Consider the following 71,639-nt stretch of genomic DNA (forward strand, 5'->3'; position numbering starts at 1 on the left):
CTCTACCACTTTGTGTTAGATGTTCAAGCCACCACCAGAGGCTAAGACAATGGTAGGCAAGGCTCATTAGACCAGGGATGAAGGAGGTCAATTCATTAAGGTTAGAAGTGGTCAGAACATAGACTTAGAAGGCTCCAGTTAGCCAACATCCAGCCAGAATATCCCTTTGTTATCCTGTTATCTGTTCAAGACCTAAGTCACTTGGACTGTGTGCCCTGGGATGTCCACACGTCTCCCCAGTCTGAGCCATACTCCCTCCATGGATGCTAGTTTTCATTAAACATGAATCTGAGTGGGTCTCTAAAACTGATCCCGAGAAGGGACAGTCTCCACCACCTGGGAGAAGAGCCAGCTAGAGGATCTACATAGGAGTGTCTACTAGAGGCCAAGAGCTTTAAGCTGGTTTGCTTGTATGAAGGTGTATGCACTTTCTGAAAATGAGGATATTCGGGGAGGGATTTGCCTACTATGCTAAGCTTATCCTAACCTCTCCTCCTTGGTGCCCCTTAGGCTAAGGAAGTCCAGCTAGCTTGAAAGAGCGAGAAGTCCTCAATGGCAACATTAGGACAGGAGATACCTTTAGGAAACCTATGAACACCATCTGTATAGCACATGTCCTTCAGAAAGCCAAGGCCTCCTGATTTCTTGGTATTGTAGTGCTATCTTAAGCCTCTAAGACCATGGGGCCACATCTGCTAAATTCTGCATTTGGATTAATGCAAAAGTTAAACTCCAAAACTAATACAGTGGATACACAGGACCTCGAGAGTTCATGGTCCCAGGAACATTTTCCATTCCAGAGAGGCAGAGGCATGCTCTTGCCTCACCTGGAACTCTGCCACCTCGAGCTTCTCTCTGGTCTAGAAACCACGCGTGCCCCCCCCCCACCCCTGCCCCGGCCCTGTGATCTTATGTTTGACCTCCTTGCTTCCATTAGCAGGTTTCTGATCTGTGCAAAAACCCTGCAAAGACAAACCAAGGGGGCCATCCTTCAGCCTTGAGTCCCCTTGGAAAAATAAGCCATGATGCACAACCTACCTTAAGGGTCTATTCTGAGCTGATTTAGGAAGAGTTGTCCTTTACAGGATACAGGGTCCTAAATACTTTTGCAAGACCCCATGGCACCCGACCTCGGCTCTCTGCCTCTCCTGGAATTAGGCTCTGCTCCCCCTGGCCCCCAGGCTCGTGCAGAAGCCCTTCCCTCTGTTTAGAGGGCTTCTGAACTCACTTGAATTTCTGGGATGGAGATATTGCAGTGTAGAATCCCACGGGGGTGAGGCGACTACTTAGTGGAGTCTAAGAGGGATCCATTTGAAGCCCAAAAGGTAACCGTCTGTGTTATCCCTCTACCCTCCTACCACAATTAGATCAAGCTGGAGTCTTCCCCAGCAACTGGCACAGGGCATGTGCTCCATAAGTTCTGGAAGGATATGAAAGCAGGTGCCGCTTTATAGAAGTCTACAGTGAGAGGCTAGAGCAAGGCTCAGATGAGGGGCCAGAAGCTGAGGCTCAAAGAAAGTTGGAGTACTGGCACTGCAGGTTGCCTCTGTTGCAACCCAGGTGCACAGGCTTTTTGTCTTGTCTAGTGGAGTCCTATCAATTGGAGAATCACTTCAATTGCTAGACCACGCTTCACATTGTACTGACAGCTGCCCCATTCTTCCCCAGGTTCTCAATCAATGCCACGCCAGAACTCCATGTCAGGCCATGCATTATTGACCGCTAATGGGAGTAGGGTTCCTCAAGGCATCGATGGATCCATTGATGTAGAGGTTTCATGAGGCCCCCCCCTCCCCCCCGCCTCGGTCAGTAGGCAGAGGGCAGATTAAAGGGGAGGGAGAGAGGGAGGATCTGAAGATGGAGACGTCAGGATCTGGTTTGCAGTCTTAGCTCAGGCCTCAATTTCCCTCATCTGCACGAAGTGGGCAGACAGGTTGAGAGAGGCCAAGGACCCTCCCAGTCTTTTTTTTTTTTTTTTTTTAACCATTGAGACTTGAGGTTTCCAGGAACTGTTCCCAGAGCAGCTAGAAAGGTCCAAAGCAGTTGAAACTAGTTAGCTTAACTAGCCCCGGCGCCTTCAGAAGTGGGGTTTTGGAAAAGCCATTAGTTTTACAACATCAGTGATGACTCACACACCCAGAGGCAACCAAGCCTGGATCATGCTTTCCATGACCAGCATAGCTTCTTGGACATTTCTGCCCAGGGTAAGGGTTGATCTCATTTCTAGTAGGTTATAAAAAGTAATCCCGTGCTCCTAAGATGGTTTGGAAAGTAGGGAACCGTAGGGGAAAGGAGCAGAGCCTCCCAGGTCCCTCTAACCTGATCTCTACTTAGGGCTTGGTTTTAGACATTGATCATTTGAAAGGTCAAGATTTGCTTCCGGGAGTTGAAATAGGATCTTGACTCCATGCCTAGTAGGCATTTGGGCTCCCAGCTTTGCCGTTACAGATCCCCTCGTGAAACTCTTCAGTACTCCGGAGGGGAGATTCTTGTCGTTGGCATCGTTTACTCTTTTTCCTGGAGAGGTCTTTGCTTGAGCTCCCGGACTGCTGTGCTATTGCAGCCTCATGCTCCCTTATGGGACTTACGTTCCCAGTTCCTCCCACCTCTCATGGAACGAACGTCACTTCTTGAGGTCCCCAACTTGTACGGGAACTAGTTTGAGGAGCCCCCAAGTCCCTGCTACTAAGGAACCAGCACAGTCTGGGGCTCAGCCCCAACAGCACCACTCACAGTCTGCTCTGTGCTGCCCGCGTCTTCTACCCTTCACTTCCCCGTCTCCATCAGGGCTGCCATTGTCCACGTAGCTCCTACACTGGGAGTTCTAGTCTTGATTGCTTGCTCCCCCGCTTCCTATCTGGTATCCAGTCCTCCAGCAAGTCTGGTCACCACTTCGATCCCCAAAGCCCACTTCATCGAGGCATGCTCATTGCCACCATTTTGATCTATGTCCCATCTGAGTAACCGGGATAGCTTCCTAACAGACACCACCACCCCCCCCCCCCCCCCAGGTATTGTTGCCTGTAGTTAGACATCCCGCCAGCGACAGACGCAGCACATCATTCACAAGCTTTGATCGCTAATTCCTTCACATCACCTTCGGGACAAAGCTCCGATTCCATTTCATCATATCATGGTCCTACAGAGCCAAGCTCCCACCCACTTGTGTGTTCGTCTTCTAACCACTGCCACCGCGGCCCCACCCCATCCTCCTTCTGCTCTAGACACCGTCTTGTTTGCCCCCAACTCATTACTGCCTCAGGAACTTTGCACTGGCTGTTTCAACCTTAAAGGTTGGAGGTTTTTGCAGACTAATAATTCAGGCATCTGCTCAGATGTTCCTCCCAGAGGCCTTCAACAGACTACCAAACCTGGAAGATGCCAGTGAGCCCCACACTAGATTAAAGCACAGGGGCAGGATTTCCACCAGATGTATGGCATTCTCCTAGTACTTTATCCCAGAAGAGTTAGAAGGCCTTGGACATGGGACCTTGTTACAGTGGGGACCTTTCCATATAATCTAGACAGAGGTATTCAAAATACCAGCCTTCCAACAAGTGTTTTGTTTCGACCCTTAGTTTTGCAGGTTACTGAGGTTAGTTACATCAAATGAATTGCCCCCACACCAAGAGGGGTTCGGGTCCTCTTACTTCATCAGGTATGGTCCTCCTAAGTCAAATGCAAGTAGATGATGCCAGAATGGATTACAAGACTGGAGTCCAAGTTTACAGGGACACTAGAGTATTCCTTGCTCTTGGTGTAATGCCTGGCAGGTAGCAAGTGCTTAGAGTTCAGAGTACTTTTATCCCCTTTGGTCCCTGGGGATGGGATTTTTAAACTTGGCTTCAGTCTCTGGTGGTACAGGCTTAGAAGCAGAGCATCTTTTGAGGTCTAAGGGCAAGAGTTGGGTTTAGAGAACAAGCCTATGATCCCTCCAGCTCCCTCTTGATTCTAGAAGGGTCTTGGAGTGGGGAGTCTCTGACACCATCACGATGCCATCTTTGGAGGTCTTCATTCCTGAACCACCAGTGCTCCAGCTTCCCAAGGGAGTCCCTCATTCGTGACTGGAGACGCTCCCCAGATTTGATGGGCAAAAGCCTTCAGGGCTATGATAGCACCACAGAGCTGGTTTGCCCTGATCAGCTACCTACGTCTGCACAGCGCCATGGAGGGCAAATCAAAGCCATTAACTGCTGGAAGCCCAACAGCCTGAAGCTGCACCCAACACCTTGTAACTAGTACAAGGTCCTAACCACAGGACTGGACTGGGACAAGATAGTAAAACCTTGGATTGTGAGTCACTTGTTCTGCAAGTGTTCTGCAAGGCAAGTGAACACCTCTAGCAGATTTTAAACTTGGCAAATGAATGATGTCTTGCAATCCCAGTAATAGGCAATGCCGAAGGTCACATGATCACAACGGAGCCAGTGGTTCTCTTATTGCAGGATTGTGGGGGATCATCTCCCATGCTCAGATGCTCGTTCTCAGGCCATGGTGTTTGGCAGAAGTCAGGAATTTTTCAGAGCTTTAGAAGGTGCCCACAACCGGCACTCATGTTTGTCACTTCAAAGCCCCCATGGACAGTCCTTTACTCTCCCATAGAGGAGTACGCTTAGGAAGGCTTGGTTTCATTCTAGGTCAGGCTGCCTGCAGATCAAGACCCTTTCCTCAGCTGCCTTATTGCCAGTTACGTTAAATACAGCATACGACAGGAGTTTATTAATACTGAACTATAGTCAACATCTGTGCAAGGGTATGTAATGGCCCCCCATGCAAAAAGGTTGAAAAGCCAGTAAGGAGAGGATTACAGTGGAAGGAAATTGAGAAGTATGAATGAGGTATGCAAGTGGCCAACATTGCAAGGTTTTAGAAGAAGTCTGTCAGCCATTTTGCATGATATTAAAGAAATAAGGGGGCTTCATGCAGCAGCAGGAGTCCTGCTAATACCAAAGCAATTCCCACATGTTCTGGAAGATGTAGAAAAGTTGCTTCTGGTTTGGATAAAAGAAGCAACTAGCAGGTGATCCAGTGACCGAGAACCCGATCTAGGAGAAGGCAAATGCCTCATACACCGACCTCGGAAGTCAACTATCAAGTACATCAACAGGAAACAAAGAAGGCTTCGAGGCAAGCAGGGGATGGTTTGATAGCTTTGAGAAGTGGCATCCATAGTGTTGTGAGGCATGGAGAGGCAGGGAGTTGGGACCCTAAGGCAATGGGGGCATTCACTACCAGGTTCCAGAAGCTCATGGTTTCCGAGGGTCCCTGCTCAAGCAAGTTTTTAACTGCTAGGAGAGGGGCTTTTGGAAATAGAGGCTAGAGAGGACCTACATCGGAGAGAATGCAGTGCCCGGTCACAAGCCCACGGAAGACCGTCTCCCCCTCTTGCTCTGTCCTAATGCAAGCAGGGACTTCAAGGTCTAGCCCCTGCTCATGTCTCATTCTGAGAATCCAGGAAATGCAAGATGAAGAGGCAGTTAAACATTATGGGGAGATCCAAAAGCAAGGCTTGGGTCACTCCTATCTTGTTTGTTGAGTGGACCAACGTGGTCTTCAGCTCTGCAGTGAAGAAATACCTTTTAGAAAAAACAATCTGCTACTCAAGACTTTGCTGGTTATAGATACGTTCCTGCTCAGCCTCCAGGCTTTGGAGGAGGACTTACTGGGGGAATTCGAGCTCATTAAGGTCAAGTTCCTTACTCCAGTCCTCCAGCCCACGGGTCAGCAGGTCATTCTGAACTTCAAGTCTTTACACTGAAAAACTGTTTAAGCAAGGCTTCAAGGTGACGGAGGAAAGAAGCTTGACCCTCCGAGGATTTTAGAAGATCTTTCCACATGGTGAACTGCCTTAAGATCGATAAAGCCTGGGATGGGGTCACCAAGAGAATGCTCAATTCTGCTCGGAGAGATCTGTGGCCTGATTGTGTTCTTGGACAGGACCTAGAGGGGCTGGTTCATGAACAGGAGCAGCTAGTTGTTGGGAAAATGGTGACCTTGGGGAAGACCATGGGGCTGGAGGTAAAGGACAATATTCGAGAGCTGGTGGAGGAACACGGCCAGGAGTGAACCACTGAGGAATGGACAGATCCGTGTTGCAAGCCACAGCAAAAGGTTATAGAGGAGATCCCGTCTGCAGAGGAGAAAAGGCAAAGGAATCCCTTAGATTAGGGAGAGGTGTAAAATGTGGGAAACAGTGCAAAGTTTTGTAGAAAAGCATCACCCAAATAGGGCTGTACCAGTGCGAGCTAGGAGTCTGACAATGCCAGGCCACATTTCCATGAAATTCTCAAGATGAGAGAAAAAAAAAAGAATCAGGGGCCATTGGATAGGTTTTGTTAGAGTTGCAGAAGAAAAAGATTCCCCTGAGCAATGGATAGCAATGATTCCATTAACAATCGTGAAAGTCGTCCTACACAATAACCCTCCTCTTGTCTCCCTCACCTTTGAGAACCTTTGTGGCTGATGCAAATGCAGGTGGTTTTATGTTTTACGTTCTGTATTCTATCAGTGTTGTAATAATTTTTGTATGAATATTTTTGGGTCGTGGAACGAGTTGTCTGGGTTTCCATTATTTCTTATGGGGAAATTCGCCTTGATATACAAGTGCTTTGGATTCCAAGCAGGCTTCTGGAACAGAATTATGCTTGCAGACCAAGGTCTTACTGTTTTTAGGTTGCCAAGTTATTGGGGGTTGGGGGAGGAAGAGGAGACATGGAGGCTGGAGAGAGAAGCGGATAACTGAGTAGGTGGGAATGAATGCATAGGAGAGGCAGTCAAACCCCTACATCGGAATCTCTAGGGGCACAAGGAGGAGCTCACAGCAGCTTCAATTTCACAAGTCTGTTGATTTAGAGGCAGAGTAGTACTTAACACATGCTAAATGCTCAGGAGGAAGTGGTCAGCAATCTAGTCAGAAGAGGAAACTCCTCCAGGAGTCATGAAAGGACTGGCTAGTTTCCCCCTAGTACATGCAAGTTTGGAGGCGGACCTGGGACTCCCAATGGGATCCTGTGAACTGTGCACCTCCAGATCATGTCCACGTGGCTCAGGTCAGATCAAACCTACGTGATGGTCAGCAGAGAAAGCTCAGGTCAGCCACCGGTCCTCCCATCTCTGTTTTATGCCCATCTGAAGCCCAGGTCCTGAGTGTCCTCTAGGTTTCCAAGGCTACAGTGCCTTAGGATTGGATGGTCAGAGCTATACATGGGTCTAGAGTGGAGTCCAAAAGTGGATGCATTTCTAGGGGTCACACATCACTGGGGACCATCCACTCTCCTGCAGGAGTATTTTTCCCCCTCCAAGAGCTAGAGAATTCCCCTGTAACTGCCACCTTGTCACTTACTACAGCCTCACCACTGCACCTACGTGGCCGTTCAACAGTAGGGTCCTCAGTCACTCAAGGGACCCCTCACCCCTGTTTAAGAGGAGGGGGGAGGGAGATCAAGCAACCACTACTTTGCCCAGCTATACTCTCCATGCCAAGCCCACACCAACCATCAGCACGGCCTCCACCATTCCTGGTTCACGGGTCCACCCTGTCTGGTCAGTTGTAACCAGGGTCCTAGGACACCCGCTGTAGGTCCCCAGCCTGAAGTTAGGGATTGTACAGCTAGAACTACCAGGGCCGACATGCACAGGGCCTTCAGTGAAAGTTGGAGCTCCAGGGAGTACTTCGGGGAGGATCCTGAGGGATTTCAGGTAGATTAGGAGCACAAGCCATCCTCAAGGCCACGCAGAGAAGGCTTGTGATCAGTTTCACAAGCCTGTTCTACTTGTGGGAAGGACAAAGGGGACTGAACACCAAGATCCGTGGCCTGGACTCTTCCCCTACCTCCCCACACACACTTCTGGGTCTGTGACCACTGGTCTGAAGCTTAATATCCTCCAGCTCTTATCTGGAAGAAGGATTTTATCAGCCATCCTATATGATTTACCCCCAACAGACAGGGCCATCCTGGTCCTTAAGGAACTCCTGGTCTGGTCAGGGGGAGGAGTAGTGGGAGTGGGATGATCAGAGACAGAAGCCTAGTCAGCCTGTGTTGCAGACACATGTATCCCCCGTGGTCACCCTTAGTCTTCCCCAGTCCCAGATGTGACCATAGGGGTAGTTCTAGTCAGGGACAGGGTCTGGCCTCAAGCACAGCCTTCCTTTCTACCCTAGGCACATCTCACCACAGAGGCACATGTGTGGCTTACCAGTGTAGCCAAGTTCAAGCCCAGATTCAGCCCTTGCCCAATGGAATATGGGAGCCAATGAGCAAATGGCCCACCCCCTACACCTGGGATGGGCAACTCAGGCATTTGTGGCCACAGAGGCTCATTAGAAGTCACCTCCAAATGCCTTAGTTTTATGCTTGCTACTCAGGAGATCGCCTCCTCGACCAACTACCCATCTCTCCTGAGATCTAGACTCAGACTCTTTCAAGGGAACCCAAGTTATGACCGATCAGTGGGGAGGACACCAGCAACACAAAAGACAAACCTTGTAGGAGCCACAACTCCAGTCAAGGGGGAGGGTAGGTTTTGCATCGTGAGAACATTAAGGGTTAAATTGTAGTGTAGGGCTAACCTGTAGCCTTAACAGCCTTAACACTATAGGTTAAAGAGATAACAGCCTTATCTTATCAATCAAGGGATGGATTAATGTTTGATTGGATTGGGGCAAGGGCTGGTTTGAACTGTTTCCACCTGGGAACTATTCCTTTGTTCTGTTCCCAGGTGATAGGATGTGGTCGGCTATAAAACTCTGTACCCTGGCTGTTCGAGACTGCACTCTGGTCAAAAGTATCAGCCCTGATCGATCAGTTTGCCTTGCCTCTCATTGCAGTAAACTTTGTTGTGATGGTCACTGGTGCCCATAGCATTGTTTCAGGAGTCGTGTGGATGCAACAACACTTCTCGTAGCTCGCGACAGGGACAGGTAGCCTCTTCTAGGCACAGACATACTGGGAAAGAAGGCATCTTATGGAGAGCCACATGCTCAAGGTCCCTGGGCTGCATTGTCCCACAGGGAAGGGAGACCATGAGCTTGTAGGCCATTGGAATCAGGGAGAGAAGTCCTAAAGTTAGGATAAAGGCACAGGCCTGCTAGGTCGGACAGTCCTGGTGGTACACTAGGTCTCAGAATTCCATGTCAATCACGAAGCTACGTCATTAGCCGTTTCTCTGAACGGGCCCAAGTAACTTGTTCAAGGTCTTCCCAGAGAATTAGCATCTAGTTTTATGTTAAAAACAAAGAAAAAAAGACAAGTTCCCAGACTATGGCCACTTTCCTCGTTCTATTTACAAGGACTGGAACTTGTTTTTGAGAATAGAGTAGAGCAAGGACCTCAGCTAAAGACCACGGCCCCCACTGTGCACCTCCCAGCGACTGGCCTCACTACAGTCTTGGGTGGGGAGGCTCACCTCCCTTTCTCGTGGACCTGAACTGGGCCAGGCCTCCTGGAGCCGGCACCCTTCACAGCCCGAGTGGAGGACCTGTCCCCATGGACCACCCCCTTCTCTACACTTCGCGTCTGGCACGGCAGCATAAGTAGCCAGACGCCCTCTTTAAGGGTACAGTTGGGGAGACGCTGGGCGTCCATCACTGGGAGAAAGATTAGAAGTGGGAGCTGCTCACTAGGAAATACCCCACAACAACTAGGGGCCACAAACCAGATGAACACTCGGTGACGGGGGGGGGGGGGGGGTCTCAGATGGAACCCGACAGAGACACTGGCAGAAAGCCATGACCATGTACTTATGGTGTCCACCCCAGCTGTACGACCCGCTTGTGCAAGAACCCAATTCAAAGATGGAGATCAGGGTGCAGGAGGGGGTGGTTGTGGGGGGTGGGCAGAGCACAGAAGGCAGGACGGAAGAAGCGGAGAAGGTCCCAACGACGCTTAAGTAGGACTGAGAACCGGACTCCGGTGTGGTTTTTAAGTGAGGAAGCTTGACGACTGGCTCAAGAGTTCGCTTTAGCGCAGGAGCAGGTGGTACCGAGTTTCTGGGAAGCCTCGCACATGACCTTCACTAGGGTAGGGGAGCAGGTAGGGTGAGAAGCACGACTCTACCCCCAGGTGCCTGGGCTTAAGCTCTCGTGCTATGAGGAGCAAAGAAAGCAAAGCTGTGGAAGGAGGAATAGGACGCCGGGCTCTTCCGGGAGCCTTGTCGAAGGAAGGCGAGGTTCCCACTCGGCACAGGTGGCCTCGATCTCTGGGTGACCTGCACGGGTCTCGGAGGATGTGCAGCTGTGGGGTCTGAGCCAGCAGGCAGGCGGCCTTCCTCCCTTCCCACAAGGGCAGAGTCCAGGAAAAAGGGGAAACCCAACCGGGGAAGGTTTGGGACCCCAGGCTGAGCCAGTGGTCAGTAGGCGACGGCTTACCCAGGAACGCTATTTGCACCTGCCCGGAAACAGGTGGGAGCAGCCACCTTCCCCTTAGAGGCTCAACCCTTCAGAAAACATGGTTTCCCCCCGCCCCGCCCCCAACAGTTCTCTGCCAGCTCTAACCTCGGCCTTGTTCGAATACAAACAGGTGATCACTTGAACCGTGTACCCATTTTGTTGCCACCACCCCACCTACATACCAGACCCCCAGTTTAACAGGGGAGGAGCAGCACACATAGGTCAAGTAACTTGGCCGAGGTCCACAGGAGACTCCGGCTCCAGAAGCCCCCCACGTTGCAGGGACTCAGAATTCGGTGGGGGTTTGCGGCCATGCTCCGTGAACCCTCTCTGGCATTTTCCAGACCGGGAGGGATGTGCCTTAGCAGCCAGAGTCCCTTGGGAGAAGGAGCAGGGGAAACGCCCGTGGAAGTACGACGTTGGGAGATTGCAGCTACCCTTAAAGCCCCTTCCCCCATCGAGGAAGAGACCTGGGTAGCTTCTAAGCCGCCTGGGGTCTGCTCAGAGCCCGTAGAGGTAGAAATGCGGTTAGTGAACCGGTTCCCTTCCACAGTCAGGGGACGGACTTTCAGAGCCCCGTGTCCTTGAGCGGTTATGCCACGGAGAGCCCCTCGCAGCCCAGACTAGGGAAGCTGCCTCCCCCCACCCTGGTTGGAGAAGCTGGGTTAGGAGAGCAGAGGGCAGGGGGCTACAGGGTCCCAGAACAGACCATTCGCCAAGCAGCCCTAACAGGGACCCCAACCTTGTCATCCCGTTTCCCTTTCTGTTGTGGCCACCCCACCCCAGGGGGAGCCCCCAGGGCACCAGAGCTCAGGCCCCACCTAGGACAGACAGGTCTTTGCGAGGGAGAAAGCTTGGGGAGGCCAAGGGGCTGCTTAGAGGATTCAAGAAAGAGAAAGAACAAGCTTTCACGGAGCGGGCTCCTGGATAGACAGACAGACAGCTCAGCGCCCTTCCTTCCTTCCCCGTCTCCCCCTCGTCGGCCCCAGGATGAGGGGCAAGGCTCATAGGCTTCCCCACGGGGATACAGCTCTGGTCCCGGCTTCCACATCTGACTCCAAACAGCCTCCCTACTGCCCTTTCCTTCCTCCTCCGGGTTAGAAAACAATACTTCTGGATTTGCCCTGAATCTAGAGCATTTCAAGAGAGAGGAAAAGACCTGGCCCGCACCCCCCACCCCTCAAAAACACAACTCCATAAAGCATCCTTGGCTTAGAGGAAATAAAAGCAGCACTTCTAACCCACACCCCCCAGGACAGCTTAGGAAGACAGGAAGCCGCGGGCCAAGGGCGGTCCTTTTGAGTCTCCCCTTGGCGCCGGGGCGGCTGCCCATTGGCCGGCCGCTTTCCACCCCAAAATGCCTTTCACCTGGGCCCAAGGAGCAGCTCCTGGGCGTATTTAGTCCCAGGTGCCCCTTGTAAGCACCTTCTGTAAGGAAGCTCCCCATTTATGCTGCTGTCCTGGTGTAATCGGTAATCGTGCTCCCTCCCACGGTCAGGTACGTCCCCGTTTTAACAACAGGAAGATGGGAGGCCTTCTCTAGCTAACCTGACCCTTGCGGAAAGTCTCTCCCGCCGGGATGGTGGCATCGATAACGGAAGCATTGGCAGGGAGACAGAGAAGGAGGCCTCGGGACGGCGTGTTGGGAAAGCTCCAGCCCCAGGCAGGCTGTGGCCCTGCCTTCTCGAAGCCTGGCCAGAGTCGGCCTGATGCGACCAGGCTCCATCTTACCCTCCGGCCTCTTCCCTGCGAGCTTGCATTCTTGCTATGGCTGTCCAGCAGCCCGATGCTGCCAGTGCCTTTAACTTCAGATGCTCTTGACAGCTCTGGTCGTGGGAGTTTCCCCCGCGGCTTCATTTAAATGCTCCTTAAACTGCACTTGAATCCACCCTACCCTGGGTCCAAACTCTGGACTAGCTCACAGACCAGCCGTGAAGTCTGGGGGAGGCAATTCGCCGGCCCCTGCCTCCGCTTCCCCATCTGAAAACGGAGATAGCCCTCAACCTGGGGATATCAGAAGGATTAAATGAATTCATATTTGTAAATCTTTAGAATCATGCGTGAAATCTAAGAGAGGTATAAAGGGCCTGGTAATTAAAAATAAGATGACAGAGGGGACCCTGGGTGGCTCAGTCGGTTGAGCATCCGACTCTTGATTTCGGCTCGGGTCATGTCCCAGGGTCACGGGATTGAGCCCCAGCATTGGGCTTCACGCTGAGTGGGGAGCTTGCTTGGATCCTCTCACTCTTCCCCGCCCCTCTCCCTCGCTCGTGCTCTCCCTCTCTCTAAAATAAAAAAAATAAAATAACAAATAAAAAAATAAGAAAGGTTTAAAAATAAGATGACAAAGAAAAGAAACCGAATTGATATTCAAATTTCATCTATGTCGGGGCACCTGGGTGGCTCAGTCGGTTAAGCGAAGTCGGTCCGACTTCAGCTCAGGTCATGATCTCACAGTCTGTGAGTTCGAGCCCCGCATTGGGGTCTGTGCTGATGGCTCGGAGCCTGGAGCCTGCTTTGAATTCTGTGTCTCCCTCTCTCTCTGCCCCTCCCCTGCTCATGCTCTGTCTCTCTCTGTCTCAAAAATAAATAAAAACATTTAAAAAAATTTTTTTAAATTTCATCTATGAGCTGGCTTCTTCCATGCTTTCATGCATTTCTGGCGGAAGCCTTGGAGAAATTGCCACGACCCACCTCCCCAGTTTACAGGAAAGGAAAACTTAGAAGCTGAGGGATGTGCACAAAATCACCTAGCCAGAAAGTGTCCGGTGTGGGTTGGAACATGGGTCTAGCTGGGGCTAAATCCCACTGAGGCATGTACTCATTGAGGCTCGACTTATATAACTCTCACACCGCACGGCCTCTCCTGGCTCTGGCACACAGGGATTCACCTAAGTCCGACTTTCCCCTATTTATAACCCTCCCGGTCGCGCACACTTTGATCACAACGCCCCTTTGGCCATCCTATTTCTAGACTGAAGAGGCAACGAGATAGACTAAACGAGCCTTCTGTATTTGCGCCCTTTCTTGAGACCGTTCCAGATCCTTCTGAGACGTATGCAGGCAGAATATTCTCCACCGATCATTCCGGTGCTCTTAGTGTGATAATACTTAAACAAATTCACCTTGGCCTGGAAAAATCTAAAGCCTAGTTGGGTACACGATAATTATCACAAGGGAGCCATTACATTGTCACCTCTCTGATGGCAGGGAGGCTGTGTCCCTGATGCCTGGAACACTGCCTGGCACATAGTAGGTGCTCAGGAAATAATTCTGCAATGCCCACGAATGCATGGCTGACTGAGCAGAGAATGACGGAAACAGCGCAGCAGAAAGAATAAGAATATACACTCTGGCATCAGATAGATGCAGATTGAAACCCCAGCTCCGTCCTGCTTTGCCGGAGACCATCCCACGGTTAGCGGTTGGGGCCGAAAGCCCTGCTCTCTCTGGATGAAGCAAGACAGCGGATTCCCCCCGTCCGCGAATCCCTAGATGCACGCGTGCGTGACCTTGTGCAAGTCCACTGGCTTCTCTGACCTTCAGTACCCTTAGCTCTAAATGGGCTGACAGTAGTATGTACTCACAGGGTTGGGGAGACATTAAATGAGATGCTACATACGGAAGACCTACCCCAGGGCTTAGCACACAGGAAGTACTAGCTAATGCTGGCTCTTCCTGTTCCCGTCACTTAGATTGACTTCTGGGCCTCGAAAATGCCTCCTGATGTACGTTCCCAACGCTGCTTGGTTTTGTGGCACAGTGGGGGAGGGGGAAGGCGAGCCCCAGAAAAGCCCCAACTATGGTGCCTCTGGGACATTCTCCCCCGCAGAGAAACCGTCTCAGCTCATCTCCCCCCTCCCCGCACCCCAGGCTTTTTTAGCAATCCTATCTGGCCGCTCCGCGCTGATTTCCAACAGATGTACCTCTAATGAACCACACTGTAATCTCAGGGCCTTAATATAGTGCCGGGGTGTGATAACTTCGAAACGGCTGTCATCATGGCCTGTGAGGATGGTCTGGCCATCGTTTGGGACTGTCTTCCTCTGATTGTTATGTGAAGGGGAATTTATTTTCTTCCATCACCTCTTCACCCCGTACACCGGCCCCCGCCACCCCGGGCCCCAGCCCCTGCCCAAATGAAAAGTCCACGTCAGAACCTTCTAGAAGGTGCTCAGTGCACCGTGACGAGGGGGATGACAGAGGGAGGAGTTGGAGAGGGATGGTTCAACAGAGGCCCGAAATCAATATTTTGAGGCTACGAACATGCAGATTCACGGATTCTCGGGCGAGGAGCAGAGGCTCCTGGGGGCCGGAGGCAGATGCTCCCTGAGCAGGAGGTGTCGGGGTCCAGGCACGGAGGGACTGGTGTGACGCAGCTGGTGGCTCAGCGGGGAGCATCCATTTACAAACGCGCGGACCTTCTGGACTGGCCGGGAGAAGCCAGGAGCGGGGAGATGTTTCGAGCCCCTGTCTGGACACGTCTCGTTCGTCTGAATGATCTCGGAGCCCCAGTTCGGTCAGGTCAACAAGCCTTACCCGAGGGGTTTCCAAGTGGCCGGCAGTGAGCCCTGGCACGTAAGTGAAGTTCAATAAAATACAGACCAAGTGGAGAGCGGAGCGGGACCCCCCTCCCCCGCCCCTGCCTCTGGCTGGGTCTGTTTGATAATCGGGATGGCACCAACAGCAAGAGACCGGATGCTGTGTCTCCTTTATCCGCTAGATGCTTCATCCATGTGATCCCACTAATTCTCACACTAACCTCACGAGGCATTGCCTTTATCTCCACGCTCTAAGTAACAAAGGCCCAGAGATGTTAATCACTTGACCGAGGCCACACAGCCAGCCAGCGACCAAGGCAGCCTTGGAACTTGGAGGGGTCTGACCCCTAAATCTAATTTAAACTACTGTATTCAAATTTACATCCCAATCCCGGCTATTCACAATGTTCCAGTTGTTAAGATACTCGGGGGGAGGGGGCGGGGGGGGGGGAAGAAATCTGATCTATTTCCTTATAATACACTTAAAATGTATTTAGCTCCGTGCTTAATAAAAGAAGGGGGCTGGGTTTTTCATCATGTAATCAGAGCAGCATAAAGAATTTAAGGAATCTGCTGCAGAGAGATTTCTCATTTTATGGGAATTAACCTACGATCCGGGGTCTCTCTCCCCTGATAGTCACCTGGGGGAAATCTAATCCGTATAGAATTCACACTGTACCACAACCATCCCTATAGGAAAGACCTTAAAATTATTCCTGTATGGAAATATCATTGCTATGCACAATATTTGAGGAGGATGGGAGAAAAGCTAAAAACCAAATGCGGCAATAAGGACAGAGAACATAAATAACCCTCACCCCGTATCTTCAGTGACTCAGTCCAAGGGTCTGCAGTTTTTTTTTTTTCTACAAAGGCCTGGGTAGTAAATATTTATGGGCCATACAGTGTCTGTCACAGCTGCACAAGTCTGCCGATGTAACCAGAAAGTAGCCATTGACAGTATGCAAAGGATTAGAGTGCCAGGGTTCCAATAAAACTTTATTTACAAAAACAGACGGAGGGGCCTGAATTAGTTGATAACGTATAGCTGGGAAGATTTGAACCTGGTAACCTGACCTGGCAAGGTGTTGGTAAGCTCTTGCCAAATTTAGGTGTGGCATCAAAATAAATAACCCTAATAAACAGCATTGATTAAAAGCTTTTTAAGGGCTGGAGGTTTCTTTTAGGCATTGAACGCTCACACAAACTTCATGACGTAGCTGCTGGCATTGTCCTTTCTAGCTCCAGAGGGGTGCCTGCCCCCTAGGAAGGGCTCACTCCATCCTAGCTGGATAAATAAATTCCCATTTTAGGGATGAAGGAACAGAAGCTCAGAATGGTGTTATTTGCTCCAAGTTTTTGAGCCTGTGATAAGTGCTCGATGAACGTCAGCCTCAAGACAGAGCCACAGTCCGAGACCAGTCAGTGTGACCCCAGATCCTGCCTGGTCACTTAAAAGAAATTTTTTTTAATGTTTGTTTTTGAGAGAAAGAGAGTGAGAGAGGGAGGGAGAGAGAGTGCACGCACAAGTGGGGGAGGGGCAGAGAGAGAGGGAGACCAGAATCCAAAGCAGGCTCCAGGCTCTGAGCCATCAGCACAGAGCCCGACACGGGACTCAAACCCACGAACCACGAAATCATGACCTGAGCTGAAGTCAGACGCTCAACCAACTGAATCACCCAGGTGCCTGTGCCCGGTCACTTTAATATGGGGAGCTTTACCCTCCTGAGACCTGGCCCACCCAGTATTGCCAGGGTCACCCTCTGGTTTCCCAGGCCTACTTCTGGAAAGCTCCGCCTCCTTCCTCAGGGCAGAACTGCGGTAATTAGCTTTCCTGATCTTTCTAGATTCCAGTTTCTTCTGTGAATCTCAGCTTTGCCCGTGCAGTTATGCCTGGCAAAGAACATAACACTGAGAACCCCCACCCTCGGGTGCACGAAAGCTTCCGGGGGGACATGAGAAACATGAGGACCCTGAAAAGCTGAAGGGACAGGATGGGCCGGGCACGGTCCAGAGAGAGGTGGTGTCGGGCAGAGGCCAGGCTGTGCAACCACGGACTCTGCCCAAACTGGGTCAGCAACCAACTCTGTCACCTCCCAGCTATAGACCTTGGACCCATCACGTAGCCCCTCTAGGCCTCAGTTCCCTTACCTCTACAGTGGGGACAAAAATGGCACCTACCACCTGGGTAACACGTAATGAGAAAATTCAAATACAGAACCTGACCCATAGATCAAGGGCTTAAAAAAATGTCTCCTATTGGTCACCCAGTCCTCTGGTGTGCTGCAGAAGATCAAGCAGGCTTTTGTGGCTCAGACGTGGGGTTTGGGTTGGGAGGGGGCATCGGGCAATCAGAAGGGTTAAAGGGGGCTGAACCACAGATGGCCTTGAAGCAATGATTCTCACATACGCAGATTCCTGGGGCCCCCAAATCTTCTGCTCAGTAGATCTGGTTGGGGCCCCAGCATCTGCGTTTCCGACAAGGGTCAGGAAGTCCAGTATGTCCACAGAACGGGCTCTGAACATCAAGTGAGGACACCCAGACTTGCCCTGTAAACAGGATGCGCACTGAATGGTTGTCGCCAGGGAATGACAAGATAAACACCATCTTGAGATGACAAGCCTAGCAGAGGTGTGAAGCTGGCTTAGGGAGGGGGGAGGATAATTAAGAGGCTCTTATAATAGTCCACGAATGAGTCACCAGGTTCACTATCGCTCTGTTAGGTGTCTCAGCTGTGCTGACACAGGTCTCCGGGGACCCGTCTGGGGACCTGAAGCCACAAGGCTCTTTTTCCCACAAGGCCCCTTCTCCATTCTTGAGCGATTTTGACTGACATTAATCATGACAAGTGACCATCTATTAAGCGTTCCCTCTGTGTCGGCGTTCAGATACTTCACGTCTAATCCTCTCTGGAGGCTAAATTCTATTATCCTCCCAAGAGGCTCAAAGAAGGGACGCCGCTTGTTCAAAGTCACACAAAAAGAGGGGCGCCTGGGTGGCTCAGTCTGTTAAGCGTCCGACTTCGGCTCAGGTCACGATCTCACGGTCCGTGGGTTCGAGCCCCGCGTCAGGCTCTGTGCTGACAGCTCAGAGCCTGGAGCCTGTTTCAGATTCTGTGTCTCCCACTCTCTCTGCCCCTCCCCTGCTCATGCTCTCTCTCTCTCAAAAATAAACAAACACTGAAAAAAAGATTCATTGTGCATAGCAAATGACTTGTTAAATAAATGCTCAGGTGAAACAACGGTGTCACCTGCCCTGTGCAACATCAGTCCACACAACTAGCCTGCAGGATGGGCATTACCTCCGATTCACAGGTTAAGAAAATTCAAATGTTGGGGCCCCTGGGCGGCTCAGTGGGTTAAGCGTCCGACGCTTGATTTCAGCTCAAGTCACGATGTCATGGATTATGGGCTAGAGCCTCGCGTCGGGCTCCGTGCTGCCTGCTTGGGATTCTCTCTCCCTCTCTCTCTCTGCTCCTCCCCTGTTCTCTCTCTCTCTCACTCTCTCTCAAAATAAAGAAAAAGAAAATTCAAATGTTTAGCTGGAACAGTTTCAAATTGTAATTCAGAATCCGCCAAGCCCTCTCTGGTCCCGGGGCCACCGCTCTTGTCTAGGGGAGACCCTTCATTCTGTTCCAGCCTCCGGGCCTTTGCACGTGCTGTTTTCCTCTGCTGGAACATTCCACCCACCCTGGATCCTTGCATGACTGGCTCTTCCTTACCATTCAGGTCTCTGTTTAAATATCACCGTCTCCACGACCCCTTCCCTGCCTGTGTAAGCTGAAGAACATCCCTCCTCCCCTATTTCTGCCTGTCTTCTGTCCTTCTTTCTTTTTCTATATGCTAGTGATCACTCAATATTATCTTGTGGAATGACTCATTATCTGTCTTTTCCTCCACCAACATGTAAGCTCCCCAAGAACAAGGACCTGTCTATCCGATCCTCTGCTGTGTTTCTATTCGGCACACAGTAGGCACTCAATATTTATTTAGTGACTCATAATGAAACTTGGGCTCAGGGTGGTTAAGCCACCTGCCCACGGTCACACAGCGATGTGGAAAAGCCAGGATTTGAACTTAGGTCTGTCTTGTTCCAAAGCCCATGGGTGTTCTGTTAGTCTAAGTCACCCACCTGGTATAAGAGTGGTTGTTTCCCAGGCAGAGGCCGGATTGTGACCCCGTCTCTGATGTCAGGTGGGGAGGGGAGCATCGCCTGGCTCAGCCCAGAGACAAGTTGAGACGGCTTATGCACTCAGAGGCCACGTAGCTTTCACTTGTTCTGGACGCCTCTCTCTTGCCAGATGTAAATGAGAGCCAAGAGCCCCCCAACGTTTAAATGGCCTTGGCTTCTGGTTCATAGCAGCAGGGGGAAACGCAGAAGGCTCGTGCTTTGAAATCACAGTGGCTGCAGTTTGGGCCCAGGGATGCTGCGAGAGCCAGAAGGCTAAGGAGCCACAAACTGCAAAGGGCTCCAGAAAGCTCTGAGGAGTCGTGTTTGGCTTTCTGGGACCAAGTTCCAATTGGCCAAATCGATGGAGGTATCGAGTGTCCAAGAGACATTCCAGTATCCGTCCTCTTGAGGGGCAGGAGGCTCGGGTGGGATTCTCACACAAGGAGGCGTCAGGGGAGCCCTGGGCATGTTGGGTGTGCTGGAAATTCTCAGTTCCCCCCCCCCCCCCCGCCGCCCCAAGAAATTCTCCACCCACCTCTGTATGGCCCTGTGTTCAGGAGGCTGACCCGTGTGGATGGCACCACCTGGGGGCGCCCTTGCTTTCTAGCTTCCGGATGGGCTTGGCCAATGGGGGGGCACCAGTAGGAGATCAGAGGACCGGAGGAGAGAGAGGTTGGGGTATTTCTCCCCCTCTCTGCTGTTCTTAGCCACAGTCGCCTCTGCTGTGGCTATGGTTCCTGTGGGACAATTCCTCCTCCTCGGTTTCTGCCCCCACTGGGGGCTGGTTACCACTGATGCCCCCACATCCATGGGGGGCTGGGGTTAGTAGCCCATACCTCGTTCAATTAAACCCTTTGTGTGTGCCATCTGTCTTCTGCTAGGACCCTGACTGATTTGTGGGCTATTCCAACACGGGGGTGTAAAAAGCAGCTATCCAAACACCCACCTTAAGCAAAGCCACAAATTTCCCATGCCAGGCAGGCCCTGCGAGGTCCTTGCTTTCCCTTCCTCTGTGTGGCCAGGTGGCTGACCGCCTACAGGCTGCTGGCAACGAGAGTCCCCGGGGTGAGGTGGGGGGGGGGGGGAGACCGGAGGGCAGGAGGAAGGGCAGGAAGGAGCAACGAGGGGGTGCCTGTGTTAGGAAAGCCACATTTTTTATGTTTTTTAGGGACTCCCAGGAGACTTCTGCGTGTGTTTTATTGGCAAGAACCGTATGACCCAGCCATCCCCAGCTGCCTGCACGGCCGCCCTGAACAAAACCAGGATTCTGGTGGCGAGGAAGAGAGGGCAAAGGATCACGGGAACGGGAAGTGTGCGCTACGGCGGGTGCCTGTCCCCGCTGCACTCGGAGTATCCAAATGGAGCTGGTAATTCATGCCCCAGATGTGTGACGTATTATTCTAAATTTTCTTCCGGTTCTGCAGTTCTGTAAGCCCTAGTCTCTCCAGCTGCTATTTTTTAAATGTGTTGAGAGAGAGAGAGGGAGAGAGAGAGAGAGAGAGAGCATGAGCTGGGGGAGGTGCAGAGAGAGAGAGAGAGAGAGAGAATCCCAAGCAGGCTCTGCACTGTCAGCACAGAGTCCAATGCGGGGTTTGACCCCACGCGCTGTGAGATCACGACCTGAGCCAAAATCAAGAGTAGGATGCTTAACTGACTGAGCCACCCAGGTGCCCCTCCAACAGCATTTTCTTGAGCACCTACTGGGTGTCAGGGATGCAGACTGAACAAAACAGGTGGGGCCTGCTGTCACAGAGCAGGGGAAGGACACCGAAGGAGACCAACAAAGACGTGATCATAGCGACACAGGGGCTTGAAGGACTCACAGCTGTCAGAGACCACCCCCTTCTGTTTTCCGAGCCTCAGCTGGCCCATCTCTAAAATGGGGAAGGTGCTATGGATCAAACGTCTGTGCGCCCCCGCAGCTCCAAATTCATGCGTTGAAACTTAACCCCCAATTAGGGGTTAGTGGTATTAGAAGGCAAAGGCCCTTGGAGGTGATTCGGTCACGAGGTGGAGCCTCGTGGGTGGAATCAGGGCTCTTGTATATCAAGGGGACCCCAAGAGCACCCCGGTCCCTTCTGCCATGTGAGGACACAGAGGGAAAACGTCTGTCTATGAAGCAGGAAGTGAGTCCTGACCAGACATCAAATCTGCCAGCACCTTGATCTTGGACTCCCCAGCCTCCAGAGCCGTGAGGGATACAATGCCCAGCCCGTGGTATTTTGTTAGGGAGGCCTGAGCTGACTCAGACAGGAACGGTACGTGATTTCTAAGAACCTCTGCCGCCCTAAACACTGACATTCTAAGCCAATTTCCCCCTCAAGATGGAGACGGATAGAAGAGAACGAAGGTTTCTTTCTCTCGTACAAAGCACCACCACACCGCGAATTTGAAGCTAGCTTTAAATATCTCCCTTCACTGAACTGCTCACCTTTACAACAGAATTGCGTTTGGGGGGGTTAAAAATTTGGACCTATTTCCAGGACCATCGATTGATTTGTTTTTCTTAACATTTATTTATGTTTTGAGAGAAAGAAACAGAGCGTGAGTGGGAGAGAGGCAGAGAGAGAGAGGGAGACCCAGCATCGGAAGCAGGCTCCAGGCTCCGAGCTGCCGGCACAGGACCCGCCGCGGGGCTCGAACTCACCAACCGCGAGATCACGACCTGAGCCGAAGTCGGACGCTTGACGGACTGAGCCCCCCAGGCGCCCCCAGAACCATCTATTTAGAGGCCATATCATTTCAACCAAATAACATCGTTTCTTTTGATTTATTTTCCTAAGTACGAAGGGGCTGCTCCAGGCCCTTCGGGAGATAGGAGAGCCAACCCCGAAGAGCCCAGAGTGTCTGCAGAGGGACGAGACGAACACGTGTGCTCACCAGGAAATCACGGAGTACGGTGGATGGGGGTGCGCACTAGGCACCGTTGGGGGAGGGACCCCCGTAGGGCGCCTTATGAGGGGGCAGGTCGACGGTGGGCGTTGCCTTGGCGTTGTGTAGACAGGCTGAAACGTGCCGGCCACCCTGCTCCACGCTTTCTGCTACGCGCCCCCTGCCCGCCCCCTCGGCCCCCACAACCCGCGGCTGCTTTGGCTTTCCCGCGGGCGGGCACCTGCGCACAGGGGTTTTGAGGAAACCCCTACGCCAGCCAGGCCGGTCTAGCTCCTGCTGTCCTGTCTTCCTCCCTCAGACTTGCAGTTTGCTTCCTGGGTGGATTCCCAGCCCTCGTGGGTGACGCCTCCTCAAGGGCCGGGAAGGACGGGTGTGTCAAGGGGGCCGCTTCAGGCCCAGACCGACGTGCGCTGAGCGTCAGCAGAGTGCCCGGCCCTTGTGCCGGCCCTTGAGCCCCCCCTGCGAGCCATCGCGGCCCCCTCGCGGGGCAGGTGGGTGCTGCTGGGACCGTGCTCGCCAGGTGGAAACTGAGCGTGTAAGCCAAGCTCGTTCCAGAGGCAGATGGTCCATTCTCGTGAATAATAAAAGGTGAGTTTAATGAAGAGGCAACTCGCAAAGGGGTTTGGTGTAGTACCCCGGGGGCAGTAACAGGAAGGGACCTCTATACCCCCCTGCGTAGACAGAGTAAGTGCCCCCCAGATGCCCATGCCCTAATCCCCAGAACCTGTGAAGACATTCGTCTACATGGCAGAGTTGACTTTGCAGGTGGGATTAAGTGCAACATTTTGAGATGAGGGGATTACCTGGTGAGAGCAGTACAATCACAAGGCTCCTGATAAGAGGGGGGCAGGGGCGTCAAGGTCAAAGAGACGAGATGCGATTTGAGGCAGAGGCCAAGCCCTCTGCAGATGGAGGAAGAGGCCAGGAGCCAAGGAAGGCAGGCGGCCTCCAGAAGCTGGAACAGGGAAGGACACCGACGCTCCCCTAGAGCCTCCGGCACCGGAAGCTGATTTGGGGCCTCTGACCTCCCCGATTGTGAGGTAACAAATTTGTGTTGTGAGTTTGCCACCTTCGTGATAGTTTGTGACAGCGCCACAGGGACCCCTGGGCCACAACGGGGACGTGGAGGCACAGAGAGCAGTGGGGGGTGGGGAGGCTGCTGGCGTCCGTGATGGACACAGGCCGGCAGAGCAGAAGGAGAGGGAATAAACCCCTCACCTCCCGCTCCTCCCTCCTGGAGTTCCCCTGCCTGGCTCCCCAGTGGCCAAGGCCACCTGGAGGGCGGAGAAGGATGCGGACTCGGTGGGACAAAGCAGGGCAGCCAGCCAGCCCGCCCGGAGGCAGACAAGGCCGTCAGCACTGGGCTCCGAGAATAATCGCTTGCCCCAGACAATGCAGGAAACGTCAGATCCCAAAACGAGAATGTTGCCGCCAGTTTCCAGCGTCTCCCTTTGCACCGGCCACTCTGCAAAGCACCTCACATACATTTAAGCAGAAGGCAGCACAGGATGGGGGGTCCGGGGCTCACCCTTCCTTGGGTTTCCATCTCGCGTGGCTTCTTATCAGCTGTGTGACCTCAGGTATGTGACCTGACCTCTCTGAGCCTCAGTTTTCCCATATGTGAAAGGGGGGGGGCAATAATAGCCCCCACCTCAGAGGGTCACCCGTTTTTAAGGAGATAATCCAGGGAAAGCACTTGGCATATTGGCCAGCTCACAGAAAAGCACTGTGTGAGTGTTAACTATTTCATTTTTTTTTAATTTACTTGTTAACATGTACTTATTTTTGAGAGACAGAGCACAAGTGGGGGGGAGGGGGGCAGAGAGAGAGGGAGACACAGAATCCGAAGCCGGCTCCAGGCTCCGAGCTGTCAGCCCTGAGCCTGACCCAGGGCTCGAACTCACAAACCCTGCGATCGTGACCTGTGCCGGAGTTGGACGCTCAACCGACTGAGCCACGCGGGCGCCCTGAGTGTTAAATATTTTATAATTAGTATCTACTTGGGACTGAGATTCAGACCCAGGTTTATCAGACAGAAAGGCTAGGCAAATGGTCTGCTTGGTGACAGCTCAAAACCTTTCCACGGCAGGTACCCCCCCGATGTGAGGTCACAGCAAGGACGTTTCGCTTTTGTGGAGTTCTTTCCCCAAACGCGTGATGCAATGCCATTGTGGCAAAACCATCACACGACAATGGAGGGCGTTCTGCAAAGCACCTGACCAGGCTGTGCACACTCTCAGGGCCCTGCCACAACGAGGAAGGACCGAGAAACTTTCAGCGTGGGATCCTGGGTCCGATCCTGGAACAGAGGGACATCGGTGGGAAACCAGGTCAAAGCTGAAAGAAGTCTGGAGTTCTGTTCATAGTCACACACGATGTGCGATTCGTCGTGGTGACAAATGTCTGCTGTAAAGTGGAACATTTTATGATAAAGTAAAACCATAACATTCCAGAACACCGAAACCGGGTGGCGGTAGGGGGTGGGGGGAGGTCTCTGGAGACTCTCTGCGTTGTCTTTGCAACTTTTCTACAAGTCGAAATTGATCCCCAAATCGAAGGTTGGTATAAAAAAACTGGTTTCGGGAGAATTTCTGCTGGTGTCCTCAGAAGCATCGGGCATTTTTTAGTCCTAACTTCACAAGAGCAGGGGTGGGGAGAAGAGGTGGAGAGCGAAGGTTGTATCCCCGATAAATGCAAAAATTACAATGAATTTAATGTACGGTTGCTTTTTAAGGCCCAGTTAAAAGGTTCCGGGAAAACATCAGTCTCCAAAGAAAGGAAATTCATTCATCGCCCTTCGGGGAGCAGAGAAGCCGCTGTCCACCCGGGCTGGGGACACGGGTTTCCCTCTGATTTGAGCAAAGGCCGGTGGCCTGTGGGCTGCCAGCGGGGGCCGGTCCGAGGCTCCTGTCCCGAGAGGCAGAGGGAGATACGTACCTGGGGCCATGGGGGTTTTGCTCTGTGTTGAAAAGCAGCGTGAGCTATGTTCTTGAAAAGCAACTCTGCATGTGTCTTCTTCGTCAGCCGCAAGAAAGACGCCCAGCGTCCAGCGTAGGGGTCTCCAAAGGTACATTGTTCGTTCAGACTCACTCCTGTCTTTTTCCTACTCTTAATTTCCGACGTACCCCTTTCTCTTCACTTATTGTTTCGTAGGGTCTCACTGATTGTGCCACACGTGGATTTCTAGAATGCAAAGACTCTTAGGTCCTTCCTCGTAGTGTTGGACAGTAGGTACGTCCCCGATGCACGTCCCACGTGGAAACACCGGGCCAAGTTACAAACGCACGTGCCCTTGGCCTCAGCAACTGTGCCGTCAGCAACGTATTCGATAGATTTTCCTGTACACACGCCAAGTAGCACGCGTCACGGAGTAGAAAGAACCCAAATGTCTGTCAGTCAGTGACCGGTACACCCATCCATGAGTGGAATAGTCTACTGCTATCAGAAAGAACTAGAAAGTTCTTTGTGCACCAACACGGGAAGAGATCCAAGACGCCTTAAGTGGAAAAAGCTACCTGCAGAGAAGGTGTACAATTCACTACTTGTGTGTAAAATGGGGAAATGAGGGCTTATATGTATGTGTACTTGTACTTAAAGGAAACTTTGGAGTAAAATGTACGAAACGAAGAACATAGGTGACTTTGGGAGGTGGAGATAGGAATTGGGCAAAACTCAAGAACAGGAGGCAACTTTTTACTCTCTTCTGGGATGTGGACAATACAATTTATCAAAAATCTACATACAAATAAGGGGGTGAAGGAATAGGAAAAGAGAAGGAGAGAGGGAAAGAACACAAAACTTGATTCTCGCTAGGCAGCTAACCTCGCAAGAAGTGAAAGAAAATAGAATTGCAAGAAAATGTGAGTCTCCTGAGGTATTTTCAGAACAAAGTGAGGGTGTGGAGAGGGAGGGAGAGACACGGAGAGTAACAGTGCAAGAATCTTCCAGATGGTTTGCAAGGAAATTGGAATCCTACAACCACAGAAATCTAAACGCGGTTTTATTTTTAACCGATAAAAAAGAAAAAATTCTGAATGGGGGCACTTGGGTGGCTCAGTGGGTTAAGACTCCAACTTCGGCTCAGGTCATGATCTCGCGGTGCGGGAGTTCGAGCCCCGCGTCGGGCTCTGTGCTGACAGCTCGGAGCCTGAAACCTGCTTTGGATTCTGTATCTCTCTCTCCCTCTCTCTCTCTCAAAAATAAATGAACATTAAAAAATTTTTTTTTAATTCTGAATGATCTTCAAGATCTTCGTAGCAGTTGCTATACATATTTTAAGAGCATGGAATGGACTTTCTAATTCTTCATCCCTTTTACAGGCTTGCTGTGTGAACTGGGGAGAAGAGCATATACTTCTGGTTAACAAAATTCCCCCAATCCATGAGATGGGAAGAGAATTTTTCAAAAAAAAGTCTTAATCCAGCCAAGGATTTGTGCAGTGCTCTGATGAGTATTCTGGTCATGTTTACACTAAAACCTAAGCAATCAGATGGCTTATTTCTTTGAGACGCAGTAGACCCTTTAGAAGTACAGAAAAGCAGACAGGCGCCTGGGTGGCTCAGTCGGTTAAGTGTCCAACTTCAACTCAGGTCATGATCTCGCAGTTGGGGAGTTTGAGCCCTGTGTTGAAGCCCAGCGCCTGGAACCTGCCTCAGATTCTGTGTCTCCCTCTCTCTCTGCCCCTCCCCTGTTCATGCTCTGTCTCTCTCTCTCTCTCTCAAAAATGAAAACATTAAAAAAAGAAAGAAGTACAGAAAAACAGAAAGGCAGAAAGCCAAAATCATGTATAATCGACTGTAATGCAGACAACTTCCAGCATTGTAGTGGGTAGAATTCCAGGACCTTCCTACGTGATGATACTTAAAAAAAAAAAATTATCATCTAATGCTGTTTTAACAATATATCATTAAAATGTGTTGGTCATTAATTATTCTTCTGCAACATATTTGTAAATAACTGCTTTCCTTCATCTTCTAAAAGTATCAGGACTTAGCCAACCCTTTATATTAGACATTATTTTCCTTTGCACCCTAACTTGTAAGGTACAAGGAACGCTTCCCTAAACATCTTTCACGTGCAAGTTGTGCACACCTCCTTGATAATTTCCTTAGGATAAATCCACGGCTGTCAAATTTCTTGCTTAAATAGGACCATTTTATGGCTCTTGCTGCGACAGGGCAAATCACACCTGTCAGAAAGTGTATACCAATTTAATTGCTTCACTGTGGCCTTTCAAAGGAATCATTAGGGACCCTAGTTCTGTTTTGGTTCACCAAATGAGCAGAGAGATTTTGTTGTCCCTAATTGGAAAAGATTTGGCCAGGAGCACAGCCTAACGCTGGCCACTAATAACCCCTTTGATCTGCCCCCAGGGCACGTCAAAACAAGTTTGTCCCCTTGCCTCTGAGGGCACTTGGAATTCAACTGTCCAATGAGCTACCCTCTCTGTCCAGCCATCGCTGACCCTTCTGGACGTTAAGGACTGTCCTGAGATGTCTCTGGAGCCAGGGAGCCCGGACTCCTCAGTCTGGTAGCGGCATAGAAACTGCCCCCTGACCACATGCCCTCCAGGTGCCGGTGGTCCCACGCACCCAAAATGATGATACGTTCAAATTAAGCCTTATGGAGTGCGGAATGTTATCATACCTACTAGCCATAGCAACATGCAAAAAAATGAAACACCTACTGTCTTTGTTGGGCTCAATCTTTGTCCGTTGGGGCTGCTGTAGCAAAACACTGCCGTAGAATGTTATATCTCAGGGTTCTGGAGGCTGGAAGTCTGAGATCGGGTGCCGGCACAGTCAGGTGAGAACGTTCCTCCAGGTTGCAGACTTCCTGTTGTGCCATCACACGGTAGAACAGGTTGGGGAGCTCTCTGGGGTCTTTTCCGTAGGAGCACCGATCCCATTCCCTAGGGCTCCGTCCTCTGACTTAAGTACCTCCCAATGCTTCATCTTCTAATACCATTGGTGCGGTTTTTGGGGTGATGGCGGGGTTTCGAGCCGACAGCTAAGAAAGAATTCTTGAACGTGTCTTTGGTGCAGAAAAGGCGATTTTATTAAAGCAGGGGGACAGGACCCGTGGGCAGGAAGAGCTGCCCCAGGACCTTGAGGAGAGACTGGTTATATACTAGGGAGTTGGGGGAGGGAAAGTCCAGGGGAAGTTTCCAAAGGGATTCCCATATGCTAAAGACTCCCAGGATCCTGGAGGCCTAGCTATTGGCAAGCTAAGGCTGTTTTTCCCTCTAGCAAAGCATTAGCATCAGACAGTCGGGAGTTCCTGGAGAAACGTTAGACACTGTGCCTGCCTCAGGTATGTGTCAATGGGCCGCAGGCTAAAAGGAAATTTAATTTTATCTGCCGTTTCCTTCTGTCTTTATTTCCCACATCATATGGGGGAGGTGATATCAGGGGCTCCAGGAAACTGAGTCTATATGTTTCTGGCGATGAGGCTATTGATAAGATTGCCCTTTTCTTGTAATTTACTAAGATATTTGTAAACTGATGGAGACCCCTGTCCTGCATGACTGCGATCTCTATCAGTTAACCTTTTGTTTTCTTTCTTTGTCTTTGTTCTTGGGCAGCCAGGAGAGCCTGAGGGATTGGGGGGCGAAGGGCGGGGGGGGGGCGGGGGGGGGGGGGAGGCGGTCAGGGAATGCTAGCTTATACTTTGCCCTCAGCTTGCCTTATTCTCCTTCATCACCATCACGTTGGGCATTAGGCTTTCAACATATGAACTCGGGGGTGACACAAACTTTCAGAACGTAACAGGATCCCTCGGGGGGAGCCTGAGATGGAGGTTTGTACCCAAGTGAATTTTTGAGGCAGAACTCGGTACAGATGATCCGTAAAGAGGTGAGGGAAGCAGGGTGGGGCAGGTTCAGAGGCCAAGGGATGGTGTGGTTCTGCTGAGGTGTTAGTCTTTGCCTGGCCCCGCTGGGAGCCCAGGACTGTGGGTGGCATCACAGAGCTGTCCCCCTGTCCCCTTGAAGCCTCTGGTCCCCTCCCCCCAGGGTGGGGGAGCATAGTTGGCAAGAGGACAACTGTCCGGGAAAGGTTGTGGTTATGAGCTGGGAGGTGGGTGGGCCAGCCCAGGGAAGGCACCCACACCAACAGCATCTGCCCATCGTGGAGAATAATTCACCCCCATGACACACACCACCATTTCAGATAAGACTAAAGTCCCCAGGGACATCAATGACAAACCCTGTTCCCTCCATTTCATCACAGAGGCGACCGCTGTCCACGATCACAATGCGACTTTGCAGGCTGTTAGCTTTTGTCGTTTCAGGTTTTTGGTTTTGGTTTTTTGGTTTCTTCGGTCTACGTGCATGCATATATATCCGAAGAAAACAGTAAATAATACTGTTTGTGTCCAGAAATGGAATCCTCTTACTTGTGAAGGGTTGGATGTATCCCCCCACCCCCACGATTCCTATGTTGAAGTTTTACCCCCGGGGGGACCTATGAATGTAGCCTTAGGTGGAGACAGGCTCTTTTCGGGGTCTTTACAGAGGTGATCCGGGTAAAAGTGGGAGGTGATCAAGGTCAGTAGGATGGCCCTGGACCAATCCAACTGGTGTCTCCCTAAAGAGGAGGAATTTGGAGGCAGGAAAAGGCCGCGGGAAGATGAAGGCAGAGATAGGACAGGTATTTTTACAAGCCAACCGAGACCACAGGCTGCCAGCAACCATCAGAAGCTGGCGGAGAGGTGGGTGGCATCACGGGACACAGAAGGGACAGACCCCGCCGACACCTCGATGTGACTTCCAGCCTCCAGGACACGAGACATAAATTTCTGTTGTTGAAGCCGCTCAGTGTGGTGCTTTGTTAAGTCAGCCCTAGGAAATGAATGTGCTGATCTTCTCCTTCACCGCTTGTTCTCACTCGGCATGCGCCTCAGAGGCTTAGATGTACGAGAATGTGGTTCTTTTTTAACCACAACATAATATTCCATGGTGTGGGTTTGTTTTCTTCTACTTTACAGAAGCGTTCCCCTCTTGATTGGTCACAGTTTAACAAAAGTTATTTAAAAATACCTTTGATTTTGGGGCGCCTGGGTGGCTCGGGCGGTTAAGCGTCTGACTTTGGCTCAGGTCATGCTCTCACGGTTCGTGGGTTCGAGCCCTGTGTTGGGCTCTGTGCTGACAGCTCAGAGCCTGGAGCCTGCTTTGGATCCTGTGTCTACCTCTCTCTCCACCCCTCCCCCGCTCATTCATTCTCTCCCTCCCTCTCTCTCTCTCTCTCTCCCCCTCTCAAAACTAAATAAACACTAAAAAAACAAAAAATAAAATACCTTTGATTTTGCCCCAGTTTCCAATTCAGCTGCGTGTTTTGTTAACATGTTGTTGTTTCTTGCCAAGAATCCTGTGTTCTTCCGAAGTGCCCCATCTGTTTGACTCGCTCCCCTCCTCTGTGTCTGTCTCCCCCCCACCTTCCCACATTGTCTGTCTAAGCTGTCAGGTTGTGGTCTAAGTACAGACCCCAGAAGGAAGCTGGGCGATGGCTCAGTCTGACTCATGTCTCCGGGCAACTCATGGGGGCCCTGACTGAGGGCTATATAGTTCACTTTCAGGCATAGCGGCCACCCCTTCCTGGGCCTCTGGGACCCCCTTCCCTCTTCCTGCCTCTGCCATCAGACCAGCTCCTTTACTGTGCTAGCCCTGTACCCACACATCCAAGGGGCAACTGCAGACAGAACGTTGGAGAAGATCAGGGGCTGGGGAGTCCCAAGACTGTGGTTGTGGTAGGCATGTGCTTGAAACTCAGTAGGAACTGGGTGCTCCAAATTGTGAGGCATCATTTATAAAGGCATGGAAAACTCTGGAAGGACCAAAGGGGAAAGAGCTAGGCAAAGTTACCCAAAGAGAATTAGAGACAGAATTGGGCTTTTACTTGGCCTCTGTTCCTGAGCCCAGGGCTCCTTGAAGAGACCCCAGATGGTCTCCAGACACAGGAGGGCAGTTCCTACGAACCGGGTCGTGCCCTAGCCTTTGGGACCAATAATCTCTACACCTGGACGACTTATCTGCAGCCCCAAGTGAATATATCCAGTGAAGGAAGCAGGGGGTAGGCTATTGCCCAGTTTCCCCTCCTCGCCTCCCCTCTTGGTTTGATATGATCCATCCCACCCACCCTTAATGCCCAGATCCTATCTCTGGAGTCCTGATTCTGGAACATTCTATGACTCAGCCAGGTGCTTGTCCTTTGGACATGGAGAATAGTACATCAGGAAGGCTGCAGAGAACTTTAGGACCCACCCCGAGGGGAGACCCCAGGCCCCCCGCACCTCCAAGGCCTTCCAGACCCCCCATCTGGGCCTGAAGTCTGATGCTTACTTCCTAGGCTGGGTTGTGTCCCGGGGATCAATGGAGTTGGGTTATGAAAATGAATATTAATTTTGGAATCAGACCAACCAGAGCCCAAACCCGAAACCTGGGCTCCTACCTAGGTAAGTGTTAGTGAGGTGAGATCATTTCGTCTCTCCGAGCCTCAGTTTTCTCACCTGTGAGACGGGATGACAACAAGACGTACGTACGTCAAAGGATCGTGGGGAAGGTTGGGTAGGAAGCATTCCGGGTGGACAAGCCTTCTGACCTGTGCCCGGCATGGGGCAGGTGTTGGACAAGCACAGATTAAAGGAATGAGTGCCCCAAGGAAAGTTGTATGAAAGCCACCCGAAAGCATTCCTTCTTCCTTCTGTCTCCTCTCCCACCCTCCTAACCCAAGTCAGAGAGGCAGCGTAGCACAGGGCTTCAGAGGGTAGGATCTGGGGCCTTGACTCGCCCCTGTCACTGCCTCTAGGTGACTTTGAGACTCCGTTCCCCTCCCCCCTTGAACTGAATAGTAATAAGGGCACGTACCTCTTTGTTTGTAAGAATGGCATGAACTAGCCGGGGGAAAGCACTTACTACAGTGCCCAGAATAGATGTCCTTAAGACCAGCTGGCTGCCTTTATCATCCCCTGCCTGGCAAACGGGGCACCTGAGCTGGTCTCGCAGCTTCTCTTACTGCCATGCCGTCCTCGTCCCTGTTTATAATCCCCAAAGTCTTCATCTCGAAGTGCGGATCTGAACGTGTCCCCTCCTTCCCTAAAATCCTCGATGGCTCCCTATGGCTCTTGACTTCTCAGCATGGCCTGCAAGATTTGGCCACTGCAGACCCCTCCAGCCACAGACATGCCCGGAGCCCCTCTTGTCCTCGCTTCCCAGCCTGTCCCACTGGTTTCTGCTCAGTTCCTCTAATGTGCAGTGCGGCCACAGGGACTTTGCACATGCTGTGCTGTCACTCTGCCCCCTCCCTTTGGTTTTTTAAAAAAAAATTTTAGACATTTATTTATTTATTTTCAGTTTTACTTTTTTTTTTTTTATTAGTACGTTTCTTTATTTTTGAGAGGCAGAGAGAGACAGAGCATGAGTGGGGGAGGGGCAGAGAGAGAAGGAGACACAGAATCTGAAGCAGGCTCCAGGCTCTGAGCCATCAGCCCAGAGCCCAACGTGGGGCTCGAACTCATGGACTGTGAGATCATGACCTGAGCTGAAGTGGGACGCTTAACCGACTGAGCCATCCAGGCGCCCCCCTTTATTTATTTTTTTGAGAGAGAGAGAGAGACAGAGCATGAGCACAGGAGGGGTAGAGAGTGAGAGGGAGACACAGAATCCAAAGCAGGTTCCAGGCTCTGAGCCGTGCACACAGAGCCTGACGCAGGGCTCGAACCCACAAACTGTGAGATCATGACCTGAGCCAAAGTCGGACATTTAACCGACTGAGCTCCCTATGGTTTTTAATTCCCCTCAATTGGTTTTTAATTCCAGCTCAAATGTTACTTCCCCAGGGCAACTCCTTATGTGTCACAGACCAATTCATATCCTACACACTTAGCACCACAGGCCTGTTTTCACAACAATTACAGTGTGTGTGGCTTTACCTTTAAGTGAGTGATGGATGTCCGCCACCCCCTCGGAAGGATGATGAGCTTCATGGGAACAAGGACCAAAGCTGACTCGATGTTAGTGCTTCACCATTGTCCCCTCACCACGCCAGCCAGGCAGGCCCTACTTCCTACCGTCCAGGCCCTAGACGGTAGGTATTTATTTTTAAGAGAGAGTGCGAGCGGAGGAGGGGCAGAGAGAGAGAGAGGGAGACACAGAATCCGAAGCGGGCTGCAGGCTCCGAGCTGACACAGAGCCTGTGGGGCTTGAACTCACGAACCTCGAGATCACGACCTGACCCGAAGTTGGACGCTCAGCCAACCCAGGCGCCCCCAGGCCCTGGATTTTCTATCTTCGGGTTTTTAGGGTTGAGGGCTTAGATTTAGGTATCTTAGGGTTTACTCTGGTATTAAAGTCTGTGTCCGCCCATATGGAAGGCCAGAGTGTTGGGTAATTAACCAGGAACAGCCTCCACCAATGAGAGCTGGGAGCCGACCTGTGCAAACCCGGCTCCCTCACCTTCCGGCCGCCTAAGTCTGATGTGCGTGTCCTACGCTGGGTCCCAGAATGTCCCCAGTGGGATTAACCTCCATTTGCCCACAGTGGCGATTGGCCTGATAATACAGCCAGGATTGGCTGCCTTCCCTTCCTGGACTCGCGTCCCCATCTTCCTGTGCGTGCTTCTGTCATTTCCCCTGCGAACCACTTGTGTGCAAAGCCTTGTACGTGGACTTGACCTGGACTCAAACCCTTGGGTTTCAGGGAAAAACCCAAATAGGACATTATCCGCTCTCCCATAGCAGGCGTCATACACACGCATAGGGAGCCCTCCGTAAAAATACTTCTCAAATGAATACATGAAGGCACACAGGTAACGAAAAAGCCTCCCGCGATGACTCCTTGGTCTCTGGGCTCACAGAAGCCACTGGGGGCAACGTGCTGCCCCAATCGGGGTCCCCGTTTCTCCGTCTATAAAATCACCAACGTTGAAGGTGGGGATTTGGAGAGAGCTGACCCAAGAGGCCTTAAATCAAGCGGCTCTCACAGAGGGAAAATTTTGCACCCCGCCCCCCACAGGGGGTGTTTGTCAGTATTTGAAGATATGTTGGTTGTTACAAGTTGTTGTTACAAGTGGACAACGGGGCTGTGCTCCTGGCATCTCGTGGGTAGAGACCAGGGATTATGCTGAACCCCCTACAATGCACAGGACCGCCCCCCACAACTAAGGATTATGCAGCCCCGATTGTCAATGGTCCTGACATCGAGGAACCGTATTCTAACTACTTTTCAGCTCTCAACATCTATAATTCTTTTTTTTTTTTTATTTTTTTTAAGTGTATTTATTTTGAGAGACAGGGAGAGCAGAGGAGGGGCAGCGTGAACCCCAGTGCGGGGCTCAAACCCATGAACCATGACATCATGAGCTCAGCCGAAACCGAGAGTCAGATGCTTAACCGACTGAGCCACCCAGGCGCCCCTCAAAGTCTGTGATTCTAAGACAGGATCACAGTCCTCAGACCCAAAAGGGTACACTTTCCTGACCTCTCTTTCAGGAACACAATTGCCACAATTCACTTACTTGTGGATGTTCGTTTCCCCACATCTTATTTCTGAAAACAGGATGTGTCTTACAGTCAATGGTCCACGCCAGTCTCATTGGCAGAGGCCTTATTTCTTTCTGACTTAGGCAAACAAAATACCAGTGCACATGATCTTAGATCTGGCAGCACATGGCCCTCGATGTCCCTTCCCAGATTATAGTTCATTGGAGACTAGAGAATGCAGAGCTGCCCCCGGGACGTTTGAGACTGTCTCCAAGCCTTGTACGTAAGAATCTACTTTTCTCCAGTGCATTTTCCCACTGGAAAGTATTTGCTCATCATATAAAATCAACAGCTCTCTTTTCTTTCTTTTTTTTTTTAAACTTGCTCTGACCTGAACCCTTACTTTGCTCTCTCCACACCCACAGACAAAGGTATTCTTCATTTACACTTGCCATGTTTTCACTCTTGAGACATTAGCCTGTAAGTGCCCCCCAGACCTTCCACCCTCTGAGAAGCCATAGTCTGTCATACTTTGGTGAAACTCAGGCACTTGAGAGCCCCCCCCCCCCCGCCACAAAGCCCAGGACTCTAGACGGTCATGGTAGCACTGAGGCATGGCCCCTTCAAGCTGGACTTGGCTAAGGTCCTGCATCAGGGAGAAACATGAAACATTCTCATAATGACCCAACCTGGGGTAGACCAGATGTTCATGCCCATTCTCCCCACCAGTCACTAGAACTCTGCTTCTCTTAAAGTTCATGGTCTCTTGGGAGATCATTAGATTCATCCTGCTGGTTCCAGGAAAGAGGTCTTTTCATTATTCATCCTTTATGATTCAGCTTATGTACGAACACCTCTATGAAACCCCCGAGATAACTGCCCCTCTCTGCATTCCCATAGCCCCTTGGATTTACCTGGACCACAGCACTCACCACAAGAAATTCTCATTGTCATTTGACTTGCCCCTCTCCCACGAGGCCAGTGCTCCCAAACTTGAGCCTGCATCAGACCTCCCTGGAGCTCTTGTTACAACACCGAGTGCCAAGGGCCGGGCCCTTCTCCCACATATTTCTGATCCAAGCTTAGGATGGGGACAAGAATTCGCATTTCAAACAAGAGCCCAGGTGCCATTGATGTCCCTTAGTCAAAGATCACACTTCATTAGGATCGGGGACCTCACTTCCTTAAAATTTCTAGATTCCTAGCACACAGGAGGCAGCTGACACGTTTGCTAAATAAATTCAATCAGGTTTTAATTAAATGCCCCCTCTGTGCTAAGAATGGCATTAAACCTTATTAAAAAAAAAAGAGACATAACTATTTACAAGAGCCAAGATATGGAAACAACCTAAATGTCCATGGATACACGAATGGATAAAGATGATGTGGTCTATATACATGATTAAATATTACTCCGCCAAAAAAAAAAAAGAAAAGAAAAAATAGAATCTTGCCATTTGCTACAACACGGATGAGCGAGAGGGCGTTTTCCTGGGCAAAATAAATCAGAGAAAGACAAATACCGTATGAGGTCATTTATACGTGGAATCTAAAACACAAATGAACCAACACCCACCCCCAAACACACACACACACACACACACACACACACACACACACACACACACACGCACAGAAATAGAGACATAAATGCAGAGAACAAACCCCTCTGGTGATTGGTGGAGGGGAGACAGGTGGGTAGAAGGATGGCTGAATTACGGTAGAGAAGATAAGGAGGTACAAACTTCCGGGTATAAGATAAATAAGTCAGGGGGTGAAAAGTGCAGCACAGGGAACAGAGTCAGGAACAGCATAACTCTGTAAGGTGTAGTAAGATTACCTACACTTGTGCCGGTGAGCATTTCGTAATGTATGCAATTGTTGACCACTATGTTAGACCCCTGAAACTAATACAATATTGTATGTCGACCATACTTCAACTAAAAAATATTGGGGAAGTGGGGGGGCGCCTGGGTGGGTCAGCCCATTAAGCATCCATCCCTTGACTTTGGCTCAGGTCATGATCCCAGGGTTGTGGGATCGAGCCCCGCGTCGGATTCCATGCTGAGCATGGAATATGCTTAAGATTCTCTCTCTCTCTCTCTCTCTCTCTCTCTCTCTCTCCTTCTGCCCCTCTCCCCTGCTTGTGCTCTCTCTAAAAAAATAAAAAATAAGACGTTTTTTAAGGCACATAAAAGGGGCGGCCATAGGCGCGTCGTCTTGCAGGAGGTACGAATCGTGTCAGTTACCTGATCTTGTTGGATCCTCAGAGTCTGTCTGCTTTGCCACCTTGCACATGTCCCGCCTTTCGGTCCATCCCCACCGAAGCCAGCGACATAGGTTTTATTATCCCCGTTCTGCCGAGGAATTGGCAAATCGTAGAAAGCCGCTAATTTTCGACGTGAATTTTCTTACCCCTGGGGTCCTCGGATACGATAGCAGGCATTGAATTAAAACCATGTGTGAAATAGAATAAATTTCCTCGGAGGTTCAGTTTTCCTGAGGGGTCTGGGAAAGGGAGAAGATGTTCTGACACATGCAAATCCATCAGCAGATTCTGTTTTTCACATTGACTGTGTCGAAATAATTTGTGTCACAAAACGCAACACTTGCCAAGAGACTGGCCACTATGTTCTCAGAACCTCAGCACCTCAGGGCAGTGAAATCCTCCAATTCTGGCTGTGCTTGAGTGAAGCCACTTGTTGGTCTCTCTCTTTTTTTTTTTTTTACAAGTCCCTGGGAGTCTGATGTATAAAGTCGGAGCTTTTTCGTCACCATTGGAAATGTATCAGTAGCAAAGCATGGTTCGCTCAACACCCATTGTCCCATCATCCTTGCTAATAGGACAGCAATTTTGTTTGGGAAAACGGTAACCCCAGTCCCAATGGATGAACAACTGCATTCTACGCAAACCATTGCTAGCCCATTCTGGCTTGCCCGAGACGGTCTTTCATGGCCTCGCTGGCAACTGGGAATTGCCATGTGATCCCCTTTGGGGAAGGATAAGACAGAAGTTTTCAAGGATCATTTTGCTCCTGCCCCATCTTTCCTGTTTGGGATACTGGTATGATGGCTGGAGCTGTGGCAGCCATCTTGAGGCCATGAGAAGAAAACCATGATGAATGAAAGCCAACAGGATAAGAATGGCTGGGTGTAGGACCTTGTTGCTATTGTTAAGCTGCGGTACCAGCCTTAGACTGCTTGCCTCCGGTCTTATTTTGGTTAACAATGAATATCATTTTGGCTTAAGCCGCTCCTTGTAGACATAAGTGTTCTTCCCTGATAGATAATCCCAGAGTCCATCCTTCCAACAAATGCAGGGCTTTGTCCTCCTACTGGGTCATTTTCCTTTACAGCCCAAACTTTGATTTTCTATGAAAAATCTAAGTTTCAAACAATGATTCCCCTGTGTTCCTTCATCCCATAAATATCAACTGAGTGCCGTCTACACGCCAGATACTCCTCTGGGCCTTGCCATGGGACAAGGAAGAAAAAAGACAAAGTCTCTCTTCTTACAGAACTTGCCTTGTAGAGGCAGGAGACAGAAAACAAAGCACAGAAGCAGGGGATGCCTGCGGGAGAGAGAGACTCTCTGAAGGAAGAGAATTCCAGCAGACAGAAGAAACGGCAGGTGCACAGTCCTTACTGATGCTCTAGGTCCAGCAAGGAGAGCGGCTGTAGCTGGGGCGGACGGGGTGGGAAGCGGAGGTGTCCAGAGTTGAGTTCCTAGAAGCAGGGAGGACTTGTAAGCTCTGCAGAGAAGTTCTCTGCACATGTGGGAGCTAGTTCTCGGTCATCTCTGGTTCCTAGTGCCCCCTCCCGCAGGACACCTGCTCTCACTTTCTCCTCGTCCCTGCCCGACCTCCGCTCCCCTTGCTCCACGCCAACCCAAGCACAGTGCCGGACCCACAACTGACAAACAAACCCCCAAAAACCCTACTTGTTGAATGTGTGAACAAACACTTGATTTGTAGAAGGCCAACCAATGAATTAAAGTCCACTCGCTATCCCGTGACTCTGGGCAAGTGACACCATCTCTATGCCTCTGTTTCCTCACCTGTAAAGGAGGGATCGTGGTCATAATTCTCCCTTAGTGTTTTTGTAAGAATACAAGGGTCATAATAGGGGCGCCTGGGTGTCTCAGTCGGTTAAGCATCTGACTTTGGCTGAGGTCACGATCTCGTGGTTCACGAGTTCAAGCCCCAGCCTGTGCTCTCAGCACAGAGCCCACTTCAGATCCTCTGCTCCCCCCTCTCAAAAATAAATATTTTAAAAAAAGAAAGAAAGAAAAGCTATAGGTACCCTTCCAAATGCCCACAGCCCTATGAAACGGGTCACCTGATATCCCCATTTTACAGAGGACGACACTGAGGCACCCAGTGCTTTATCACGTGCCCAAGGTGCCCCAGCTGCTAAGAGGTAGAGTCAGAATTGGAGCGGCCATGCCGGGGCCGGCCTTCATTACTGCAGAGACGATGCATGTGAACGAAAGGCGAGCTTAGCAAACACCAAGCAAGTGTCAGCAGGGACTATGTTTGTGACGTCGAGTGTCGATGTGATTATTACTGTCGCCATGCGTATCGTGCCCAGCCGGCCCGGGTAACTGATGCTGTGCAACAGGGTGGATGAAACAGACCCCATATTGGAGCTTGGAACAAAGAAAGCAGAGGGAACTCGGCCTGCCTTGTGAGATATCTGTGTGCATCTCCCGAGGGCCCCGCGTGGCTTGGGGGAGGGAGGCTGCGGGCGGAGAGACACGGGGGAGACGGGTACCCTCACCTCCGCCCCCAGCCTCTCGAGCCCGGCAAACCACACGCCCCCAGCTGAGGAATCACATAACCATGGCAGCTGTCCAGAGCCGAAGAGGCCCGCACCTGTTTGCAATGTAATTTAGCTATTATCAGCCTTCCCATCCAGCTGAAATTCAAAGACCAAAGAATGGGGGATGATGGAGGGGGCTGCGTGGAGAGGGGGGTTAGGAAGTTGGAGAGGTAAGACGATCAAATGTCCTAAATTGCCTGCACTTTAATGCCTTATATAAAAATTTCCTGTAATGCATGTTACCATAAATAAGGCATTGCCGAACAAGCCCCAAGCGGGATGGGGTTCTCGCAGAACTCTCCCCACGGGAACCAGCCTGGCTGTGTCCCATCTCTCCAATGATCCCGTTGTAAAATGTCTGGCTCCCAAGGCCTGCGTTTGCTGGGTTGAGCGCAGCTCTCTCTCGTGTTCTTTGCAGTGCAACATCTTGGACCCACCGTCCCTGGAGGACCGAGTCCCTTCCAGACCCCATCCCTGCTTACAGAGATGTTGGTGGGGGTGGGGCAAGGAGAGGCTCTCTTGATCCTCGGGATTCTCTCTATCCAGCCCACCCCCCATCCAGATCCAAATCAACCTGTCAGGGCTGGCAGAGACCGACAGCATAATCCCCAATCCTGGCCCCAAGGAGCCAAGCCAGATATTGGGGTCACTGGGGCACACTTTGACAGTTCTTAAGGGAAAGTTTGCAGGATGCACCTGGACGATTGGTCCCAGTTTCTCTTAAGGGAAAAAAATTGGAAGAGGCAATTTCTTCGTTGATAAGATTCAGATTCAAGGGGTGGTTTATCGTGTGCCTGCTGAATACCCAAGAATTGCCCTAGGCTACTATACGTGCGGAGCTGGTGGGGACGGTGGTGACGATGATGGTGGCCATGGTGGTGGCAATGGCAGAAGGGGAGAGAAAACAGAAAGAGCCAACCCCCACGGAGCATTCACTACATGCTGTGGGCATGGCCTGCATTACTGGATTCTCATAGCAAGAATCTCCTTAAGAGCCAGATTCTATTACCTCGATTTCATAGAGAGGAATTCCAACAGCCAGTAGCCCGCCCAAGGTCACACTCTTCACGGCTCCGTCTTAACTTTCGTGCCAAACTTGGGGAGTCAATAATCTCATCACTATTTCTTGCCAAAGAAGCAGAAGTGAAGAGAGATAAAATGAGTGTATTGGTCCCACAATTACGGACCGAGTGCCTCTAGTGTGCCAGCCCCCGTTCTGGAAATTGTGGTCATGTCAAGCAAACACAATGGGCAAGGTCTCTCGCCTCCAGGAGCATGAATTCTCACTACCATTCTTCCAAGGAAGGATTTAAACACAGAGCCCTTCTCCAGAGGTATCTTAACAACACTAATTTGGGAAGGGACAATCGGTAGCATTAGAGAAGGGCCTTCATGGGTATCTTTGCAAGGATTTCACACACTCCCCAAATCAGAGCCCCAGACAAGAACTTATAAATAGACAGTTTATTTAAGACCTGGTCCTTAGGAGCGGGAGCAGAGATTAGGGCAAGTGCATCCAGGGAGGAGAGAGAGCCAAGACAAGGGTGCATTATGGAGGAGGCCGTTGCTATGGGTAACCAGTGCTCAATCCACAGGGACGTTTTGAGGACGTATATGGAAGGCTTGTCAGAATTGTCCCTTCAAGGGATATATGGAAAAAGCATTTACCCATCAGCTCCTGTTGTCCTGTGGTTGAGGGTTGCCCTTTGGACTTCTCTTCATGACCCCTCTGGATTGTGCATGTGTGTGTGGCCTACGGTTTCCTTGGCCATCTCATGCCATGCATTAGACAAGGTCCAGGGCAGAGAGTGAGTAACCCAGCACAGGCTTGGAGTCTGCTGCAGCCATGACAAGCGTTAGACATGAGAAAAAGAGGACATGAGTCCGTGCACAAGAAGTATCTAGTCATCCATGTATTAGTCAGGATACGCTTGCTTTGGCTGCAGTAACAAATAATCCCACGTTCTTGACACCTAGCACCTCAAATGCATTATGCAATTTAATCATCAAAAATATCCTGCAATATAGATACAATTATCAACTTAACTAATGAGAGAACTCGGCATAGAGAGGTGACCTAATTTGCCCAAAGTCAATCACCTGACTGGTAGTGGGACCAAGATACAAGCCCAGGGATGGATGGCTATGACACTTGTGCTTTTAATAATGTGTTTGGCAGAAGGTAGGCCGGCAAAGGAGGAGCCTCAGAGGTCACAAATAGTTTTCTTATTTTATTTTTTATTTTTTAAAGTTTACATCCAAATTAGTTAGCATGTAGTGCAACAATGATTTCAGGAGTAGATCCCTTAAGCCCCTTACCCACTGAGCCCATCCCGCCTCCCACAACCCCTCCAGCAAACCTCAGTTTATTCTCCATATTTATGAATCTCTTCTGTATTGTCCCCCTCCATGTTTTTATATTATTTTTGTTTCCCTTCCCTTATGTTCATCTGTTTTGTCTCTTAAAGTCCTCATATGAGTGAAGTCATGATTTTTGTCTTTCTCTGACTAATTTCACTTAGCATAATACCCTCCAGTTCCATCCACGTAGTTGCAAATGGCAAGATTTCATTCTTTTTGATTGCCGAGTAATACTCCATTGTGTGTGTGTGTGTGTGTGTGTGTGTGTGTGTGTGTGTGTATACCACATCTTCTTTATGCATTCATCCATCGATGGATATTTTGGCTCTTTCCATACTTTGGCTCTTGTTGAAAGTGCTGCTATAAACATGGGGGTGCATGTGTCCCTTCAAAACAGCACACCTGTATCCTGTGGATAAATGCCTAATAGTGCAATTGCTGAGTCGTAGGGTAGTTCTATTTTTAATTTTTTGAGGAACCTCCATACTGTTTTCCAGAGTGGCTGCACCAGCTTGCATTGCCACCTACAATGCAAAAGAGATCCTCTCTCCACATCCTCGCCAACATCTGTTGTTGCCTGAGTTGTTAATGTTAGCCATTCTGACAGGTCAGGTGGTATCTCATTGTGGTTTCAATTTTGATTTCCCTGATGATGAGTGATGTTGAGCATTTTTTCATGTGTCGGTTGGTCATCTGGATGTCTTCTTTGGAGAAGTGTCTATTCATGTCTTTTGCCCATTTCTTCACTGGATTATTTGTTTTTTCGGTGTTGAGTTTGATAAGTTCTTTATAGATTTTGGATACCAACCCTTTGTCTGATATGTCATTTGCAAATATCTTCTCCCATTCCATCGATTGCCTTTTAGTTTTGCTGATTGTTTCCTTCGCTGTGCAGAAGCTTTTTATTTTGATGAGGTCCCAGTAGTTCATTTTTGCTTTTGTTTCCCTTGCCTCCAAAGACGTGTTGAGTAAGAAGTTGCTGCGGCCAAGATCAAAGAGGTTTTTGCCTGCTTTCTCCTCGAGGACTTTGATGGCTTCCTGTCTTACATCGAGGTCTTTCATCCATTTTAGGTTTATTTTTGTGTATGGTGTAAGAAAGTGGTCCAGGTTCGTTCTTCTGCATGTCGCTGTCCAGTTTTCCCAGCACCACCTGCTGAAGAGACTGTCTTTATTCCATTGGATATTCTTTCCTACTTTGTCAAAGATTAGTTGGTCATACGTTTGTGGGTCCATTTCTGGGGTCTCTATTCTGTTCCATTGATCTGAGTGTCTGTTCTTGTGCCAGTAAGAGGTCACAAATATTGATCTAAATTTCATTTTAAAATAATTCTTAACTACCTTTAAAATTAGATGTCAAAAATGTACATTAGGTGTCCTGTACATCAAGTTTCAACAAATACAAGCCCCCCCAATTGTGTCACGTTGGTTCATTTTCCTTGAATATGGGCATAAAACGCCTGCCTTCACTGTTGAAATGAAGAGAGTGGTAGTCATTAGTATAATTTGTCAACTACGTCCGCATTTCCACCTTCCAGGTACGGTAGGATTTACACTTGACCCCCCTTCTCGTTGAGTGGGATTCCTTCACTAGTTCTGGACAATGAGTTATGATTTCCAGGCCAGAGCATTTAATTGCCAGTGAGAATCATCCAGCACCCTCCTTACCTCTGCTAAGGCACTATTCCACATAGTGGTTCCTCTGTCCTCCTGGGACCTAAACTAAGGACTGTGGAAAACAGAGTCCCCAACGGACTTACCATACACATGCACCGTGAATACAAAATACACATTTGTAGTGTTAAAGCCACTGCAATTTGTTACTGCAGCAAAGCCTATCCTGATTCATCGGAGATTATTGTAAGATCGCAAGGTATCACAGACTGGGTTCTCCAGAATCGGATGCTGGGACAGAATTTGGGATCTAAGATGTCAATGAGGGATCAACTCCCTGCAAAAGAGAGAGAAGTCAGGATAGGACACAAGAAATTAAACCATGTTCCTGGCCTGACAGACTTTGGCCAACCCAGAGAAGGGTCTGGGGTGAGTATTGCCCACCCGAGTGTCCCTTGTTGGAGCAAACTGGTTGGATCTTTATGTCTCCTCCTTGCTTGGTCTCTGGCTTCAGGCTGCTCTGGGAGGGGAAGATACTGGGTAAGGCAGCCCTCAGCTGGCAACTGAGGTCATCTGCTACCCACACTCCATAGGGCTGGGCAGAACACTCTCCCTGGCGAGGGAAGTGGGCGTCACATCTCCATGTCTATCACACAGGCAAAATTATTTAAGGTTTTTATTACTTGCAACTCTTATCTGTGTGGATCAGGAAGATAAGGATGAGGAATCAGATAAGGAATCTGTGTGAATCTCTGCTCTACCCAGCAGAGTTCTTGGCTGCAAAAGCAGAAGTCAACCCTGGATGATTTAAGCAGAAAAGGAGTTTGTTAAATGGGCACTAGAATGATGGGGATGGCCGGAGAATCAGGCTGGTGATTAAGCAAGCAAAGGAGAAGCCATACTGGGGACGGCGTAGCCGCCATGGCTCAGTGTTGGGCTACAGTTAGTGGCCGCCATGGCTCAGTGTTGGGCTACAGTTAGTGGCCGCCATTTTGAGCCATAACTGGGGACGGCGTAGCCACCATGGCTCAGTGTTGGGCTACAGTTAGTGGCCGCCATGGCTCAGTGTTGAGCTACAGTTAGTGGCCGCCATGGCTCAGTGTTGGGCTACAGTTATTGGCCGCCATTTTGAGCCATAACTGGGGATGGCGTAGCCACCATGGCTCAGTGTTGGGCTACAGTTAGCGGCCGCCATGGCTCAGTGTTGAGCTACAGTTAGTGGCCGCCATGGCTCAGTGTTGGGCTACAGTTATTGGCCGCCATTTTGAGCCATAACTGGGGACGGCGTAGCCACCATGGCTCAGTGTTGGGCTAGTCATTGGCCGCCATTTTTGAGTTAGGTGCTCCATCTTGCAGCCACTGCTCTGGGGCTCAGGGAGTGAGAAGGGGAGGGGACATAAGGGCTCCACTGTCCCTCCAACTCCTATCTCTCTCTCCCATTCAAAGTTTAGCTTGCGGAAACCTGTCAGCATCCTGCTTACTAGAGAAGCCAGGAAAGCAAGAACCTGGCATTCAGTTTCCACAGAGGGAGGTGGTCTCCGTCTCCCCTGAGAGGCAGTGAGTGGGGCGCTCCCTAGACATTGGAAGAAGAGTGGGTGACTGAGCAGCCAACGAGAATGACAAGTGTCCACTCAAAGTGTGGACGTACCTTGGGTGCTGAGACCCAGAGGTGGCTCTGATCTCACCGCTACCCCGGGGCGGAAGTTTTCTGCCATCTCTCTGAGGTTCTCTGCTCTAGTCAGCCCTCCTCTTGGCTGTAGTGAGGCAATACCCAAGGTCAGTGATAGGTGCACCCTGACGTACCAGGGACAACGGGATGGATGGCCAGAATTTCTTCTCCGGCAGGTATGTGCAGGGCAGCCCGGAGCGTCGGTAGGAGGGGGCTCCCCACTGTGCAGGAACATGAATTCCCAGGGCAGGTTCCCCGCATGTCTCCACCTGCCCACACATGCATCCCTCAATACCTACCGAGCCCTTACCACGTGTATCCAGCTCTGCAGAGACACCACAGTAGACTGAATTTGTGCTCAGGACGCTGCTGGCCGTGGTTTCAAGTCCCTGCTCCTTGTCCCACCCTTTACTGGCAGTGTGGAGGCACGCCTAGGTGTCTGCACTTTGCCATCAAAGTGCCCGCATTAGGGGCACTTGGGTGGCTCAGTCGGTTGAGCGTCCGACTTCGGCTCAGGTCATGATCTCACAGCTCGTGAGTTCGAGCCCAGCGTCAGGCTCTGTGCTGAAAGCTCAGAGCCTGGAGCCTGCTTCAGATTCTGTGTCTCCCTCTCTCTCTACCCCTAACCCACTCACATTCTGTCTCTCTCTCAAAAATAAAGATTAAAAAAAAAAAATTAAAAAAAACAACTTCAGGGGCGCCTGAGTGGTGCAGTCGGTTAAGCGTCCGACTTCAGCCAGGTCACAATCTCGCGGTCCGTGAGTTCGAGCCCTGCGTCAGGCTCTGGGCTGATGGCTCAGAGCCTGGAGCCTGTTTCCGATTCTGTGTCTCCCTCTCTCTCTGCCCCTCCCCCGTTCATGCTCTGTCTCTCTCTGTCCCAAAAATAAATAAACGTTGAAAAAAAAAATTTTTATAAAAAAAAAAAAACTTCAAAGTGCCCGCGTTTAAAACCCTAACTCTGTTCACTTCTAGATGGAGAACCAAGGCTGATCGCTTCCCCTCTCTTAACTTCTCTTTCCTCATACGTAAGGTGATGTGAATGGTATCACCTGGGTCCCTGGGCTAACACGAGGCCCACGGGGGCCTGGCCTGGATTCTGTTCACCAAATATGAGTTCCACGGTCACCATCAACTGGGAGAGGGAGGGGTGGGGCGGGTGTGACAGATTATTTGTTTCCTGACCCACATAGCGTTGTTCTGACTTCCCGCACCCCACCAGGGACATGCCTCGTTAGAAATGCAGACTCTCAGGTCCCAGGACAGACTCATTTCCCTGACCCGTGCGGAGATGGAAATTTCCAGGCACTTCAGCAATCTGGGAATCCAGGAGGCAGATGAGGGCAGCCTGCCTACAAAGAGATACAGGAGGGAAAGAATGAAGGTGAGAGCGCACACGGCCGTGAAAGGTGGCGGGGGGGTGGGGTGCAGGCGGGACATGGGGTGCAGAGGAAACACAATCTTGGCTGCAAGGGGCCAGAACCTTCCACATAGAAGCAAAATGGAAGGGGGGGTGGTGTCTGGGTGGCTCAGTCAGTTAAGCATCTGACTCTTGATTTCGGCTCAGGTTATGATCTCACAGTTCACGAGATCGAGCCCTGCTTTGGGCTCTGTGCTGCCAGAGCAGAGCCTGCTTGAGATCCCCTTTCCCTCTCGCTGCCTGTTCCTCCCCCACTCTCTCTGTCTCTCAAAATAAATAAACATTAAAAAGCGTTTTAAAAAGAAGCAAAATGGAAAAGGAGAATACATGTAGCACGGTCCGCTGAGCTACAAACAGGGAATTCAGTCCATCCAGCTGTAGGCGGCCACGTGTGTTTTCAAGTAACCTGCATTTTCTAAAATAATTGTGCCAGTGACTCCAGGTTGCGGACTCACAGTTACTTAATTACTCCGCCTGCTGGGCCTCCGATGAGAGACACCTTTCCTATACCTACAAGTGCGTCCCGTCACTGCAGGCCAAGAAGAAGGACACAGCATTTGGCTTTCCGCTGCACGCGGGCAGGCGTTCAGGGCTCTCTGGTTCACGGCTGTGTCTCCAGCGTGTGAGACGGTGCCCCATGCGTAGTAGGTGCTCATTAAATATTTGAGAGAATGATAAAGGATGCCTCAAACTCACAAACACTGAGCCGTCGCTGAGAAGTTCTATTCCGTAAGTAAGCCGGGCTCAAGTCAGCCAAGTTGCCGGACGGTCCAAATACTTTATAGCAGCGGTTTGCGACTGCAGCTCGTAAACAAAAAAGGTCAGGCTCCCTCAGTTCACACACACACACACACACGCACACAGAGCAAGAGTGCAGTCTATGTTAGACACATGGATTTTTTTCTCTAGATGCAGTGCTATTTATTATGGCTGCACTATGATGATAACGGCCAACCAAGTGTCAGAAGTTGCATTTTCTAGTTTCTTGGTTACTTCACATTCTCAACGCTCACACGGTCGGGGAGATGCTTGCAGGGAAAATTGTTAGGGGTGAACCCTGAACCACCCCCTTCTCCCACATGGAATAATCTGTCTGAAGCAGGACAAATCTCGCCAATCCCCAACTGGCTTCATTAGCCTTCAGAAATCAGAGAAACCTGTTCTTTGAGAAAAGCCAGGCTGGCCGGAGCCAGGGAGGCTCTGCAGGGCCTCACCGTGAAGCTCTCATCTCATCCTGAGAGCTGGGTTGCCCTTTTAACCAGCCCTTCATCTTTGGGGCCTGCAGTGTGGACAGTTGACCTCCCTTTCCGCCAACCCTGCTTCTGCAGGGGCTCAGAGAAGGACATCCTCTCGGATCTAGTCTAAACTGCATGAACCTCCTGGTTGACCATGCTGTTTACCAGTATTCTCTTGTTTACTGTTGTGGAAGGCAGCATGGAAAGAAAAGGAGAGGGAGGAAATGGAAGGGAGGAGGGGAGGAAGGAAGGAAGGAAGGAAGGAAGGAAGGAAGGAAGGAAGGAAGGAAAGAAGGAAGGAAAGAAGGAAGGAAGGAAAGAAGGAAGGAAGGAAGGAAAGAAGGAAGGAAGGAAAGAAGAAAGGAAAGAAGGAAGGAAAGAAGGAAGGAAGGAAAGAAGGAAGGAAGGAAAGAAGGAAGGAAGGAAGGAAAGAAGGAAGGAAGGAAAGAAGGAAAGAAGGAAGGAAAGAAGGAAGGAAGGAAAGAAGGAAGGAAAGAAGGAAGGAAGGAAGGAAAGAAGGAAGGAAAGAAGGAAGGAAGGAAGGAAGGAAGGAAGGAAAGAAGGAAGGAAGGAAAGAAGAAAGGAAAGAAGGAAGGAAAGAAGGAAGGAAGGAAAGAAGGAAGGAAAGAAGGAAGGAAAGAGGAAGGAAGGAAAGAAGGAAGGAAGGAAGGAAGGAAGGAAGGAAGGAAGGAAGGAAGGAAGGACCTCAGATGAATTCACACTCTTTGCTTAATTGGCTCCATAGTTTGGAAAACATTTCCCAAGCTCCTTTGCCCTCTGGGTAGGTTTGGCCAATGGGCAGCCTTAATGGGAAATGGTAGAGAGGGAGGAGAATCCTGGGAACTTCGACCTCTATCTGACCCTGCTGCGGTGGCCCCTCCAGCAGTGGCTGGGTCTCTTCTGTGACTCTCTTATCAAACAGCCTCCTCCTCTGTGACCCCGGCTCCTACCGAGCGGCCCTCACTCTGGTTCTAGCTGTTTCCAGATAGTCCTGACTTCTGGTAATCTCCTCTTTTGGCTTCTCCAGACCTACGGGCTCCTCGATACCTCTAGTCTGAGTGACTTCAGCACCTTCTCTATCTACCATGTAACCAATTCCCTGTATTAAGCTCGCTCTCCCGGCAAGTCCTAGGGCGTTTTGCTTTGTTTCATTGTTTTCTTAGCTAGATCCTACCTACGGTGAATGGTCTCATTAACCCAATTTTTAAAAATTATATCTATGTATCTATCTATCTCACACCATCGTGTTGCACACCCTAACCTAATGCAATGTGACATGTCAATGACATTCACTACACCTGGGGGAAAATGATAGACAGGAGGTCCGCCTTTATCCTCATTCTCCCTTCTTTTGGCCTCCATTCCCGCCTCCCCTGGGTGCCTCACCTTCTCGCCGCAGCTGCCCAAACTCTGAACCTCCACCAGTTTCCCTTCAAGTGAAACCTGTTCTCAGCTTTACGCCCTTAGCTCATTCTTACTAAAGTGTGACTCGCCAATGACTCTCCACTTTACCCCTTCCGCTAATCTCTGCATGGAAACTGGGCGCCAACTCTTACCACCAAGGAGCGGAGCTCTTGGGCAAACCCGACAGACAGCCATAGGCAGAAGTTTTTTCTGGTCTCTTTCCAGAAAGTTTCAGGGGCAGACGTCCCGGCAGCCATCGGCACAACGATGCCAGACTGCGTTCTGGGGAGGGAGAGCCAGCCGAGGGTGAACGCGGCGGCTCACGAATGAACTTCCCGCAGAATCCGCTGGGCAGTGGGTTGTTATAACACAGATTGCTGGCTCCAGGGCCGGGGTTTCTGGCTCAGTGGGTCTGGGGAGGGGTCTGTCGAGCGAGGCGGAAGCTGCCGGTCTGGCAACCACGCTCGGAGAACCACTGACCCAAATACTAACGTGTGCTTCCTAAGGACTTATCATAGGACCGCAAACCTTTTAACCCGCTTTCAAATATTACATCTTTTCACCTCACAACAGCGAAATGTGGAAACTGAGGGACAGAGAGGTTTTAAAACGCCTCTAGTCTTGGAGTCCAGGCTGGAGAAAATGGAGAGGCCGGGGCTCCGGCCCTGGTTCCAGCTGTGTGACGCCGGGCGGGTCCCTGGGCCTGTCCCTGCCGTGGTTCCCCTCCACCTGCAGAAGGGGACCCTGACGGTACCCACCGCACCGTGCCCTCGCCAGGATTTCCCAAGAGAACGAGGCGGACGCAGATTCCTTGCTCGTAACTCCTTCGCCATCTCCCCAGTTCGGCCCCAGTCTGGTGCAGGTTCCCGGGCTTGCTGATGGCAACTCCCTTCCCTGCCGATGGGCTTTCTCCTGCCCTGTTACAGCCTCCGGGGCCCTCTCTGGGGGACGTTCAGAGGTGCCTTCTGCGTGGCTCCTCAGAGGGGCGGCAGGGAGACTGTGTCCCGCTTGTCCAGAGCGGTGACCCACTCCTCACCACACCGCCCGGCCATTGGGGCTGCGCTAACAGAAGGCCACAGACGGGCCGCTTAAATGGCAGGGACTTACTTCCCACAGTCGTGGAAGCTGGAATCCAAGGTCACAGTGCCAGTGGATTCTGCGTCTTCCTGGCTCGTAGGTGGCCGCCCTCTTGCAGTGTCTTTACACAGACCCTCACAGCTGGGGCTCCCCACCCATGACCTCGTCTCAACCACCCTCCCTCCCCAAAGCCACCTCCTATGCCATCATGGTGGGGGTTAGGGGTTTAGCCTATGAACTTGCGGGGTGGGGGTGGGGGAGACACAAACATTCAGTCCACCCCACACCTCTGTGTTCCTCCTTGCGTCCCTTCCTTCTGCTACATTCTGCTTCCCAGGGTCACCCCCCACACAAACCACCTACACCCACATCCAGATTTCAAGATTTGCTTGAAAGATTTATCTCACTAAGATAAATGAGGCCTACAGACTGTATAAACTACTTAGCACAGTGCCTGGCATGTCTAATAACTTAAAAAATATATATTGGGGCACCTGGATGGCTCAAGGGGTTGAGCCTCTGACTTCAGCTCGGGTTGTGATCTTGAGGTTCGTGAGCTCGAGCTCCGCCCTGGGCTCGCTGCTGTCAGCTCACAGCCGGATTCGGATCCTCTGCCCCCGCCCTCTCTCTCTCTCTCTCTGCCCTTCCCTTGCTCGTGGTCGCTCTCAAAAAATCAGTAAGTAAAACATTTTTTTCAAACGTTAATAGGAGCTCACAGAGCACTTCTTTTTTTTTTTTAATTTTTTTAACGTTTATTTATTTTTGAGAGAGAGAGAGAGAGAGAGAGAGCACTAGCAGGGAAGGGGCAGAGAGAGGCGGGGAGACACAGACTCGGAAGCAGGCTCCAGGCTCCGAGGCATCAGCACAGAGCCCGACGCGGGGCTCGAACTGACAGACCGCCAGATCACGACCTGAGCCCAAGCCGGACGCCCAACCGACGGAGCCACCCAGGCGCCCCCTAGAAACCGTCTTCGATGCAGCTTTAACTACTGAAACGTGTTATTTTTCTTTCCACGGAGGCAAAATGTCATCCGATTTCCGCGGGCTTCCGTAACCCTAGGCTTGCTTCCCTCCGACTGTAGAGAACTTGAAACCTTCCAGCGGTGCCTGGTGGGTCAGCGGGCCCTCCGGGGACCACCGTGAAACTCCACGAGGACAGGAATCACACCTGCCCCTCTCCCGGAGTGGCTCCCAGGGTGGCGAGCACAGCCCCACAGCTGGAACTGGAGCCCCGTCCCGGGATCCCCCAGCTGGGCGGTGACTCACCCCCAAAGCTGCAGTGAAGCAACATGAGAGGCATTATGCAAATATGGCCTCCCGGCCCGGCCCAGCCTGGCTGCTTCCTGGAAGGCAAAGCGTGGGGCGGGGCGGCTAAGCGTCACCCTGATGATCCCATCCCTGGGGCCTGACCCCTGGTGTTGAAGAGCGAGCCTCATGCCCTGGGCCTCTGGGGCACGTGCTCTGGGCCTGTTCGGACAAGGACAGAGCTGCTGGACTGACCCTCACCCTCCTTCCCCGCTGAGCCCCAGGCCGACCTGTTGAATGGGGCTTTCATTTCCCTGACCCTGGGGTCATCTGTTTTCAGAACATGAAATATGGCCGCCTGGCCCAGGACAGAAGCCGGGGAGATAAGCGCCGGGGAGGGGCCTGCCGTCCAACAAGCCGTGACTAATGATGATTGGGGCGTGTTTGGCGGGGCAGAATTTATTTGGCTCCCAGTTACCCGGGGTTTAACCCTTTGCGGGATCTTGCGCCCCAGCCCAGAGTCTGTGCCAGGTGTTTGTCCCCACGTGGGCTCCAGATCCTGCTGTCCCAAGCACAGGGCCTGGTGTAGGACAGGCGTTCAGTAGGTGTTTGTGGTCAGGATCCGGTAAGGAGGGAGGAAGGCAGCCGAGGAGGACAGGAGGACAGGAAGAAGGAAAGACAGGGCGGGAGGCAGCAAAGAGGAGCACATACGCCAGGTCCTCGAACCTTCCGCATAATAATGCAATGAGCTCCGGTGGCCCACGCGCTTACCGCGTGCCAGGCACCGACGCTGAAGGATCCGCACGCGTGGCCTCATTTTATCCTCCCCAATCTACAAAGCGCATACGAGTACACAAGCCCAGTGACGAGGCAGGGAAGCCGAGCCTCGTGCTCTATCTCATGTGCCCATTTAACAGATGAGGGAGCGGAGGTCAGCGCCATCAAGTGACTTGCCAGAAAGTGGCAGAAACTGGGATCTGAATTGCGACTTGGGCTTTGCGGCTTCCACTCCTAAGTTCTTAGCTGCCCTGCCAAACTGTCTTTCGGGGAAAAGGTCGAGAGCGTCGGCCTGTTGCGTTGATGTGAGTCGTTGTATTTTTCTTGGCAGCCGACCACCTCAAACTCCCAGAGGTGGATGGCAAACGTTTATTGTTTTGCCCTAGCGGGTCTGCGGGTTGGCCGTGGCTTGGCCGATCCAGGCCAGGCTCGGTTGGCTCAGGCTGGACTCCAGGCTTTCCATTGGGCCCAGGTTTGGTCTACATGAGTTCTTCTTAGGGGCGGAAGGGGCAGCGGCTACTTGGGGCCGGCCTTCTCCACAGGGGAGGCCAAGGGAACAAGGCGACCAGTCAGACGCATCTGAAGCCTTTGCTCCACCCACCTCCCTGAGCCTCCTGGGGGCCAACGCAAGGCACGCGATCAAAGTCAAGGGGTAGGACGTGTGTGCCTCCCGAAGCCGCGAGGCCAGGGCAAAAGGGAAGACGTAGAACCCCTACAATATTGAGGGAGTGAAGAATGAGGGAGAAGGCAACCTACACCCATAGGATGTATGAACATGTACAGAATAGTAGGTGAGGTGGGAGGTGCAAAATACACGACACGTGATGGTACCCCTGCCTTCCTAACTTCCCAGTCTCTGTTTTTAGGTACAGATGTGTCTCCAACTCACACACAGCAGACACACACACACACACACACGCGCGCACACACACACACACCAGCAAGCAATTGTACATCCGCTGATCGGCTGACTACTTTAAAGTCATCTACACCGGGGCTGTTTTGCTCCCCTCCCTTCTTGGGGACACTTGGCAATGCCTGGAGACGTTGTTGCTTGTCAACGACGTGGGCAGGGGGCGCTATTGGTGTTGAGTGGGTGGAGACCATCACCCGGCCCCCCTACAACAAAGCATTATCTGTTCCCACCTGTCAACAGAGCCAAGCTTGTGAAATCCTGACCTGGAACAGCGATGAACCCAGCAGGGTGGCCGTGGAGCCTGTTAAAAGTACAGATTCCAGGGGCACCTGGGTGGCTCAGTCGGTTGAGCCTGCGACTTCAGTTCAGGTCACGACCCCACGGTTCATGGGTTCGAGCCCTGCGACGGGCTCTGCGCTGACAGCTCGGAGCCTGGAGCCTGCTCCGGATTCTGTGTCTCCCCCCTCTCTCTGTCCCTCCCCTGCTCGCGCTCTGTCTCTCTCCGTCTCTCAGAAAAATAATAAAAAATAAAAAATGTCAAACTTTTTTTAAATTAAAAATAAAAATAAAAAAATACAGATTCCAGGGGCCCCAGGGCAGCAGGTTTGATTCAGAAGGGCTGGGGTGTAGCCTTGGAATCTGTATCTCTGACTAGCAATTTAGGAAATTTTGATTCACGAATCAAAGCTTGGGGGGCTGCTGCTTCAGGGTGTGGGATGCCCTCCCAGGAACCCCCAATCAAAGATGCCTCTAGAGTTTGAACAGAACAGTCTTCTCCTGAGCACTTCCAGAAATCTGGAACCCTGCTTACAAAACCCCACGGCTCCCGGTGTTCGGCCACAGATCGAATCTCTAAACGGCCACGTACAATTTCTCTGACTCCTCTGCCTTTCACTTTTAGAACCAGGAGGAATTTGAGGAAAATGCAACCCATATGGTTCAGAATCATTTGCACTGAGATCATGAAAGCACTGCTGTGGTTTTTAAGAGCTAGTTGATGTCCAAAACACCTTATGAGGATTTTTAAAATAAGCTTTTTAAAGTCTCTTTTTACTTACAGTTGGATCTCGCTCTGGGTAAGTGAATTCAAACGATATGAAGCTGAGGCTTGGAGGGGGTGGGGGGGAGGGGCTGCCGGAAACCCCAAACCATGAACCTGGAGGAAGTTGGACGGTCAACAGATCAGATCTTCTCTCGCGTAAAAGCATCTCCTTGGCATGCACCCATTTCATGCAATAAAGTCGGTTTTATTTTCCCAACAGTTGTGGATTCAAGCGGTCACTCGGGTAGGTCTTTAGACAGCCTCCTTCTCATTTTGCCTCTCCGGGCGCCTCGGGTTCCACATTTAAACCACTTGACTCCTTGTAAACGGAGACCCGTTGCCTTCTTCCAGTGGGTTTGCGTCTATCTAAACAGCAACTCGCCGTGCCGCCAACACCATATTTCACTCTTCTCTCTCCACCCCAGGGACACCCAGGTGGGGAGGCCAAATTCTAGAACCGACCATAGACCCGCTTACAGCGCAGGTGGGCCAGCCCGTTTGGAAAAGAGCTTTGGCCAAGTATCTAATCTAAACCACCTTCATCCACAACGAGCCTGCTTTCAAGACTCTAGCCCAAGACTCAAATACCTATTCACAGCTAGAAACATTCAGCACCCTTTATAACTGAGAAACACTGAAAACGACGGGCCAGAGTGATAGCAGCAAAGTAACAGGGCACGGGGACCAGGGAAAGGCGTGCCGGCCGGGTGGGCTAACACAAGCCAAAGCAGAGAGGTGAGCACATGTGCAAGGCATCCTGTGCGGTGCGAGCTCAAGTTCCAGGCGGGGAGGAGGGGGCGCTGAGGTTGGAGAAATGGCAGAGGGCGGAGGGCGGAGGGCGGAGGGCTTGATGGCTTGGACTTCCACCTGGAGGCAGTGGGGAGCCATTGAAGGTGTTTGAGCAGGGAAGGGACACAGCCAAGGCTGCACTTTTACAAGATGGCTGTGGCCACAGCACGGAGGATAGACTGGAAAAGCCAGGGAGACCCCGGGGGGGGGGGGCGACCCAGCTGGAGGCCCCCCCAAGGGATGCCGGAAGTCCATTGGGCAGGTTGGAATGCATTCATTCAACAATCATTCACTGTGTTATCGAAGGAGGAGGTGCAGCCCCTGGAAGGGGCTGGGGGCAGAACCCCGTGGCTGCTGGGACGTGGGGGAGCAAGGGAGGGGAATGGAACAACAGCCCTGGGTTTCTGGTTCGGACCATTGGGTGGATGCTGGTGTCACTGGCTGAGCTAGAGGTGAAGGAGGATGGTGCCTTGGGGTCCGGGAGAGAGACGGTGGGTCCAACTGGGGGCCGAGCGGGCCCGGATGGAGATACCCACCCAGCCGAGGGTTGGGTGGTAAGAGTCTGCAGCCCTGGGGACAGGGACGGGCTGGAGATGGCCTTGGGGGTTGGCGGGATCCTGGCAGCGTTTGAAACCACGTGAGGGAATGAGATCACTGTGGTCGGGGTGGGGGTCACTCTGAGAAGGACAGGGCTAAGGACGTCCTAGGGAAGGTATGCATTAAAACTTCATACAAAGTCGTGCGGGCTGGCTCGCCAGATGTGTGCGGGGTTAACCGATGAGGACCACGCAGTGGGGAAAAGAGAGAAGCAGAGATATGCAAGGGAAGGGTTTAGAAAGACCGTGTGGGCGCAGGTGGTGCGGTGTCCCTGGGAGGGAAGGACCAGGACAGCGGACTGGAGCAGAGAGGCAGCCTCAGAGAGGGGAGGGAGGACACAGAGCACAGAGGAAATAGGGCTAATGGATGACAAGACAAAGAAAGGGGAAGGGGAGGGTCATAAAGAAAGTGAGGGACTAGGAGCTCCTGGGCTCCCCTCTGCCGGGAAGGGTGCGGAGCGGGGCACAAGGTGCAGCCTGGCTCGCTGACCTGGGGTGAGGGGTCTCCTGGAACCCGACAGGAGAGCCCTACTCCCGATAGGGGAGTAGCCACCAGCTGACAAGGAACCCCTCCCCCGTTCCCTCCCTCAGATCCTGCACAGCCCCAGCGGGAACTTGTCTGTCTGCCAGGAGCCACCAACACCGGCATGGGGGGCTCGAGGAGAAGCCCGATGGCCTCAGACCTCCAGAAGGGCTGACGTGTGGAACACGCCGTGGGCTGACTCCAGATGGCCCGGTCCGCAGGTGGAAATAGAGCGGGCAGCGTGGGGCTCTAAAGAAAAGAATTTTAAAGACGCCCAGTGGAGCCCTGGAAAGGACGGCTTCAACAGGTAGTGAGCGCCTCGTGCCTGGAGGCATCCAAGTTGACGCTGGGCAAACACTGGGGAGAGGGAGTGGTGGAGTGGATTCCAAAACACCTGAGGGCACGATCTAAACATTTTTTTTTTCAGCTTGTAGCGTTGTGCTTAGTATGTAGTGAGCGCTCAATAAATATCAGCTATTACTCTCATCGTTATCATCAAGGCGTTCAACCTAAAATGCCCAGTAGGGTCAGTAGATTTCAGAAGGTGTCAGTGGTGGGGACTTACTTCCACCATCCCTTCCCGCCACGCCTTCCGGCTGGCAGAAGGGCAAGGCCAAAAGCATTCCGATTTCCCAAGAGAGTCCAGAAACGCAGGCTGTAGGTGAAATTTTCAAAATGATTCAAAGAAACTTTTAACAATGTGCAGACCAGCTCTACCCACGGCCCCCCTTTGTGGCATCCGAGCTAAGGTCACTCTAGTCTGTGCTTTCTCCACCCACCAGCTGGGTGACCCTCAGGTAAGTTACTTCACCTCTCTGGGCCTCGATTTCCTTAGCGGCAGAATGGAATACTAAACTTGCCCCGCAGAGTCCTCGGGCGGATTAAATTAGATGATGCGATCGGGGCCCCTGTGTGGTGTCCCACACATGGTAAGACTTAGTAAGCGATCATTGTTGCTGTTCCTGATTTTTTTTTTTTTTTCCTGTGTTCAACTCATGCTTTCTGTCCCAGGCAGAGGGATTTCGTGGCCAGCGGCCCACCTGCACCCCATGCTGAGATCTGGTCTTTTTCCAGCGCGTTTGCCCTGGGATCTCGGCCGGCAGCTTCTTCCCGTTACAGGCGTGCCGAGTGATTGCTGGCTTTCTACGTACCTGGTGATAACTGTAACCTGGCTGCTGGGGTTTAGGGCGGGTGACAAATCAGCAAGAAGGAGGCCGTCGGGGAAGAGCTGAGTGCTGAAACCCTAGTCCCGAGAAGGTGGAGACAGGAAAAGCGAGAGGCCAGCGAGGCTCGGGTGGCTCCCGGGGCTCTGCGTCAGCACGGGTTTGGCTCACGCTAATCTGTGGGATGGGTGGGGGAGGGGCGGGTAATGTCAAGGTCTTTCTGGCCTTGGCATGCGCCTCCTTGGCATGGCCACCTGGGAATGGGCTTACAAATGGAGCTGCTGATCCCATGGGTCTGGGCTGGGGGCCCAGACTCTACATTTCTAGAGCTCCCAGGTGCGGCTGCTACTCCCGGGCCGGGGACCGCGCTACCCGCGTCCCAGCCCCTGGTCTAACCCCGAGGGGGCCCCAGGACAAGGTGGGGCCTCAAGAGGCAATGTTCTCTGAGCAAACTAGCTTCCAATAATGGCTCAGAGGCCACGCAGCGGTAGGGGACCCGGGAAGGACCGCCCAAAGGATATACTTACTCACCTCGGTGGGAAACACGAGGAAGCCGAAGCTGAGAAAGTTGGGTCACGTGGACAAGGTTACACAACTGGAAAGGAACAGAGCCGGGATCCGAATCCTGTCTCTAAGATCCTGGGACCATGTCCTAAGTGAAAAGTCTTTTTGCTTCTTTTTTCCTTTTTTAATGTGTGTTTATTTATTTTGAGAGAGAGAGAGAGCACGAGCATGAGCTGGGGAGGGGCAGAGAGAGAGGGAGAGAGAGAGTCCCAAGCAAGCTCCGAGCTGTCAGCGCAGAGCCCGACGCGGGGCCTGAACCCGCAAACCCCGAGATCATGACCTGAGCCGAAGTCGGATGCTTGACCTACTGAGCCCCCCGCCAGGCGCCCCGGAATTGTTTTCTTGCTGCTTCTTCCTCCCGCCTTTCTTCTTCTCCTTCTTCTCTTCTTCCTCTCCCCGCACCCTCCTCCTGCTTCTTCCATAAGGTGGCCACATACACAGCCTTTATTTTAGGAGTTCCTGACCTGGGATCGGTGTGCTCAGAAACCCCTTAAAATCAGAGGCAAAATTTTGTACGTGTGTGAGTGTTTTTCCCAAGGAGCAGGCTCCATAGATTTTTCAGATTCTCGAAGAAACCTATAAATAAGAGAATTGAAAAACTTCTGTGGTGGACCTCTCCTCTCTCTGTCCCCTCCCCACCTTCCTTTCTCTCTGCCCTCTCCCCTCGCCTCTGCAAGGGGCTGGTTTCACCCAGATGCAATAAAGCGAAGCTGGCAGATGGGCCACGGGCAGGGGAGCCCTCCCTGGACGGTGCCCTCTGTTGGGAGCAGTGCCTGCCAGAGTCAGGGTTCCGGATGGGGAAGAGGCATGTTTCTGATGTTCTCTTGGCTTGGCCAGCCACCTGCCTGGACAGCCATGCTGCGTTATCCACGACCCGGCTTCCTCTCCTCGTCTTGTGCTTGGGCAACAAGAAAGCCTAATCTCACTATAAGTGACTCCCCAGGCGTGGGAGGTCAGGGCCGCAGAGGGCTCTGGGGCGCACTCATTTTGGCCCTTGGCTTTGCAGCTGGGGAAACTGAGGCTCGGGCGTGCAAAGGGGTATAGGAGTCAGTAGAGGCAGAGCGGGGTCCGACCCCAGCCTCCCGAGTGGCAGCCCAGGGCTATCCCGACCTCTGCGAAGTCAGTCTTGCTCAAACTTACCCTGACTCCCCTTTGTGACCGGGGATGGGGACAAAGCTGCCAATCCACCGTCCGTCCTGGCTGGAACCCAGATGATCTTAATGTCGTGAGCTGCTTCTAATGTATCCCTTTAAAAATCAGAAAGCCCTAAAGCTCTTTCTCCAGTGTCGCCCAGCGGACGGTCAGCAGACTTTATCTGCCAGCACTTAAAAAAGAAAGAGAGAGAGAGAAAGATACTGCTACTGAAGAAGAATCTCAGGCCCCCGGAATCTTAACAAGGCAGCTCTGTTTCTTATCATCTTCAAAAAGCCTTTATTAAGCCTCTCTGGGCTCATGTGGCCAAGCAGGCACTTTACAGAATCAGATCAATCAGCGGTCCGTCAGCAAACGTGTACAGCACGCCTACTGCGGGGAGCCGGCGATGTGGGGGGTAGCGGGGCGCGGAGGTGCGACCCTCGACCCCGCGTTACGGGTGCCCAGGGTGTGCACTGCCTGAGACGCCCGCTAACCCCGGTTAGGGTGGGACGGTCAGTGAGCACTGTCAGGATGTAGAAGAGGAAACTGCCTCCTCTTAGAAGCGGGGGGGGGGGAAACACGGAAAGTCCAGTTTCAGGACAACAAAGCCCCCGCTACCCCGGGCATCCCTCCGGTGGGAGGGACAATGTCTTCAGCGTCTTTGGCTCCCTGGGGCATCTTGGGCAAAAAGTATCCCCAGCATGCAGCAGAAGCCTGGCACTTAGAAACGTCGCCAAAGCAGAAACTCAGACCTTAGTTATCAAAAAGGACTCACTGGGGCGCCTGGGTGGCTCCGTCGGTTAAGCCTCCGACTTCAGCTCAGGTCAGGATGTCACAGCCCGTGGGCTCAAGCCCCAGGTCGGGCTCTGCGCTGACAGCTCAGAGCCTGGAGCCTGCTTCGGATTCTATGTCTCCGTCTCTCTGCCCCTCCCCCCCCCCCCAAAATAAATAAACATTAAAAAAAAAAAAAACTTTAAAATAAAAGGACTCATTGCTGGTGAGCCAGGAAGGCAACTAATTGTGAGAACTGAGTGCAGGGCCTGGGAGTTGTATCCCTCTATACCCACAGCCCTCGCTCTGTGACTCCGGACAAGTGACTTCAGCGCCGTGAGCCTCCCTTTCCCCATCTGTGAAATGGGGCGTGTTGTGATTCTACATAAGATGTGTAAGGTGCTGAGCATAGTGATCGACACGCACAGCAGGGGCGAGGTAGGTGGTCGCTATTATTACTGTTAGCAGTAGTATCTTTACAACTTTTTTTGATATTTATTTATTTTTGAGTGTGAGCAGGGGAGGGGTGTGGGCGGAGGATGGAGACAGAGGATCCGGGCTCTGCGCTGACAGGCTGACAGCCGCGAGCCTGATGCGGGGCTCGAACTCACCAACTGCGAGATCGTGACCTGAGCCGAAGTCGGACGCTCAACCGACTGAGCCCCCCGGGCGCCCCAGTATTTTTATAATTGTCAGTGGTAGTTTTCTCTCAGTATCAATTCTACCATGTGCAACAGGAAGTTTGTGGATGCTTGATCGGAGACCGTAGAAGAGAAAGTGGATATTTCATTCAGATGGTCACGCAACAGACTGTTTTTTGAACACCTACTAAGTGCCAGGACCATCTGGGCACTAGCAGCACAGCCCAGACCAGAACAAGATCTTTCCCTTTGGGACATTAACCTCTTCTCTTTGTTGTTGTGGCCCGTCCCCCATGACGGATGTCCCTGGTCTTCTCAGCTGCCCCCAAGGAGGTAGCCCTGGACGGGTCAGGGGGGTCAGGTCAGGACACCCGGGTTTGGGTCCCTCTTTGTCACTTCCTCCCTGTCTGAACTCGGACTCCTTACTCTCTCTCCATCTCACGCGCCCCATCGGTAAAACAAAGGCACGTGGTTGGTGGACAAGTCTTGTCCTTTCGGACAGCAAAGCTCACTAACAATCACCTCCTTTCCAGGTGTGGGCAAACAATGCCAGTGTTCGGGGGTTGCTTTCTGACTTTTAAACGTCTGGAACTAAACTCAGTGACTGTGGGACCCAGGCTAGGCAAATGCTTCTGTCTCCACCGGAACCCGGCTTAAAGAAAACGAAGAATCAAAAGAAAATAAAGGTTCAAACAAAAAGCAGTTTGAAAAAAGTACAGATCTCGTTTTTTAAAAACGGGGAAAAAGAACTTTCGAAGTAGGTCAGATCTGGGGTTCGAATCTTCTCTCCGCTACTCACTGGCTGGCTGCCAGGCACTTTCTCGGTGCTTTGTGTACACAGAGTTATCTAAACTTATCAATGCTGATGTCAGACCTACTGCTGTCCCCATGCTCTCTCTGAAGAAACAGAGGCACAGGAAAGGTCAGTACCTCGCGTGGGACCATCTACTTCCTCAGTGAGAGAACCAAGGTCCAAGCTCAGGTGGTGTAGAAGCTGCCATTGTTGGTGGGTTGGCTGCGGTCCTGGCCTGCCTGCCTCAGGAAGACTCGCTGTAAAAACAAGCTGCAGAATCTGCGAGGCTATGAATGTCCCAGTTCCAGCATGAACTGGATGCGTGACCTCTGGCAATCTACTTAGCTTCTCTGTGCCTCAGTTTCCTAGTCTGTGAAATGGGAATAAATCAACCCAAACTCACAGGATCCTTATGAGGATTGAAGACCTAGCCATAGCAGAGAATGTACAGGTATGAGGATTCCTTCCTTCTTCTTTCCTTCCTTCCTTCCTTTTTAGCTTCTAGCCATTCATCCATTTACTTATACACCTACCTACCCAACCATCCATCCATCCATTCATCCATCCATCCATCTATCCATCCATCCGCTCATCCATCCGTCCATCCATCCACTCATCCATCCACCCATCCATCCATCCACCTGTCCATCCATCTTTCCATCCATATATCCATCCATTCATTTATCCATCCGTCCATCCATCCATCCATCCACTCATCCATACATCCATCCATCCATACATACATACCTCCACTCATCCATCCATCCATCCATACATACATACACTCATCCATCCATCTACTCATACATCCATCCATCTATCCACTCATCCCTCCACTCATCCATCCATCCATCTGTCCATCCATCTTTCCATCCATATATCCAGCCATTCATTTATCCATCTGTCCATCCATCCACTCATCCATCCATCCATACATACATACCTCCACTCATCCATCCATCCATCCATCCATCCATCCATCCACTCATCCATCTATCCGTCCATCTGTCCACCCATCCATCTGTCCATTCATCCATCCACCCACCTATCCATCTATGCATCTCCATCCATCCATCCATCTATCTGTCCATCTGCCCATCCGTCCATTCAGGCATCCATCCTCCTCTCTTCTCCACCTTTGTTCCTGTGTCTATGGTCCTGGCCCCCATACTTTCCTATTTTGGAACCCAAGTTCACCCCAGGAGCCTGAGGACACCTGTCCTGACGTAGGTCCCCACAGCCACTCAGAACATGGCTGACTCTATTCCACCTGTCCTTAATCTGAACACCCTCGGGAACCACCCAGTCCCAATGTCCAGGACCCAGCTCCACTTCCAGGTTGTTGGCTGAGGCTTCCATGGCTTCTGTGGACTCCTTCATTCACTTCTGGGTTCTTCTGCACTTCCTCCACACCTCTGGCCATTCCTTCCCCATTCTCTGTGTGGGACATTTTCTCTGGCCATTCCTTGACTGCTCATGCTCCTCAGGCATCTTTCTCAGCCCTGCAGTCCTTCCCATTGTAGTCACTGGGCCAGGATGATTCCCGCCACTCCCCCTGCCACCTGTCCCATGCTGGAGTATTCCTGTCTGCTCTCTGGGTCCACACTTCACCACGCTCACTTCCCCCTGCGCTGTGCCCCAGAAGCTGGCCAGCGTGGATGCATCGGTGGGCTCCCTCGCCCTCTGGCTTCAGGCTGGGGGGGCGGGCACCAGCAGTTGGCTGAAGACTGGTACTCATTCCCTGCTCCCTCCTTGCTGGGCTGCCGGCTGGCTGCACCCCTCTTCCAAAGGCTCCCGTCAGCGGCCCCTCTTCCTTGGCCACAGCTCTTATCAGATCCTGGCAACCGCACCCCCTTTGCCCGTTCTGGCCTCGGGGTGGTGCGATGTCAGCCTGATGGGTCAACTTGACTGGGCTGCAACGACCCGACGCCCCATTACTCAATCCTACTCACCTAGGTGTGGCTGAGAAGGTATTGTGCACACGTGGTTAACAAGCCCCTACCATCAGTCACCTTAAATAAAGGAGATGGCCCTCCAGGCTGTGGGTGGGCCTTGTCCAATCCATTGAAAGGCTTTAAAAGCAAAAGCAGATTTCCCTGAAAAGGAAGATAGTCTACCCCAAGACGACAGCATGACTCCTACCCAAGCGTTTCCAGCCTGCCCTATGGGCTTCGTGAGATTAAGAGTGAAAACCAATTAAAAACATATATGCACATATGTGTATACATTTTATTTTTAATTAATTTTAACAAATACATATGTAGATGTGTGTGCATATACATATGTTAATTAAAATCATGTCTATATATCTGTAACGATATCTACATCACCTACCGGTTCCGTTTCCTTGGAGAGGCTGGTGGTACCGAAGGTGATGCCTCCCTGCTGTTGCCAGCCCCAGGGCCCTCCTCCCCGCCTCTGTGAGGGCCCCTTCCCGGCTGACACTCTTACAAACAGTCCCTAAGGACTTCCTACGCTTGTCTGATACTCCATCCATTTGGGGACAAGCCCCAAGTCTGTACGTCCAGCTCAGAACTCACATCTTCAGCCTTGAACCTGGTGGGTCTCTCCCCTTAAAGGTCCGGCAGAGATCTAGAATGCCAAACATCCCAAATGAAGCTGGTCATTCTCTTCCTGGTGCCCAGTCAGGAACCAGATACCACCCCCCTGCTACCCCCCAATCAACCACCACTCGTCCGTGCCCCCTGCCCACCATAACTGTTCATCTAGCACATATTTCCTGAGTGCCTGCTGCGGGCTGGCACCAGCCAGGTGCCAGGTAATGGACAAGGGATATTGTGCTCAGGGAAACAGGAAATAAACAAGTGAATGTGCAGAGAGCGACAAGGGCTCTACGTGAAAGAATGAGGCAAAACCAGGGTACAGAAAGGTGTGAGGGACTACTTTAGGAGGGGCAGCGTGCCAAGGAAGTCTCTGAGGGGGGTGACATTTGAGCAGAGCCCTGAAGGAGGTGAGGGAGGGGGGGAGCCATGGTTGTATATAAGGGGAGAACAGTTCTGGGTGGTGGGAACAGCACATGCAAAGGCCCTGAGGTAGGACCAAGCTTTGTGAGCTGGAGGAAGGGTGAGAAGGCCCAGGTGGTGGAGGCAGAGAGGCCATTGAAGAACAGTGCATGCGCCCTCTCCTGGTGACCACTCCCTGGCTCCAGTCCTCACTCTCTCTCTCTCAGATTGCCATTGTGGCTCCCAGCTGACCTCTCTTTCCCTCCTGCCCCAGTGCGTCCTCCACAACCAAAGTGATCACTTAGATCGCATCACTGCCCTACTTTAAAACATCCAGTGTCCTCAGAATCAAGTCCAAACTCTGCAGTGAAACTCACAAAGGTCGTCTTGACCCAGGCCCCCGGCCCACCCGCCTGACCTCAGTCGCCCGACAACGCTTCCTCCTTGTTAGCAGTCTCCAGCCACTGAGGGACTTCTCATCCCCCACCCTCACGACACTCCCTCCTGCCTTTATGCTTTTACGTGTTCTGTTCCCTCTGGCCAGAATGCCTCCCCATTGGCTTGCTCCAGACCTCAGCTTGGATGTCCCCTCCTCCAGGAAGCCTTCCCTGACCCCACCCCGGGGTCAGAGGCCCCCACTCTGGGTTTCCACAGCTCCCAGCATTGCCCCACCAGAACCCATTTTCACCGTGTAGAATGCATGTCGTCTCTTTGAGGACAGTGATTATACCAAGGACGCCTGAACCCCCAGCACTGAACCAGTGCCCGACACCTCGTAGATGCTCAGAACATATTGGTATAATAAAGGGTTAAAGAAAACAGAGCAACAGGCTCGGAGAGATGCAGACAAGACGTGAGAAGAGCCCGTCTTTATCCCAACAATCTAACAGAACGTCTGGGGGGGATGAGATTCAGGCACACACGAAACCACACTTTGCGGAAGGCTCGGCTGTGTGGCGAGACAGAAACACGGGGGAGGGACGGCATGCAGAGGGCTGGCACATTCGTGGTTTCTTTTCAGGAGGAGACGAGACAGGGTGGAGGAGAGGGAGAGGCGCTTGGGTGGCACCTCGGGGAACGAGGAGGGTTCGCAGGGGTGTGGACGAGGAGCACCTATAGCCAGTAGTGTGGGCAGAAACGTGGCCCCATCAATGAATGAGGTGAGGTCACGCAGCATCCCTGGTCCAAAGGAAATCTGTCGGAGAACAAAAAGGAAACGCCAGCTGGCCCGATGATGGGGGCTCAAAGAAGTCACGAGAAGTCACGGGTACGAGCAAACTCTCTGGAGTCAGTCCTGGGTTCAAATCCTGCCTCTACCCTTTGGCAACCATTTGACCTTGAGCAAGTCACGTCACCCTCTTGGGTTTTGGTCTTCTCACCTGCAAAATGGAGATCATGAAAGCTAAGCATCAGGGTCTCCTCCCCATCCCAAGCTCCTTCAGGACACTGGGTGGGGCCCTGGAGACGTCTTCCAGGGTCATATGGCTTGGTAAAAAGGGTCATTTCATACTTTTTTTTCTTAAAGAGGGACCCCCAAAAATCTAGACCACCTTCCCCTCTCCCCCACAGCCCACCTGTCTACCTTCCAGGGTTTCCAGGGCATTAAATGGAACCACAGTGCTTTAGCAAGGTGCTTGGCATATAACATAAAGGTGCTCGATAAATGTTAGCCATGGCGATAATCAGTCTCGTCGTCATTGGATTCACCAAGGTGTTGGGAGCCAAACAGTGGAAACCGGGCCCCGCGAACACGGGGGGCAACAGAATTACTGTTGCCAGAATTTCTGGCAACGCCTAGAAGTGGCAGGGAGGCCGGTGAGGCAGGCCCAGGACACGGGCAGCAGCAAAGGACACTATCTGGACAGTGGGAGGGGTCCCGCCTCTCGTCTCCACAGGCCGCGTCCAACAACATCACTCCCTTTTATGAGTTTACTTTTCCCTCTCTGAAGAGGAGTCTTCCAGTCTCTGTAGATAAGACAAATAGGTCTGCCTTAAATATTTCTATTACTTAAAAGTTCATAAATCTATTGGTTTAAAACTGTCAGCACTATGGGAAAGTCCTGAGACGGAGCCGCTCTTATCGCCAGGCGAGGAATTTGCCCAAAGCGGGGGCAGGACGCTGCATGAAAGATGGTGGCAGTGCCCGAAATGAACGGCCTCCTTGGCCCTACCCAGGACGCTTGCCTTCCCAAGAGACGCTTTGAAATCTGGCCGGAAGAGCCAGGTGTCATACGAGGCAACGATCTAGCCCATGGCCAGCCGCCCTCACCGGTGCCCACGTCCCTTTGACCTGAGTCGACATCGGGGCCGGACGCCCGCCCACCCTCCAAACCAGAGTGACTCTGTGTTTTGCATAATACGTAGCCTCCGCTCTCCTGCAGGGTGCTTGGACGGGTCTCAGGTGAGAAGCAAAGGGGCCGGGGTTCTAGGCAATGACTTACTAAATATTTAGCAACTACCTCTCTTGGGGGTGGGGGTGGGGGCGGGGGGAAGCCCTGATTTGTACCACGTGCCAGTTTCCGCGGTGTCAACCCTCCCACTGTGGCAGGCATCACAGGACGCAGCTGGAAAAGATGTTGCATAGCCCCCCATCGTGTGGGATTTGCACACACAGCTTCAACAAGTATAAAGGACCTCAGGAACGTGGGACGTCATACATTCCGAGTGCTTGCTACCTTTGTTTAATAGAATGTATTTAATGGTAGAAATATACACATTTCTTTTTTTATTTTTTATTTTTTTCTTTTTTTATTTTTTTTAATGTTTACTTATTTTTGAGAGAGAGAGAGAGCTCTCGTCCCCCAGAGCACGAGTGGGGGAGGGGCAGAGAGAGAACGAGAGAGGGGGAGGCACAGATTTCGAAGCAGGCTCCAGGCTCCGAGCCGTCAGCACAGAGCCCGACGCGAGGCTCGAACCCACGAACCGCGAAATCATGACCTGAGCCGAAGTCGGACGCTTCACCGACTGAGCCACCCAGGCGCCCCTATACGTTTCTTCTTTCAAGTGTATGTATTTATTTTGAGAGAGAAAGAGAGAGCATGAGCAGGGGAGGGGCAGAGAGAGAGGGAGAGAAGGACGGAATCCCAAGCGGGCTCCGTGCCGTCGGCGCAGAGCCCGGTGCGGGGCTCCAACTCCCGAACCCTGAGATCATGAGCTGAGTCGGACCCTTCACTGACCGAGCCACCCAGGTACGCCTAATGGCAAAAGTATACAATTTAATCTTTAATAATAGCTACGTTTCACCGTGGGGTCACAAAAGTCCTGGAGACTTAACAGTTGGCTGTTGGCAAGTTGGCGCACACCAGACCGGCCCATCGGTGGTTCCAGGACCCACTTCAGGAGGCGGGTTTGAACACCAGCACTGCGACTTTCTGGCTGTGGGATCTCGGGCACCTTCACCAGTTACCTGGGAGCTGGCACTCAGACAGAACTTACCGGAAGGCCTTCTGCAAAGCCCCCGATTGACCTTTGCGGGAACCAGATCTCCGCAAAGATCTGTCTGCCTGTAAAATGTGGGTGCTGCTATGGATTTCCCCCGGGGGGAGTCGTGACGACGTGAACATTAAATGAGCGACTGCAGGGGACCCACTGGCAGGCCACCTGGCACACGGAAGCCCCAAATTCCTTTAGGGCAGGCTTCCCCGGGGGCGAGGGCCGGGGTCTGTCAGAGCCAAGGGGGTCAGGCTGGACAACATAATATCAGCAGGCTGTGAATAGCACCGATAAATCATCAGCTGTCTTTCTATTATTACCCAGGCTTCAGGCACCCAACCTCTTATCTAGATTCACTCAGCGAAAATATGCTCTCTCCCCACAGAGAAACCTCGGTGCACAGCACCGGCGGCTTCGTAAAATAAAGCCAAAGTCTGAGACGTCCAGAAGCTTCCAGATCCTGCCATCCGCCCCACTGGGTGTCATACAGTGGACTGTGGCCTCTCGGTGGCCTTCCGAGGTCTGCCTTCCAGAAGAGAGGGCTCATCCCTGCCATAGTTGCTGCTTACCGTATGGGGGAACAAGCCTGGGCTGCAGAAAGTCTGGGGGGGGAGCGCTCCCAACGGCCCCCCCCATGCAACCTCGGGCTGGAAATTCTGTGTCCTCCGCCTTCCTTCGCCCTGCCTGTGCTCTGAGAGGCTGTGCCCAAGGCCCAGGCCCCTTTGTCCTCTGGCTTCCTGTTGGATTCTGGGAGACGCCAGGAGTGAGGGAAGAGGGAGGAGGGAGGGAAGAGGAAGAGAGAGGGAGGGGTCTTTCCCCCGGGTCCTTCCGAGCCAGCCCTCCATGGGTTTGGCGGGGGCAGCGTCCCTCTGCCAAAGGCTGTGGCTCTTTCCAGGCGGTGCTCTCGTAAGCTCCTGTTCTCAGCAGGCTCTGGAAACCTCTATATCACCTGCTCCGTCCCCGTTAGCTCCCTGAACCCAGCTTACCCCTCCGTAAATAACCCCCTCACTCCACTCTCTTTTACCGCTTCTGCGTCCACGTCTCCTTCCTGCCAGCCAGCCCCGAAGACCCTTCTCTGAACCTCAGTTTCTCCATCCGTGAAATGGGCCCTCCCTCTCCCAGTCCACCTTGCAGAGGTGACCTCGAGGGCAAAGCGAAACCGAGATGGGAAAATTGTCCGGGGAAAACAAAAGTACAAAGTGCCACCCGGGAGCCATTCGTGTTATTAATAAAAGCCAGATAGGTCTCCCCAGTTTGCCTCTGCCTCCCTCCGCGGCATCCCCCTCCCCTCCCACGCCCCCTGACCTCCTGTCTGTGTCCCGGCCTTGACAGCCTCCTCCCCCGCTCCGTGTTCCCACTAAAGCCACGGACCCTTCCCCCACCTGCTCTGCACCTCCGGGTCTGTGCCGGGGATGAAGCGCCCGGCTAATATAAGCATGTTTACATTAAAATATAAGGACAATTACACCAGCCGATCTAATAGTCGGCTCTGTATATGTTACCAAGTACTTAGGGCTCTCTTTTGGAAAGCCATTATGCTCACGTGATTCCCCTCAAAGCCTTTCTGGAGGATTTTGTTTTGACAGGAGGACATTAAGGGGTTGAAACTGATAGCATAAGCACATCACTTACACACTTTGATCATATCGGCCCATAATTCTGCTAGGGAAAGTCTTGTATATATTAGGAAGGAAATTAATTTTATGGCTGCTGTGGCTTTGCTGGTTAATGGCCCAGCAAGTCGACTGGCCCCAGCAGGCCAGCTACGGGAGGAGGACTCACGGCTCTGCCTCCCAGGCTCACCGTGCACCGCTGGGGAGGACGATCCCGGAGGGGAAGACCAAGCGGGGGAGGAGTGGGGGGGACACTAGCCAGCAAGAGCCCCCCCTCCGAGGTGCGGGACGCGGTGGCTGCCACCTGTCACCTCTGCCCTAGCCTCTCGCCAGGCTTGTCCCAGCTGAGATGCGCCTGGGGCTCTCCCTGCAGGACGCGGGCTTGCCCCAAGCCCGGAGCACACGTCACAAGCTATTGGCTTGAGCGGAATTCAAATGCCACAGCGCGGGACAGCTGGATGGTGAAACGGTATCCTGCATGTGCGTGCATCAGGAAACCACGCTAGAGAGAAGAAAGGAATTTAAACAGCGGGGGTGACCTCTCCCAGCGGGTTTCTCCATCCGACCACCACTCTGCTCCAGGAGCACTCGCCCCAAAGTGGGCGCCCGGTGCCGGATGGGAACAAGGGCTCCCGGGTTCTTCTTGGCTCCTGTGCACCGAGTAGGATTCCAGGACGGGGGGGGGGGGGGGGGGGGGGATGTGACAGAGTTTAGCACAACCTGGCCCTAGCCGGCCACTTCATCTGATCACTTCAAATGAAGAAACACCAAACTGTCCTTAGATCTGAGGGACAATGTGGTGTAAAGGCGTTATTTCAGGGACGTGTGTGGGCTTTGCCTTTCTGGGGGATTTTAGAACTTAACTTTCCCACCAAAGGTCACTCCGTGCACTTTCGACAAATGAATTCAAGTCGATTTTTTTTCAGCCGTGACAACCATCCCCCCCCAACATCTTCATCAGGGCGGAGGGGTGGGGAGCGGGGGGTTACCGTGGAAGCTGGTGATGGGTGCGTGGGGCTACCTTAAGCCACTCCGTTGACTTTGTGTATGTTTGAAAGCTCTCATCATAAAAACTAAAGAAAAACACGTCAGGCTGATCTTACAGTGACCTCATCTCCATGCTCTTGGCGTTCTAGAATGCTCGCCGGAGACCAGGAGAAAGGGAAGGATGGCTATCTCCCAGCAGGAATCGAGCAGGACTCCTAGTGAGTGTTGAAACGTAAGAATGTCATTCATCACAAGTGTTTTGTCTTTGTTGCTGGTGAACGAAAGGAGGGAGGGCTCTCTGGCATAGAAAGAATGCCAGAAGACAAGTCATGAATTTTGTCGGCAGGTGACCCGCGTTCAGACCCCAGTTCTGTCACGGTGGGCCCCAAGGCCAGTGGCCTGACCTCTCCAGGGCTCTGTTTCTCTACCTGCAAAACAGGGACCATCACGACTGGACAGGGTGGCAGCATAACCACCCGGGGAGAACGCCGGGCACACCCCAGGCTAACAGCCGCCACCGTCCACGCGGGTACACGCTTTCCCACTCAGCGGGGCTTCTGTGTCCGATAACCACACTGCGACTTCCCTCTGGGCAACTGCGCTTGCTCCCACTTCCAGCCCACGTGGCTTAGGTGCTGTGCACTCCGCCCCCCTCCCCCGTGGACATGGCCATGTGACTCAGGATGACCAATCACCGCCCCCTCCTCCTGCCTTTGGGATTGGCTGGCTGAGACCATGTGACCCGATGAGAGCCAATCGGGCTGATGCATTGTGGACCGTCGCCGGATCTTTTAGCGGAGAAGCGTGTTCTCCTGGTGCGTTGCAGGTGAACACCTGAGCCTCGAGTTGCCGTCAGCCGCTTAGGAAAGCCAAGGCGGGGAGTTTGAACGTAGGGAAACAGAAAGAAAGCCCCTAGATGAAGCCATTCCACAATCCATCAACTTTTTCAGCTACGCCAGCCAATAAATTGCCTTTGGGGCTTAAGTCAGTTTCTGGTTTTCTGTCATTTGCCATGGAAAATCCCATGGGGTGCAAATTGCTGTTGCCTTTATTATTATTATTGGTGAGACTAGCCAATTTCCGTAGCTATTATATGAAACTTCTCCCTGAGCTGGTGCCCTTTGAGATCTGTTATTCCAAGATGATGTTATTCACCCCCAGCTTTGTGATTTGTGGCCCTCGTCACCAGTGTCATTGCTGCATCATGCGTGAGCACAAAGACTCTGGTCTGACACTGCGAAAGCGGGGGAGCAGGGACGGCACCCTGCCAGGCAAATCCCCCGAATGCCCAGTGCCCTAGCAGGACCCCTAGTGTGTGCCTAGTGGGGTTGTGAGCCCAGACATCCCCCAACACACTTTGGGGTAGGCACGGGGGCTATTTATGCTCCTGGAACTTCAACGAGGCAACAAAAGGGGTAAGAAGCCCTTGACCCGTGTGCACTACAAGGGCCCCGAACCTCATCCGGCCCACATTCCAGTTATTGGTTGCCACATAAGTCATCCCAAAATTAGTGGTGTGAAACGACAATCGTTTCATTTGGCTCACAGATTGCCCGGGTCAGGAATCCAGACAAGGCGCAGTGGGATGACATCTCTGCTCCCCAGTATCTGGGGCTTCGGCTTGGCAGAC

Source organism: Acinonyx jubatus, chromosome D3, assembly GCF_027475565.1.
Source record: "Acinonyx jubatus isolate Ajub_Pintada_27869175 chromosome D3, VMU_Ajub_asm_v1.0, whole genome shotgun sequence".
Classification (NCBI taxonomy): Eukaryota; Metazoa; Chordata; class Mammalia; order Carnivora; family Felidae; genus Acinonyx; species Acinonyx jubatus.